At 39.1% G+C, this 60,948-nt stretch overlaps 3 protein-coding genes across 3 annotated transcripts; all 3 read left to right on the top strand.

Annotated features, from left to right (window-relative positions):
• The first annotated feature begins 1,194 nt into the window (after window positions 1–1,194).
• LOC131958710 (transmembrane protein 26-like) lies at window positions 1,195–15,196 on the top strand. Its single transcript, XM_059323878.1, has 6 exons — window positions 1,195–1,493; window positions 6,240–6,336; window positions 6,813–6,902; window positions 10,492–10,700; window positions 11,405–11,484; window positions 12,880–15,196. The coding sequence occupies exons 1-6, from the start codon at window positions 1,288–1,290 to the stop codon at window positions 13,176–13,178; spliced, it is 981 nt and encodes a 326-aa protein (XP_059179861.1). The 5' UTR covers window positions 1,195–1,287; the 3' UTR covers window positions 13,179–15,196.
• A 3,369-nt stretch (window positions 15,197–18,565) lies between these two features.
• On the top strand, window positions 18,566–31,684 carry perp (p53 apoptosis effector related to pmp22). Its single transcript, XM_059359546.1, has 3 exons — window positions 18,566–18,967; window positions 26,049–26,189; window positions 29,101–31,684. Exons 1-3 carry the CDS (start codon window positions 18,763–18,765, stop codon window positions 29,310–29,312), a joined length of 558 nt encoding a protein of 185 aa, XP_059215529.1. The 5' UTR covers window positions 18,566–18,762; the 3' UTR covers window positions 29,313–31,684.
• Window positions 31,685–40,401: 8,717 nt separating this feature from the next.
• On the top strand, window positions 40,402–55,112 carry tnfaip3 (tumor necrosis factor, alpha-induced protein 3). Its single transcript, XM_059359542.1, has 9 exons — window positions 40,402–40,663; window positions 42,657–43,068; window positions 48,523–48,713; window positions 49,031–49,172; window positions 49,551–49,721; window positions 50,031–50,211; window positions 50,485–51,482; window positions 51,652–51,857; window positions 52,061–55,112. The coding sequence occupies exons 2-9, from the start codon at window positions 42,762–42,764 to the stop codon at window positions 52,346–52,348; spliced, it is 2,484 nt and encodes an 827-aa protein (XP_059215525.1). The 5' UTR covers window positions 40,402–40,663; window positions 42,657–42,761; the 3' UTR covers window positions 52,349–55,112.
• Window positions 55,113–60,948: the final 5,836 nt, after the last annotated feature.

Raw genomic sequence — 60,948 nt, 5'->3', positions numbered from 1 at the left:
ACCACTTTGATGGATTTTCCTTTGAGTGCACAATAAAAAATACATGATTTACGAAAAGGAAACAACAAGGTATGATTGATATCCCCTGCTGCATTAAAAACAAAACAAAAAAACAGGATTCAGGCATGAAAATCAAAACAGAGATATCCGTTTTTGCACATTATCTCTTTTGAATTAATGTTCAGCTGACAAATCTATCACATTGGAATCCATCCCATAATAATCTGGACTGTAATTGCAATTAGGGATCCCAACAATACCAAGTTATGGTTGTCTTCAATACTCTGAATACACTGAGCTAAATATATATTGACTCAGCTGAAGGAATTTTAAAAAAAAGTGGTACTTTTAAGTAAACATTCAGGGCTGGAGCCCCAGAAGCCACCTCCAAGCTTCACCCCTGTATAACAAAACATTTATATTATATATAGATGCAATGTTATACAATAGAAACTGTGCATTCAAATCAGTAATAATAATCCAATAATGTTTTCATTAATATTACAATTTATATAGGCCTAATTGGTGTATTTGTGTGTCTTGTTTTTTTTTTTTTTTAATTGTTTTGTTTTTGTTTTTAATGGGGTTTGGATCCGTTTAATTTCATTTTCTTTCATCATTATTAGTTCTTACCCCCTCTGTTTTGATATAGTTTTTTCCATGTATGTATTTGGCTTCATATGTATTCCTGTTGTCTTCACTTGGTTTGTAATCACTGGAGTGCGCAATAAAAATAAATAAAATAAAATTCCAATAATTCAACACGTAACTCATGGCTTTTACCTGCAAAAAAACAAACATTTAATCTAATTGCGTGATGTTATTTAAGTAATTCAGCACTCCATTAAAAATGTAAACACGGAGCCCACTTCATGGCACAGTTTAAGGTCGTAAATTACAGATTCAGCAGCAGGGGGAGCCGCTTCATGCTGTTTTCCCGGTGAATGAGCAGATGATGTGATGCTGCCCTCTCCTGTACATTCATAGAGCTTTTGACGGACCCATGATGTCATCCATAAATCATTGAATAATTGTGAATGAGCTCAGAGAAGCAGCTCGCTCTGTCATGTATAACAGCAGAGTCCTGCACGCCCCACTGTCTGATCCCCGGTCAGGTGAAACTGGACGTGGCTCTAGTTCAAGGCGGGGCTTAAACTTATGGGGACTTTATTCGAAAAGTCAAGCAGTTTTTTCCCCACTGAGGCTGCAACCAGCCAGCTCTCTAACTTCGAGGAATAACAGAGGAAAGCAGCGGTGCACAAACCGGACCTGCAACCAGCCGGCATCATGTTGGTGTTCAAGTTTATATGTGCGATTGTTACTAGAGCGTTATTTATCCTCGTGTCTCTGACCGGCGTCTGGAGGGTGACACGGGTGAAGCTGGATCCCAATCTCAGTCACAACTATTACTGGTGCCTCACTTTCCTCCTTCTGCCGCTTGTCGTTGAAATGATAATAACGCTGAGGAGACGAAAAGGAAAAGATTACAAGTGGTAGGCCTAATATGAGATGCATGCATTATTATGCTTTCAATGATGTGCAACTTAACTGTGAAAGTTTTATTTTTGTATACTTTGTGCACATTTTGTTCTGGAATACATATAAAGTGTAATGCATGAATAAATTAAGCTTTTGTCATCTCCCTTCCCCCACCGCCGTATAGACTCCTCTGCATCCTGCTTGTCCCTCCGCTGCTATTGTTTGACCGGTCCTGGGACAGTGAGAGTGGGGTGGTACCCCTTCACTGACCCAACTGTCCCAAACTATCTTCCTCCCTGTCTAAACTTAAAACAATAGTCTGGCCTTCTTTTGTTGTTGTTTAACCCTCAATGCCAGCCGTTCTTTTTATAATCATACACTAAAAACCAAAGTAGGCTAATGAAGTTTATCAGATTGCACGTTTCTTATGAAGAGAAGCATCCTCGCATTCATTAATTTCTTCATGCTCAGAGATGTGAAAATATTATCTTTCGTAAAAGAAGCATTGGTGTGTAAGGGAGCATCTTGACATAGTAAACTAAAAGCAAAGTGATGATAAAATACTTAAATGTAGGGCTGCAAAGAAACGATTATTTTCACTATCAATTAATCACCATCTGACTTTTTTTCTCAATGTATTGTTCGGTCTTTGAAGTATCAGTATCCGAAAAGAAAATAAAAAATGCCCAAGATGACATCCGTAAAATATAATAATATCAAATGTCGAAGAAGATAATGTATTTAACTTCCTATAAGAAAAACAAATTTAGTAAATCTTCAGATTTTTATGAAAGCTGGAGACACATTTTTGGCATTTTGCTTGAAAAATGGTTAAAGCAATTATTTCAGAGATTTATTATCAGTTAAGTAACTGATCAACTGACTAATTATTTCAGATCCAAACAATTTGAATGTTTATTAACCAGCACGACAGAATGACTCTTTGTATTAGGGCAAGTAATAACAAGTTATTACAATTTTATTGAAATCACAATATGAACTAGTACATTTTGTAAGAAGTGCAATATTTGTTTTATATAAGTCAAGTCAAGTCAAGTCAAATTTATTTATATAGCGCATTTACAGACAGCTGAGCCGCACCAAAGTGCTTCACATAAAAGTGCAAAAAGTGCAATAAAATACAGAATTGACAAAGGTAAAAAAAGAGACTAAACTAAACAAAACAAAACAAAACAAACAAACAAACAAAAAAAAACTTTAATTGTAGGCAAGAGAAAAGAGGTGGGTTTTTAAGTGAGATTTAAAGACATTTAGGGACTGCGCTGCACGGATGTGGAGGGGGAGGCAGTTCCAGAGTCTGGGGGCTGCTACTGAGAAGGCCCTGTCGCCCCTTGTCTTTAGTCTGGACCTCGGCACCTCCAACAGCAGCTGGTCAGCTGACCGTAGAGCTCTGGGGGGGGTGTGGTGGTGCAAAAGGTCAGACAGGTATGTAGGGGCCAGACCATGGAGGGATTTGTAGACAGTTAGAAGTAGTTTATAGTTGATGCGGTGACGGATGGGGAGCCAGTGGAGTGATGCAAGGACCGGGGTGATGTGATCATGTTTTTTAGTGCAGGTGAGGAGTCTGGCGGCTGAGTTTTGGACCAATTGCAGGCGGCGAAGCTGTAATTGATCCATGCCGGTGTAGAGGGCGTTACAGTAGTCCAGTTGTGATGTGATGAAGGCATGAATAGTTTTCTCCAGGTCACTCTGAGGCAGGTAAGCTTTAGTCTTGGCTAGAGTTCTCAGGTGGAAAAAGCTTCTCCTCACCACTGCACTAACCTGCTGCTCAAACTTAAAAGCACAGTCAAAAATCACGCCAAGATTTTTGACAGAAGGCCGGATGTTGGAGGCTAGAGGGCCTAGGGCATCAGTGGAGAAGGCCGGAGAGGTTTTTCCAAAAATAATGATCTCTGTCTTGCTCTCATTAAGGTTGAGGAAGTTTTCACCCATCCATGATTTGATGTCAACCAAACAATCAAGCAATGGCTGGAGTGCAGCCTGCCCATCAACCTTAAGAGGCAGATACAGCTTGACGTCGTCGGCAAAGCAGTGGAAGGAGATGTTATGTTTCACCAGGATGTCCCCTAGGGGTAAAATATATAATAGGAAGAGGATGGGACCTAGTATAGAGCCCTGAGGGACCCCACAGGTGAGGGGGGCAACAGAGGAGAAGAAATCCCCAAGCAGGACAGAGAAGCTCCTGTCAGCCAGGTAGGACTGAAAGAACTTCAGGGCTGTGCCTTTGATGCCAACTTGGTGCTCAAGCCGAGACAGCAGGATCCTGTGATCCACCGTGTCAAAGGCTGCTGTGAGATCGAGAAGCACTAGGATCACAGGACTCCCTGAGTCAACGACTAGGAGCAGGTCGTTTAGCACTCTCAGGAGTGCAGTCTCTGTGCTGTGGGCTGTTCTGAAGCCAGACTGGAATTTTTCGTAGATGTTGTTATTGGTGAGAAAGGCTTTCAGTTGGATGTAGACTTCTCGCTCGAGGAGTTTAGACAGGAAGGGTAGTTTGGAAATGGGTCTGTAGTTAGAGAGAATGGAGGGGTCGAGGTTGGGTTTCTTTAGTAGTGGCTGCACCACGGCGAACTTGAAGGCAGCCGGGACACAACCAGTGGAGAGGATGGAATTAATCAACAGTAGAAGGAAGGGGGCAACTGTGTTGAAAACTGTAGCATCCTTAAGTAGACGGGGGGGGGGGTAGACAGTCAGAGGGGCAGTTAGAAGGCTGCAGGTGTCTGACTGCATCGGAGAGGGAGGATAGGGTAATGGGCTCAAACTGCTCGAAGACAGTCGGCCGTGGAAGGGGGGGAGGCGGGGGGAGGGGGCTGGCAGAGATATCAGAGGGCCTGAGTGCTGCGATCTTGTCAATGAAGAATTTTTGAAAGCTTTCACAGAGGGCAGGTGAGGGCACAACAGGGGATTCATTACGGGGATTTATGAGAGAATTTAGAGTATTGAAGAGAAGCTGAGGTTTGTGACTGTTTCTGGAGACCAGGGTGGAAATGTACTGTGATTTGGCAGTTTTAACGGCTCGTTGGTAGTCCACTAGGCGACTTCGGAGGATTTGGAGGGACACGTGGAGACGGTCCTTCTGCCACTTGCGCTCAGCCTGCCTACAGGAGCGTCTGAGGACACGCGTTGCATCATTGAGCCATGGTGTTAACTGGGCTTTAGCTTGTTTGGGTTTGAGAGGGGCAACAGAGTCCAGAATGTCAGTGCAAGCTGATGAGAATGCAGAATGAAGCTGATCAGCACTACACTCAGAGATGTCCAGTTGCGGCCCATACAGGGGTGAATCATTGAAAGCAGCTGAAAACTGCCCAGCAGTGGATGAGTTAATTGTGCGTGAGGTCCGTTTGGAGACACTAGGGGTACTACTTGGGTGTGGGACTGATACAGTGAACAGAATTGGGGAATGGTCAGAGAAAGACCTGGCACAGATTTCAGTCACCGAGGCAGAAACACCATAAGACAGCACAAGATCAAGTGTGTGACCCTTTTCGTGTGTTGGGCCGGTGACAGCTTGCTTAAGACCAAATTAATCTAGAAGGTTCAGAAAGTCACAAATTATTAAGTGGTCATACTTCACCAATAGCCCAGACAAAAAATCAGCAAAGTCATTGATGAAATCTTTGTTGAATTTAGGAGGGCGATACACCACTGCACACAATATGGGGGAAGACAAAATTAATTCAAAGAGCTGTAGTTCAAAGCAAAACCAGCGTGTGGAATCTGCCGACAGTGAAAAAACGACCGTAAACAGAAGCAATGCCTCCGCCCAGTCGCACGGGGAGAATTCAGGAAGTTACAGTCCGGTGGGAGAAGTTCAGAGAACGGCGTGTTATCACCGGTAGAGAGCCAGGTCTCACACAGAAATAGAAAGTCCAACTCCCGAGAGATAAAGAAGTCGTTCAGCATGAACGTTTTGCTCGCTAGTGACCGCACGTTAATCAACGCCAACCGGAGGGTTAGCTCGTCGCTAGCCGCTGGTCCGGTGCGCCTCAACAGGCGTAGGCTAGAGTGGTCAACACCACGACTGCACCTACGGAGGGATCGCCAGCGAGCCGAGCCAGGAGTGGAGATTTGAGTACGTCGCGGTCCGGTGGGCGCTGTCGGGACGGCTGGAGGGGCTGGAGACAGCGATGGCCGAGGCAGTGGAGCAGCATCGCGGTCGAGGACGGCTTCAGCAGGAGTAGCAGGCGAGACACAGGCAACAGGACGCAGGCATCGCGCCAGACGCCGGGCGGCAGCTCGGTGTGAGGGCAGCTGGATCTTGATCTTCACCAGCAGACCTCCCCTCCTTCCTCGTCTCCTGGAACGCTTTTTGCGAGAAGGGACCACAGACTGGCGGCGCAGGTAAGCTGGGATACCTGACAGCTCAGGAGGGGGAGAACTGGTCCAGTCTCCTTGATCGGGTCTGGCTGCCCGAGCCACAGGGAATTTTAGGTCGCGGATGTTAAGCAGGGCTTGGCGATCGTAGCACAGAATGGCAGAAACATCCAGATAGACACTGAGAAACAGGGCTATAACAAACAATAGGCAGAGCGCCCGTGGAAGACGAATCGCCGAACAGACTGGCGCCATCTCCTCTGCAGCACACAAGAGGCTCCCGTACAAGACCTATACTGACATTTCTGTTTTTCTTTTACGCAGGGGCTCCACAGAGAGGATGGAAAAAGTGTCCTGATTACTACTACTTTTTCCTCCCAGACTTCTGTATGAAGTTGTGCTTATGACTGTTGTTTGTCTTGCAGGTTTTCTCCTCCCATCTTTCTGTTTCTCATCAGCATCATTCCTTCCATCTGGATCCTGGAGCTCCACCACCAGCAGAACAAAGCCAGCGACCCTCAGGTATTCCCATCCCAGAACAAAAGTACTCTAAAAGTAATCTAATGACATATTTTGCAGCCATCCAATACCAAAAATAAAGTCTCAAAAGATTTTTTCCCCCTGATTCTTTGCCAACATACTACTCAATGGGGAACCTTGCCTGGGAAACTATGAAAACAGCTCTAACGATCTGCGTGCCATAAATCATTTCGTCTGCTCTCATGGGGAATCGGACCCTGGGACAGGCATTAAGAATAACTATATAGAAATAGTCAAACCCCTCGCTGATTGTCTTGTTTGCTTATGTTGGTCATATACAGGCATCAGTATTACATTGAGACTGTTACCTAACCAGTTAAAACATCTTGTAGCTGCTTAAATCTACAGATTTGTTCAAATTCTGCATTTTCTTTTAAGCTTATCAGTTTTAACTAGAGGGAAAAGTACATGCACGCTGTGAAACCTGTCTGTTAAAAGCCCCTTTTAACCGTTTTCAGTGCAAAAAGCTCAACTCTTGGGATAATCTGCGTAAGGTGATCACTGTGAACGAGACCCTGGGAAACCAAACATACCAGAACTACCTGAAGGTAAGCGTGACAGACTGAAATATTAATTTAAATTCAACTGCCTCTTGCACTCAAACTATTGTCTACAGAGAAGAGAAAACATGAGTAAGTTTTCTGAAGACCACAAGTGGAAGTGGAAGTTGGAAACTCGCCAAGAGTCCTGGAATTATCCAACACAGTCCATTTCTCAAGAAGCTCTCAAGGAAAATTCTCCCTTGCATTTCCAAAAACAGTTTCATTTGTTTTATTTGTTCGATGTTCAGTTTAATTGTGAAGCTCCCAGAAAATCAGACTCCAGTTTTAAATCTTCAGTTTTTACACAGATAAAACAACCAATCAGCGAGCTTTAGAGGTCATAATGTTAGGTTGATTTTTTTTACCGACAGAGCCAGGTTAGTTGGTTCCCCTTGCTTCCAGTCTTTATGCCAAGCTAATAACTTGCTGGTTGTAGCTTTATACTGAAGTGGTATGAGAGTGGTATTGATCTGTATGGTCTGACGCCCCCCAAAAAGAAAAAGCGCATAAACAACTCCCAAAATGTCAAACTATTAAAAAAAGACACCTTTCTGGTCATGTTTTAACACCATAACTCTGAACTGGTGAAACTAACCTTGGATTTGGTGACACTTACCTTGGATGGACACCCTTGGGTCTACATTATCTGTGGTGCCAGGTTGAAAATGTGTGTGTGTCATTTGTAGCTTCTGTGTAGCAACAGTCAGATGACCAGACTGGTTGGCAGAAGCAGACAACCACAAGAAGGTAATTTTAGATAATGTGACGAAAGCATGTATTTGTTCCCCTTTTGAGTATGGCATCTTCAGTGTAAGGAAGTACTGAGAGATGAAGAAACACATTCTTGGAAGTGGACATTTCAAAATTGAGTCTACAGAATTGCTTCTGGTGACATCTCTAATCTAAAGCTACTCCAACTCCTCTGAGCCGTTTTCAAGGCCAAACTGTTGCTCTTCAGAGTACAAGGCTGTGGTTGCGTGAGTTGGTTTCGATTTTAAATCTGATTAGAATCCAACACCGGGTTAATATGGATGCCCTGAGGAGAGTTAATCAGTAATTGAGGAATGGAGTATCAGACTGATGCGCTGATTGCCGGTTGGGAGTGAATACACAAGAGACAACATGGACATCAAAAGATTGGAGAGCCGGATGCAGCCGCAGGGATTAAAGAGTTCATAAGAATCCACCAATGGGACAAATAGAGTGTCTTCCCACGATTACAGAAGTGGATTCTGGGAAAAGCTGCCCTCTCTCCATTATCTCTGATAAATATTTTGAGCCATGGTTGGCAGAACTTAAAGCTCAGCCAAGTGTGCTAATGGGAGCAGGACTGGTGAGGGGTGTAAACAATATTAGATGCAACCAGCAAGAAAAATTAAATAAAACATCATTTGTTGTTAGTTGTTGATTTGTTTAAACACCCTAACATGAAAGACATTTTAGTTTTATCAGATGGCCAACTTGTAGCCATTGAGAGGTTGTGTTCATTCTTGTGTTCATTTTTGTACTCATTTTTTCTATGTTTGTGATGATGCCTGTTGTCTTTGTTGTTGTATGTCTGTAAATTGTTGAGTGTTTTGTTTTGTAATATACTTTAGGACCGCCTCGAAAACGAGAGGATTCCTCTCAAGGGTTTTATCCTACCCAATACAATTTCTGATATATTTTCCACTCAGTCCCTGTTCGTTATTTGCCCATTATAATAATATTCTCTGTACAAAGGAATCCAGGCATCCTAATTTAGAGCAGACATTTATGATGCATCACTTGTGCCATCAGTTGGGTTATTACATGCTTGAATGCTCCTGTGGCATTGCTTTGACTTTCACACATATCTGTAAGAGTGTACCTTTTTTATGACCACAAGTAAATGCCTGTCTTGCTGCAGAATCTTCTCAGATGTCTGGTTAGGGCCAAAGACAAGATCTTCAGTTGTGGTGTGAATTAACTTTAGAAAGTTAATAAGCTGAGTCATTCAGGCACTGAATTTGCCGAGGCAATTTCTTAAGCAGCAAGCCTTGAGATTTTACCAGATTTCAATAATAAAATAAAACTGAATATCACCAAGAATGATGAAAGATGGATAATGTGCCCTAAAAGCAGCATGTTGAATGAGAAAAAAATATGTCCAATAGTTGACCCTTGGGGAACTCCACAGGTTATAGAGACCCAATAAAACAAGCAGAAATAGATGCAAGAATTTGCAAAGTCATTAGTAGGAAGAAAAACATTCACTTTACCAGATATCCATATAAACATTCACAGACAAACTAGTGGAATATTTTGATTAACAGTATCACACATCATTTAGATAAGAGTACACAAATGTACTGTTTGCTTCAGATGAAGAGAGAGACAGACAGACCAGAGAATAAACCTTTAAATGCGAGATGCAGAGCAGCATAGTAAGCAATAATAAAACAATTTACTAAGCCATTAAAATGTGAGTGCAGAAACTTTCTGCCATTAATAACAAACGTGGGAGCCTGAAAAACCCGTGTGGCCAATAACAGTAAGAGGGGAGCATTTAAAATGGCTTTTATAAACAACAGCTCGACCTCCACCACCACACCCTGTTGGCCCCGGAGAATTAGAAAGCTAATATTTGTTGGGGCACACCTCTTGAAGCTGGCCTCAGCTTTTTTCTGTGTTTCAGTTAGGAAAAGAAAGTCCACATTGTGCAACATATGAAGTCATTACGGGATAACTGTGGTGATATTATGCTATAGTGTTCTTTTTATCAACAAATCACCTTAAAACAAAAAATGAACAATGAATTTATGCTACTGATAAGTAATGTCTGTATTGCCAAATGCTTTCTCTGTCACACACAGATCATAATTTTTGTTAAAAAAAACAAAGACACATCAATAAGCCATGACCATGAACATGAACACTGTAGTTTATTTAGAATTTGTACCATTTACAACATGCTGACGTCCTAAATACTCATAAGAAAGCCAAATCAGCTCCTGTTTCATTAACTACAGACTTCACTTCAAATTTGTCACAAATGTCTTAAGGATCAACCGAAAAAAAATTGTTTGTTAAAGGTCACTGTGAACTCACAAAACAGGTTTTTAGCCATAAATAAAATAATTAATGCAGTGATATAGAAAAGAAAAACAACAAAAATCTCTAATAAAAATGAAGTGATGATATTTTAAGACAACAAATTTTTCAACAAAAAACACTTTTCTGACCTTTTTTAACACCATAACTCAGGAACAGAACGGGGGACATTTGGTCAGATACTGAATTGGTAGCACTAATCTTGGGTGGGCACCCTTGGGTCTACGTTATCTGTGCTACCAGCTAAAAGATGTGTGTGACGCATCCTGCCATTTGTAGCTTTTGTGCAGCAACATCCATATTTTGTCAGTGTCTACTGTCATGGCAATTAGGAGGTAAAATGCTGACTGACTTGACTGAAAATTCATAGGGTCTTTAAATACATACTGTAGCAGGGTTTTATTGCAGGAATATTTAGCAGAAACTGATAGCATTTTATGAGCTGAGAGCTGGCTACATATCAAGGAACAAATGATTATGTTGTCAACGAAGAAATAACTTTCAACTTCTCTTCCTTCTCCAGAATTTTAACACGGTGTTATCTAACGTCTGCTCTGACGACTGGATCCTGGCTCTTCATCAGATCCTGCTCATCCTCCTTATCATAGGGAAGTGGCTCCTCCCACTGGGAGGTGGAGTCACGCGTGACGAGCTCTCGCAGCTCCTCCTAATTTTTGTTGGCACTGCGGCGGACATCCTCGAATTCACTAGTGAGACACTCTCAGATGTCAAGTGGGTGGCTCATCATCTCTTTTATTGATTCTGAATATATTATGTATATATATATATATATTAGGGTTGTCACGATACTAAGATTTTCAACTCAATACCGATACTTAAAATATTCGATACTCGATACCATTTTCGGTACCACAAGGATAAAAACAAAGACCCCAAAGTTTAACAGAAATATTTAAATAATATTATATGCAACTGCAACTATGATAACAAGCTTCAGGTCTGAGGTAGTGCAAAAATAAATAAATACAATAAACAATAACAATTAGAACAATATTATCGGCTGTGTGTGTTGCTGTTTGGTTGCAGGTCGACTTTTCTCTGCTTAATTCTGGGACTTCAAGAGAGAAAATAACACTTTTCAGTCACCAACATTTATGTAAACTTATTAACTCTATGCTTATGTATACTGACACTGTGTCAATTAACATCGATACTTTTGAAAATGAGTATCGTATCCGGATATAACGTTTTAGTATTGATTCTTTTTTGAGTATTAATACTTTTGACAACCCTAATATATACACAGTTTTATGTGCATGCATATATGTTCACACTTGGGTCACTTTTAGGTGAGGTTACCTTATCTGTGTCTCTAAAACGTGACATTATAGCAATGTATTAACTGAAATAAGCAGCACTGATTTAAATTGAAACTCACAGGACTACTTAGACTATATTTTCTGTGTCTTTTCCAGAGAGAACAGTCCTCAGCTGGTCTACATCATCTTAGCTGTGTGGACTTGGAGCATGCTGCAGTTCCCTCTACATCTGGCCGGTCAGTATGTGTTTGTGTCTTAAAGCAATAACTTTGGAGCTTATTAAGCAGTTACAACCATGTATTGTTGAACATAACCTCTTCCGAGTGTGGGCAGATCCAAACAGTGTATTTAGTCAGCAGGCCTCTGCTTTAAGTAAACAGTTTGGCTGAAATCGCTTGGTCCCCTATCTCCAGTTTGTCAAATTATTAACCCAAAAGAAAAAAAAGCTGATTTCACTTACCCAAGCCATTGTAATGTTACAACTTTCAGACATATAGTTCTAAAAACAGACTAGACAACAAAAAGAAATCACTAACAGGAAGGGTGTGGGCTGCTTATAGGGGTATGTATAAATCCTGCCAGCCTTTAAGAGGAAGTCCAATCACACATATTTATAACATAAATAGATCTGGACTGACTAAGTCACCACCTCTGAACTTGGCTGATAAAAGGAAGCCTTTATCAGGCAACTAGCAGATGTCATTCTGAAACTTATTATACAAAGCACTGAAAAGAATGTCAACCCGCCTGCTCAAGTCTGAGGGAACAAAGGATAGTATTTCACAAAAGGAAGAAAGAAAGAACATTACAGTGTGATTAGAAACAGCACAAGTTTGTTCTCAGAAAGAGCTGCCCCCATTAATGATCTTTATTATTCATAAACCAACATTTAATAATTTATGAATGGAAGCAGAGATTCGAAGTAATACTTTCATGTGAAGCTTTACCGTCATAACACATTTAAAAGCACTAAGAGCTAAAATGCACCTCACTGCGGTATTGTTGGAGTCCGCTCATGTGGGTGTGTCTTTTTGTTAGTGTAAGAGTGGTCCAGTGTGTTTGTACGCCGATTCAAAACAGAAAGTGTTGACATACAGCTGCAACATGCTCATCAGGGAAGGAGAGAGTAGGGGAGAATATTGTACTCAAGTACTGTTCCTTAAAAGATTTTTTTCTCAAAATGATAAAGTACCTTTGTAAAAATGTACTTAGGATGGAAAGAGTACTATGTTGTACTCAAGTAAAAGTTAAAGCACCTTTTGATACTGATGCTTTTGTACTTGTACTTAATGTAGTTTTGAACACAGTACTTCTACTTGTAGTGGAGTAATTATGCAGTGTGGTATAAGTAGTTTTACTTAAGTAATGAATACTTCTTTCACCACTGGCTGTTTTCATTCTATAACACTTTCTTAAGCCAATATGGACGACAAATTACTACTTATTTTCAGTGATAACACTGATTAACACTGTCACATAGGGAGTGTATATTCATATGTGTATAGGGCATCTAGCCAAAGCTAATTTGCAACTATAATATGCTTTTAAATTCAGGTTGAAACAACTAAACAAACAGATTATTTCTTTGTCTCTGACCTGATGTTTTATTTCCATCTGTTTTTTTTTAAAAGTGGTGAACTCTAAACCGGACAGTGAGGGTGAGCCGGGCGTTCAGAAGGTGTCCCTCTTGACTAAACACAGCACGGACATGTGGAGCATCGTGGAGGCCTTATTAATCCAGGACGGGCCTTTCCTGGCAGTCAGGCTCACCGTCATGACCTACTTTGATGTCTTTCACCAGATGCTGGTGTTCTTCGCCATCAAGAACTTCCTGGTGGTCATTCTGAACTTTTACAGGCTGGTTGTTATATGTCAGGACTTCAGACCTTCCCGTCTTCCCGACATCAGCAGCGATATCCCATCAGTTTGAAGAGTCAGCGCAGGGGGGGAAATTAGTCAGACATGACACGCAAACTACAACTGGAACAGGAAATTAAGAAAATGCTTGTTTTCTGTGTTCTTCTCACAATGTGGGATCAAGTGGGTGTGAATAATTAACACTGTTGGGAGCAGAATACTTTGAACAAACATTTTCTTACACTTGAAAGTGGATGAAGGTGCCAAGTTCACTTCCTACACTTGACTGCTTAGCATCTGACTCATTTCAAATCTCAAACTCACATCTCAGTCCCTCTGGAGCTAACCCCAGTTAACTCCACATCTTATTCAGTACTTAAATGCGATTATGTGTGCATGAACATGCAGGGCTAAAACCTGATTTTTGTTGCATCTGGAGGCCTTATTATGCCCCGAGCACAGGCGGTGTTATTGTAATGCAAGAAATTATATTATTCTCTCAAATCAACCGCCTTTTTGAGGCGCTATATGTGCTTGCAAACTCCAGAAACTTGGCAATCATATCAGAACTAGTGAAAAATTGGAGATTTTATGGGTTTTGTGCTTGGGTGTTGCAAATTGTCTCAATAGCGTCAAAGCCCCCTACTTTAATTTCAACATAAATTAATGAAATTGGATAGTCAGATGTATCATATTGAGACTTTCAAAAAAGTCTCTTGGAGCCATAGCCTACACACAACATGAAGTCAGCAATTTTGAATTTATTGTGCAATTTTATCACATTTGTTACCATTTTCAGGCTTTATTCTTTAATTAACTTCTCCCAGAGATCCAACCCAATTCACTTGATATTATGTTAGTGCAGTCTTAAGAACTTCACTATAAACATTTGTTAAAATTTTGAGTTTTCATGCTTATTCACCCTGCCAGTTCCACCTACACATGGAAAGGTGTAAAGGCTACTTGCAGCTTTAAATGTTTAGATTGTAACTATTTTTGACGTTAAAAGTAATAGACATCAGGCCAACGGCAAGCAGGGGGGCACAGAGGAAAAGAAGGAAGCGGAGCAGAACAGGAAAAAGGTGTGGGGGACCAAGTCAAGAATATCAGATAATAGTGTCAGCTCAGGGGGAAAAGAGGGAGTTTTTCCTTATCCGAAGCGAGGACAGAGGGTGTCGTGTGCTGTACAAACTGTAAAGCACCCTATGATTTGTGATATTGGGCCACAAATAAAAATAGACTTGACATTAATAGGTGTCAGCACAATAAAATGAACAGAAGTCATCTCAAAGCACCACCTGTGCCAGCACCTACAGTAACTAGAGCCAGGCTTCTGCTTAGTAAGGACTGGACAGATTTCTAACAGGCGACAGACAACAGAAAAGACACAAAAGATATATTAAATTACACAACATGTGGACTGAAGCCGAGATAGAAGGAGAGCAATTTCCTGTCTTAACCCGAACAGGAAGTCTGAACTGATTGTGAAAACATCTTATCTTATGAATGTTGGCTGTCTGATAAAACAACACTGCGTGAGGAAGATAATTAATTCTGATCATTTTGACATTTGAATAGGAAAAAAAATAGCAAGGCGATAGGAAATCCAAATTTTTTCCAAACTTTATTTTATAAAATGTTGCACCAAAAAAAGCAGTAACCTGCTATACACAGCCAATACATCATTGTATTGGTTATCTCAGTGTTATTTCATCCTTTCAGTTCCTGCAGTCCAGCTTTGATTGATGGTTGCAACTCTAGAAGCTAGAAACTGCCGTACCTTTAGAAATAAAAGACACATAAACTTGCACTCAGGTAATCAACTCAATTTGAGTTGTGTTTGTTTTTTACCCTTTAAAACAATTAAGTATTTCAGAATTTATAACGCCAAAGAATCAGTATTACAAGTCCCTGGTTTATGTGAAGATATTTAGAAGACAACCTCAGCACAAACTGTGCATTTTTACTTGTACTTTTGTTTTTTTCACATTACATTTTGTATTGTTTGTTCCCAAAACAGTATTATATATTGTATGCATTATTTTATTTTTTACCAATATATAATCATTGTTATATGTAAATGTATCTTGGCCTGACACAGACCAAATAAAACAATCAATAGCATTGTCAGTTTCTTCATGTATTTCTCTTTATTTAATTATTTTCACTTCATTTATCCTTTATTTATTTCTCGAGGAATCATTGAGGGCAACCCCTCATTTACAATGATGTCGAGAGTACAGAGAAAACACAAAACAGCACAGACAAAACACATTAAATAATAATAAATAATTTGTCTTTAGAATATTACTCTTACACATACAGTGGTTTAAAGATTAGGTGGAATATATCAAATAAAACCAAATCACGTTTATTTATAATTTACATTTCAAAACAGTCAGAGTTGACCAAAGTGTCCCCTTTTAAAAAGAATAAATCTACTTGCACTATACTCTCAATATTACAATTAAATCCACCTTAAAACAAATTCATGCCACTTGAATCATTTTGGACTGACTAGACCAGGGGTAGGCAACCTGCGGCTCCGGAGCCAGATGTGGCTCTTTAGGCCGCATGCAAGGGCTCCCTGTGGCAGTGACAAAAAAATTATATATACTATTTTTTACATTTAAATTTTCATTTATCAATGGTGTAGGCCAAAAACAATTTAAATTCTTCAACTGCAAAATTGTAAAGCTTTTTTACAGCATATTAAAAAAGTTTTGACATTTAAGTCACTTAAAATGTGCTTCATAGCTTATGAAAGTCTCCGGCCCGGCGCCTTAACTTTTAAGTTTTGCCAGCTTTAAGTCTAGTTTTGAGTTTCCCTAGATAGACTAGCTTTCAAAATCATATTAATAAATGCTCAATATGACTATTAATAAAGTTGGTAGGCTAATTTAGACTTATTAGGCTGTTTAATTTTCATTTTAGGCTCAAAATAAGGTTTGCGGCTCCATTCCGCGATTTCTTCTCTTTTTTGGCACACATTGGCTCTTTTGTTATTAAAGGTTGCCGACCCCTGGACTAGACAGACCACTGTCTCCCCACTGTGGACATCGGAGCATTAACACCTGAATCGATGATGTCATGACGTGACAGCTCTTTATCTTGAATCAGTGGCAGACTCTGAGGGTTCTTGCAGTTTTATTTGAGATGTTGCATCAGTTTTTATTTAAATATAGAAAGGCTTAAAGCTGTGAATAAAAAAAGTGCCACCGTTATCCCAGTAAAATCACTGTCAAACTGCCAAACAGTTGTTCTTTTATTCACTGTTATGCAGCATCAGATTGTCTCCAGATTCTTAATTATTTTTGACAAATGTTTTCCCTGATTTGGTGTTGAAAGTGCAAACACAAAAATCATCAAGTGTAAAAGAAAAGACTGAAAATAATCACTCCAAATAAAAACATCAACAAATAAGACAAATATATAAACAAATTACATACAAATTGACTGGATGAGTTTAAATTTCCCACAAGACATTATTTAACCTTCTTTCTAAAGCTGTATTGGTTAGTTATGTTCTTAATATGCATATGGTGATTTATTTGAATTTTTTGCACAACAAAAACTAAAGGAACAAAGTCATCTTGATAAGATTAAAGAACTGTATTAGTCCTGAAGGAATTATTGTGACAGAGAATGTTCAAAAACAACAACAGTATAGAATACACAAACCTACCTAGTAATAAAAAAATGATAATCGAGTAATAAATGTAGTGTATAACAATTTAGAAAAACATACAGTATAGAATATACATTCCTACATAACAACAAAAGATAAGGATAGAGTACCACATGTAGTGTGTAAGATGTACTATTAACATTACAACCTAATAGAATAACAATAGAGTAAGATGCATTAAGTTAAATAAACAAAAATAGAAAATAATATTGCACAAGATATTGAAGAGTATATTGTGGATCATATTGTACATGATGTTGTGACTGAACCTGCGCAAATAGATATCACAGATGTATGTGGTGAAAAAAGATATATATAGGCCAAAAATATATAAAATAATTGGGACAGAATCTTTTTTTTTCGACGACTTTCAAGGTTTTCTTAGTTTTGATTTAGAAGTGGTAGTTGACATGTTATGGGTGGGGAACATCTAAAAGCAATATTATTAATTAATTTATCATATATTAGAAAGCTTTTAGATTTCAAAGACTTTGAAAACATTTTTAATTGTTTGAAGTTAAGAATTCTTCTGGCATAGAAGTTTAAAAAAAATAAACAGACCAAATATCCCTGTTGAAATAATCATAATTTTTACAAGTTTTGCAGGAAACACAAAAAACTTCACCAAAAGTGTAACATATGACATTTATTGATCATTTCACTCAAAAAAAGATGTAACAAAGGATGGCTTTTGGCATAGTAATAACACTGTGTGTAATTTATGTAACTTATGAGAAATAAATGACTTAGGCAATTTTTTGAACATGCCTTTGTGACGTAAGCAAGATATGGTAACACTTTGTTTTGAAGGTGTCTACATAAGAGTCACACAATCCTGTCAGAAACATGACATGACAAGTATCATGAGCATCAATGTTACTTCAAAGTGTCATTAATGTTCATGACACATCCCATGTCATGTTTATGACACGCTCATGTCACTCTTATGTAGACACCTTCAAAATAAAGTATTACCAATATGAGTGTCAAAAATAAAACACTGATAAACTAAACTGATATCTAAACAGTCTCCCTCTAGCTCTTCTTTGCTGGGTTCTTATCTACGGAAGCGTATTGCTGCCACCCTTATAAAAAATATATCCTCCATTTATCTCGTTATAACGAGATACTATCACGCTATTTCGAGATAATGACAGTTTCTCGTTATAACGAGATAAATGGAGGATATTTTTTTATAAGGGTGGCAGCAATACGCTTCCGTACTTATATGATGCCTATCAATGTGGCAAATTGTCAAAGAAGTGATGATCTTAAAGGGGTAAAATCACATAATCTGATCAATTGAGGATGGAGGCGATTTTACCATAGGTGGCCGGCGTCATGAGGAGATGATTTAGGCAAAAAAAAACCAAACAGTTTTGATAAAAAATGACTTAGGCGATTATTTTAACAGTGTGACGATATATAATCCTCTCAAAATAAATGTAAATGCTTGTCAAAGTGAGCTAGGCTGCCATCTTGTGGCTGAAATATTAACTGAACCATCTCACTATCTTTCATGTTTCTCTTCTTTCTCTACTTTTCCTTTCACTCCCCGCCCACTCTCTGTCCAGTCCATAGCTACCTGTTGTTATCCCCCTGCCTAAACATAAAATGACCAAGTTTTCTATGAATACAAATCATTGTTGGCAGTCATGACTTACAGGCGCCTAAGCAGTTGCAGTTTTTTCGGGGTGTAATATGACACAGTGAATGGGGCTGGGCCTGATTCAGCTCGTAAAGCCAGACAAGCCCAGCCCCTCAGGTCCCGAAACAGGTTGCATGACACACTCGGGTGGAGTTTTTTATGTACAACACGCACCACACCTACTGACACTCACTTTGCGCAAAGACGCACAGGACTCTATATAACCGCACGGACTACACCGCGCTCACCCACAGCTCGAGCTTCTCCTCTCCTGCCTCTACACCTCTCTGTACCCAGCTCCACACACTCCGATTGTCGGTCATGTTTCGCTGTGGGATCGCCTACCCCCGATGCAGGTGGATCGTGCCCCTGCTGCTGCTCTTCGCCATTATTTTTGATATTGTCGCCATCGCTGCCACCTCCGGATGGGTCGAGGATGAGGACGCGAAGTCCCACTACGCCAGTATGTGGGAGCAGTGCCGAGGCAGGAACGACAAATGGGACTGCAAGTCGCTCATGACATTCTGTAAGTATCAGCTTACACTACACATGAAACATTAAAAGGTCCTCTTGAACAATAACAGCGGAAATGCCATGGGGAATAGGGAACGGGATGAGTGCATACAGCCTCTGCCTGTTTGTGTGTCGCTGTGGTGTAACATTCAACATTCACATACTGTAACTTGAAGGACTCGACCTCTGACTACAACCACAAACCCCAGGCTGAGTGGAGGAGGGCTGAGGCCTACAACAGTCAGGCAGGAGGACTGAACTTTGCTCTTCAATATGATTCACTCACTTTTAAGCATTAAGCTGAGTAAATACAAGAGAGAGGAGGGAGGTACTGGATAAAGAGCTCCAACTGCCTCTTCTCCAAGTAAATGTGAGTAAATGTCTCTCATTTTAAAGGGACAGTTCACCCCCTCCCACCCTCAAAGAAAATAATTCAAAATTCACCTTTTTTCTCTCACCTGTAGTGCTATTAATATGTCAATCTAAACTGCTTTGGTGTGAGTTGAAAAGTTTTGAAGATGGCAGCATTAGAGATGTTACCTTCTCTCAAATATAGTGAGGCTTTATGGCAATGTCTCCTGAATATCATAATACACAGATCTCGTTTTGATCAATTTTATGTAGGAAATATACTAGAAACAATAAATTTACTCAAGAAACGTCATTTAAATGGTTGAAGGTTTCAGTTGTAATAAACTCTTTGTTCAACCCCCAAAAAACCCCACATCATTCTGTTTTTCATCTACTTACTTAAGACTTGTTGCATTTGTATTTTATATTGTTGTTGTATATTTAGTGTAGCGCACTTTAAAAAAAAAAAACAACTTTATTTTATTTACATAATTATTTCTATTTCTATTATTTGCAAATTACAAATGCAATTTCTCCATGGGGATCAGTTAACTATTTCTGATTCTGATTGTAACTGTAATAATATTGATAATAACTGCATAATACTGTGACACCAACAGTTGTTTTTCCATGAAAATCTAAATCTTCTCCTTGCAAGAAAGCAGAAAAAGTGTGACTAAAATACTTCAACTACTGATGCTTTACCTTGCGGACACCAATACCACAGTAAGAGTACAATTATAGGCCTATATGAGTAAAATTCAACAATAAGGATTGTCTGGGGCAAGTAAAATGCCAAATTGGGCTAGTACATCAAGGAACTTTCTTGCCGTAATGTAGCAAGTGATAAAAAAATAATTAAACAGAAGGTTTATTTTCTTGACTTGATGATGGAAGTAACAAATGAAGGAGTAAGCTATCTCGCTTCTTTCTTTGCACATGTGTAGAACCGACCGGGCACGTATGAGAAAATGGCGGCGGATAAAGACGAAGTTGATGAGCTTAAATGCAAACAAGCATTATAATTATCTTGGAAAAAATGAGTGTTGTTGGGTGGTGTTAGATGAGTTGGGTGACTCTCCAACTATGTACTGCACGCATGATTATAACCTCTAGACTTTGTTACTATGTGATAAACAATAATAAATAAAAACAACTTGTATAGGGGCAAAACATTTTTTACTTCAGGCAGGTAGATTTCTGACCCACCTGTCCCACTGACAGGTTAAAAAAAAATATATATATATATATATATATATAAAAGTTGAATTCTCTACTGTTGTACTTTTACAACAACAACAACAATAATGAAACATCAGAGCTGTGTGGATTCTTGTGAGAGAGTCTTCGAACTAATTCTAGTAAAACAGTTCAAAGAGAGTTTGTTTTAGTTTGTTGGGGGCAAACTAAAATTTTAAAACCACAAACTCACACAACACTTCAGGCACATTTACAATATTTGACATATTTGAGTCTGTGGCTGACTGAAAAAGCAGATGAGAAGCAGATTTATTGATGTCTGTCCGTCAGGCATGTTCACACATATATGGCTATTTATCAAACAGTAATGAGATTTTCTTCAGCCTCAGAGGTCCAAACTAAGAGACATGAACTCAATGTGATTTCTGTTGAACAAAAACTGTGAACAGAGCAGACTTCTGTTCTCTCACTCTCTCCTCCTCAGGTTGTATCTGTGTTATTCCACACCCACACTCAACCAACAAGGACTGTATTGTTGCTCTTATCGCAACAGAGTGAAGCTGATGGCGCACAGCTCCATATTGTGATCTGTAAAACATATACATGCTCCCTGAAAGATGCTTCTATCAGACCTCTAATGGCCTTATATTCCTGAACATTTTAGGGTTTCTATTTACGGCTGCTGGAAACTCTGCATTGTTTTGAGTCATTAGTGCATGACTTGAGTGCTAACCTGTTTAACCCCAACCTCAAGGCAGACTGTGAGTGAAAGGAGCCTTTGTTAACCTCTTAAAAGCTCAGGTGCACACACCAAGATAATTTTATATTGGCTGCAACAATTAGTTAAATAATCGATTGCAATTAAAAGAGAATTTTGATAACTGATTAAGTCAAAACAGAAAAGATTTGATGGTTCAGGGTTCTAAAATATAACGATTTCTTGCTCTTAAATGATAGTATATAACGTTTTCAGATAAAACAGTACATTTAAAGAAGCTTCCTTCAGCTATAGAATAGAGTAAGGGATGTTTTTTGCTGTTTTAAAAATAATTGCATCGTGGTGCAATATCCTCTATATCTATAACACAAGATTAAAGTAGTAATTGTTGTTGTTTACTTAAAATTAGAGCTCCAATAATAAGTCGACTGATCCAATTAGTCAATTAACAGCAAAGAACTCAGCAACTTTTTTCATAATCAGTCTGTTCTTTAAGTAATTTTTATGCAAAAACGGTGGAATATGCAGTTTTCAGTCTCTTGGATCTCTGTTTTATACAAATTTAAACTGAATATTTTTGAGTTTTGGGCTGACAAAACAAGATGTTTTAAAATGCCACCTTGACTTGAGTAATTGAGATGCAAATGTTTCACTATTTTTTGACCACAAAATTAATCAAGAATATAATCAGCAGTTTAATGATAATGAAAATAAAATGTAGTTGGTTACTTAAAAGTCCTGATGGAAGCAGTAGAGACAATTATGAGTTGAAACTAAAGAGGCTAAATCTAAAATGTTTTTATTAAATTCACACAGTATAACAAGTATTTTTCAGGCCTTTTCTGGCCTCATTTGAAGTTACAGATCGGGTAGTTTTGTTTCTCTCCACTGCTACTGTTCTGGCCGGATCTCAGCAGGACAGAAATGGTTCAACAAAAGACGGTCACAGCTGCCAAAAACCTTCTGGCTGCATCTCGAGTACATTTTTGCCCTGAGGTTCCTCTGAGCATTCTTGAGTCACAGCTCTGGCCTGAATAGTTGTGAGGATAATGTTAGTGAGCTGAAAACAGAGGAAACAAACACGACCAGTACAGAACAGTGTGCGGATGAAGGACGCAGTGAATTTTGGCATTGGACCAAAGAGTCTCTCTGTCACGGCAACATTCAAAGGAAGTGCAGCGTTCCTGCGAACTACACGAACAAACATATTTTCATGTTGTGGCATGAACACGTCATTAGCAAAAATACATCATTAAATATGAATTATTGCTCAAGGGAAGGGCGATATTACAATATGTACCAGTCAAGACGCTGAGACGCTGATAAAATGCCAAGCAGTTTGATAGCAACATTTATTTTCTATTTTACCTATTTTTTTTGGCATTAAGTAGACAGCACCAGTAATATGATAAACAATGCATTTCTGTTTGCTAAAGGAAAAAGATTTAAAAAAACAAAAAAAAAACTTCGACAATATTATCCAAGGGATAATAAACTAGATAACACAACCTGAAGATAAAGTTAGAAAGTCACGTTTTGAACAGATTTGACAGAAGATAAACACATTTACAACTGCTTAACCAAGTATGTGATAAAAGGCTAAAAACAACATTTGATCATAACACAATTTTAGCACAAATTCAATAAAACACATGGATTCATCTAAAAACAGGCATTCCAGTCTGTGGATTTTATTCATTAACAGCTTTTCAAATTAATTTCTGGAAAAGTTACTACATCCCACAATATATAGATATATAAAATTACAAGGGCTGCAACTAGGCCTACTTGTTTTGTTTTTTTCAATATTTTCTCAATAAATAATTTTGTCTAGGAAATGCTGAAGTGCTCTCAGATCCTTATTTTATCAGAAAGATAATCAGTTTACTATCATATTTCACAAAAGGTTGCAAATCCTCATGTTTCAGAGGCTGAACAGGAGAACATTTGGCATATTTTGCTTGAAAAAGTACTTAAAATGATAAATTAGTTATCAATACTTTTGCAAACTTTTTGTCATTTGACATATTAATTATCAATTAACCGTGAACCTAAAAACTACTGCATACCCTGGTAATAGATTTGGAAAATACCCCAAAAGTAAGCACTTTGCACTTTGCTTTAGGCAGAAAAAGCACTTTGTGAATTAAAACACTAGCTTTGTGTTTCCCAGCACCGAGAGCTTGCGGCCTGGCTGGCCTCCCATTAAAACGACTAAAATCTCTTCAAGGAAATCGCAAGGTGTCCATTTGATTCCTGCTGCCTGTGAGAAAGTCTTTTACTTCGAGGTTTGATGAATATTGTGGTTGACTGTAAGGACCAGACCCTTTTGCAGATTTTGAAAAATGGAAAAAACAAAAACTCCCCACTTGTAGAACAAACACATTCGTCGTGGCTGAGGCTTTATGCAATGTACGTGGGAGAGTCGGTGTGTTTTTTTGCGCTTGTCGAATTCATTAGAGCCTTTTAGTAAAGCTGCAGTTAAGAACATGTTCCTGTGTAGGAGCGCAGCCTAATCTCTCTGCAGTTTTGATCAGAAGAGGAAAGCAGATGTTGAACAGCTGGATGGCATTAAGGATGAGTGATCGGGATGGGCACACACCCAGACATTTTTACCATGTATATTACGTACAGAACATCCCTGAGCTTAAAACAGAAACAAACAGCACATTTTACATATACTATAAGTACAACAAGAGCTCCTTTCTGTCTTTTTTGACCACAAGTATGCACATTTTAACTTTAAAAAACAGCCCTGAGCTCATCTGTAAAGTGTATAAGAGTAATCCAACCCTTCACATGCAGGTTTTTTAAATTCACTGCCTCCAATTTATGAGCTCAAACCTCATTTCCCATACCACCTTTACTAAATTAAAATATTTTTGAATGCACCACAGCGTAGATGATGAATTATCACTGTGTCGCAAAACCACACAGCGCTGGAATGCTAAGATAATTATGTTCAGATTTTATTTTTTATTTTGGGAGGACAACAACCTTATGCCATGAACAGAAGTAATTGTTACTGAAGCTTGATGTTATGATTTCCATTAAGTTCTGATCAGCTATAACTCTTATGTGGCGTTCATGTTTTGTGGGATAAGCTCATTTCATTTACATGTTGTTCTTTTTAGAGGGATAATTATAATAGAATGCATTGGAGGCTGCAGTTTATAAAGTTACAGAGGTTTTTTTAGTGTTGTTGGTGCATTGCTTTGTGTCTTGTTGTAGTTCCTCATACACAGCATTAGAGAATAACTAAGTGATTTCTAGACAGCTTCAGTTGGTTTTACTTCCTGTGAAATTTGAACCAGTCGAACTCGTCAGGTGTGTGTCTGTGTGCCTGATGAGAGAAATACCTCAGGCTGAGGCAGGTAGTGAACACTTAGACAAACTTGCAGGAATGAATAATTTAGGGCGTTGGCTGATCCAGTTAAGGTGTGTTGGGTGTAACTGCATGTTGAAAAGGCACACAGCACAGTGTGTTTGGCTGTAGTCTCACCATATAAAACATTTAAAAAGACAAGGATATGTACTCTAATGTTTGTTTATTTGAACCTGGTCCTGCATGTTTACATGGATCTTGATGTGTAATCAGGTTTTTAGTTAAATCCCAAACGTTTGTGAAACCTGTTTAGATGCTTAAAAATGTGTTTTTAGACACATTTTTGTTAAATGTAAACATAAATGTTTTAGTTTTTATTTCACACTGTAAATCTTTTCTTTATGCAGTAAAACTTCACCACTGAAGTTTTTGTCTCATGATGGCTTGTAAAAGATTGCAGTTCTCTTTAAATCTGTCAAGAATTTTACACAGTTTTCAGCCCAAAGATGTACAACCACGGGTGATGGGAGTTGCCTGTTTCGGACTGTATCGCTACTATAAATTCCTTGTAATTATAGACCCCATGTGTGCAGATCGTCACAGAGTGAAAGTGTTGTTCAGGGTGTGGCGGTGGCCATGGCGGTGTGTGTGAGTGTGTGGAGCAAATGGACAGCTTGTCTCTCCCTCTCTCTCCATATCAGCTTGAACTTCACTAACCTTGTGGAATGTGCCGTCATGATGAGTTCATGCTGCTGGTGGTGAGAGAGAGATCAGCAGCGCTGCAGCAGCACAGACTGAAGACCATGTAGACACATTGCACAACAGATGACTCACTTATTTCCAGAAACAAAGCACAAACAGAATTATACGGAAAATGTAATGCAATAAACAGTTACTGCTTTAATTTGTATGCCTCTAAAGAAGTGCATAGATTTGGTTTTGTCATGTTAATGGTGTAATAACAAAAAAGACAAAGACAAAGAAATGCTAAGTATTAATAGGGGTTGTACCGTATATACTTTTTTTTTTTTAAGTTTTGCGGTTGCAATGCTAACTTTTTGATTTCATTAAAATAGGGAATTTAAACAAAACTGCACTTAAAAAAACATTGTTCCTTTTTTATTGGTGCCTTTTGTGTGTCTTAATTTTAATCATTTCATCAAGCAATATGATGTATTTTAGCAGTATACTGATAGCAGAATGAAGGCCGTCAATAATAATAACAAAAATATCGCAATTTTAAACAAAGTTATTGCAAAATTTCCCCATGCGCTTAGTATAAATGCACTGACCCTAAATCACCTTTAGTTTCCTTTATAGATACTTTCTAAAAAAAAGTGTTGTAATTGCATCTTTAACACAAAAAAACTGCTCTTTACTTTAGTGTCAGATGTTCATTTCTGGTGTCTGTGATCTGTTCCTAAATTTATAAAAATGTATTTTAAGGTTTTTCCTCCAACATGTGACTTATCTGTTTTTTTGTTTGTGTTGAAACTGCAGCTTGGGCTCAGGCAGTGGCTGCTCTCATGATCATCGGCCTCCTCATCCTCATCGTCGCCTTCATCATCTCCTGCGTGGCTCTGTGCTGCACGCTCAACATCACTCTGCTGCCCGTTATAGGAGTCATGCTGATCGTTGTTGGTAAGAAACTGGCAGACACACACTCACAAACACATGCATGCAAATATATATATTTTATCTGCATGTATGACGCCTAATTCATTTAAACTAGAGATGTTTGCAATACAGTCAGGTGAAGTTGGCAGTAGACGAAAATAACCTCTGCTTCAGTTGAAATGAGCTTTCACTACACAAACAGCAACACTTTCAGAAGAATAACTGCAACTGACAATAGAGAACATAGAACATGTTTATGCTTGCATGTGTCAGCGATTTAACTCAAACTTCAGGGAGCAGCCTCAGGGCAACGGTTGTATTCAAGGATCAATTTACCTAAAATTACAAAATGCAAACATATTTTGCCACTTAACACTATTAATTAAGCTTAGGTGTGCAGATATGATCTCCTTTCACAGTGAGATCTGCGGATTATGCTGAGAGGTCAGGATGTTTCTAGACACATACATTGTTGCTGAGTTACTTAAATCAAATTTTCTAATGGTTTGGGTCACACAAACGGCATTTTTCAGTAAGTAAAACAGAGAACTTTCTTCATAACTTGTTTGTTTCAAACTTAAGTTTGAATACTCGTACAACGGTTTGTATGATATCTTATGGAAAGTTCAGCACCATGTTTCGTGCGTTATTCTATGAATGTCCAGCAACACAGTCGATTTGCTGTTTCCCTGCAAGCTCCTGCAGTGCAGAACACTATACAGACATTGTCACTCTTTATACCACGACACCTGACCTCCTCCTTTGAGGCAGTCCCACAATTAAGTGGGTTTTATATGTACTATTGTGCTTTTGTTTTCTTGGGTACTGTTTAAGTGTGTTCAACTATATAATATATAATATAATATATTACAAATCCCAAAATAGTACCTTACTTTGAAGAACATAATCAAGTTTTTCTGATGAAGAAGCCTTTTTTCATTGAACAGAAGAAGCCAAAGTTCTCAAATGTGAAATGTTGTCTAGACAAAGCAACCATTCAGGAATTTAACCAAAATAAAATGGTCTTAAATCAACATAATTACAATTTGAATCAGTTGATAACTGATTCAAGAAAAAGTAAACAACTGTAAATCAGAAACTTAAATTGAAATTAAAGTTTCAATACTTCATACTGTACATACTCATTATGATGCTACCAAAACTTTTTTTTATTAAATTGATTTTGTAAGAGCATGTGGAGGCTAGTTTTGTGTTGATTCTCGTGAAAACAAATACAGATTGTGATTAAATTGGACAAATGAGACATCAAGATGAGGCAGAGAGAATGTGTCAGACAGGAGCAGTGAAAGAAAGGACGCGTCTTAAGTGGAAGCCATTAGGGAAGGGAAACCTAACCTTAATTCTCAAGAAATAAGAAGAACACGATGATCAGTGTTTGCCGTAACAAGGAGAAGACGTCAGAGAAAAAGGGAGAAGGAGGCCGAAAGTTAGACATTCGCTGTGGGAGGAGGGAAGGGCGAGGTTTAGCTGTGACCATGGGAACAGCTGGTTTAGTCTGTTTGGGACTGACTCACCCCACAGAGAGTCTGAGAACATGGGACGGAGCCAGACACACACACATTGATACACACAGTTTTCACTGACAGGTGAAACAGCCAGTCATAATTTATAGGTACCACACAGTGATGTCTGTTTATATGCGCTGGAGGGAGTTCAGTGTAGTTTGTATTGGCTTCACAGTGCTCTGGCTACAGAGGAATTTGGTGGCACGAAATGACTCCAGTATCAGTTAGAGTCTTGGAAGAAAAGAATAAGAGGGATTATAAAAGAATAATTGGATTAAAAGTACACTTAAAGTATCCCACTGCTGTGCCAGCAGTCTTTTCAGTTTTCAAGCAGAACTTAATCCCACTTTTTAACAGTATCACATTAAGTATATTCCCTTAGGAAATGTTTCAGCTTTTAAATGAAGCTATATGATGTGAAAAAACTTATTGGAACACTGAAAATTATAAAAAGATTTGCAGGTTTTCCTGAAATTCAGTTAAAATTTGGGACACATTCAGATGCAAACCTGGCTACTGAATGAAACGTTCAGTCTCAAGACTCAGTGTCGTTATGGCTGCACCACTCCTTAAAAAATAAATAATTAAGACACATTTCCAAACTTACCCCAGATATAAAGGTAGCTTTGATACATTTTGTACGTACGTTTTGTGGTTGCACAGAACAAGTTTTTGATGACTGACCTACATCAGTACATCAGTGGGGTTAAAAAGTCTGAAAGTCTGACATAAAACATTCTGATTTTATTTTGTTTCTCGGTTAAAAACATGTGAAGTGATGGCTAACAGTAAAAATACTCAAGATGTTGTTTTCCAAGAAGTAAATCTGTGATTTTGACACTAATCCCTCAATCTTCAACTGTCAAAAGTGGTTGATACCTGTCACAGGCATCTTTTGTTTCTTTTCAAACCATATTAACATAACATAGCAATAGAGACAATGCACTCAGGATAGGGAAGTAATGTGAAGTATTTGTTGTAGTTAAAATAAAGTATGGTGCTTTAACTCCTGTCCTGATCTAACAGGGCAAAGAATCTGATGACGTTTTTCAGGGTGATTCTGATTAAATCAAACCTTTGTGATCAATAGAACAGTTTCTGTTTGTTGATGAACACCTGACTCACTGCCTGCCCTGCCTTTGCCTGAGGGCGTACAGGGCTACAGTTAAAGAAGAGTGATCACAGAACAAAGCAGTGTCAGCTTTCTTGAGAATATAAGTCAGGAAATTGTTGCGTTGCAGTGACTGATCTGATCGCTGTCCGTTATTACTGACTCATCTCAATTACAGATGGCGATATGTTGATGTAACTCTTACACTCTCATGTTAAGTAATTTTCGCACCCTGCTGTGAGTATCAGTCTGTTTGTCTGAACTATAAGGTCACGTCTCTGTCTTTGTCTCCCTGCAGTGGTTCTCCAGATCATTGCTCTCATCATCTACCCTGTTAGATTCAATGATGAGATATTCGAGGGCAACTATTACTACACCTGGGCCTACGGCTTCGGCTGGGGCGCCACCATCCTCTGCATCGGCTGCGCTGTCCTCTTCTGCTGCCTGCCACGCTACGAGGACGAGCTGACCGGCCTGGCGAAGACCAAATACATCTATTCCAGCGCTTAAAGACAAAACCTACACCCAATTACAGACATTTCCACTCTCCACTCTGAGACGGATCTGCGCTGGATAGTGAACATTTGTACCATTTCACCAAAGATCCACAATGGCTCAGTTCAGCTAGATTTGGTTCAGCAGTGGAAAAAAACCCCTCTCTTCTACCATTCAAGAGCAAATTCAGATGCAAAGGGGTGATTCTTCCTGGAAGTGGACTGTGATTGGATGTCGCACCTGCTTTAATGTACAGACCTCTATTTTCGACATCATAAAAAATAGTTTTTACCATGGTGTTTTTTCACATCCTGCAATTGAGTGAGACATATTCCTCATTTTATCTGTACTTTGTACCAGTAATTCTCAATGCAAGACCACCCAAGTGCACTTAACCTAAGGGATGTCATTATGTGTAAAGCATAGCTTTTGCCTGATTTATTTTAGATCTTTTAAAACCTTGGTTGAAGAGTAATTCACACTACAATTTGCACGGGATGCAAAAAGGAATCATTAATCATAATTTGTCTCCTGTGTTAAAATATGCTGTTTCCTCAGTTCATGGTGTGTCTTTTATTGTGTATGCGGTTGTGTTTAAGGTGAGAAGGAAGCAAAGGCTCGGAGTCAGAAGCTGAATGTAATCTATGGAAATTTAGTTGTGTTTGCACCTTTTTTATGCATTTTTTGATAATTCCTATTTTTCTGTTTGTCTCTAGTTTTGTATTCTTATTAACATATTACCAAAAGGGATAAAACTGTGGGAGTTTGCTGTGATGTCTTCGTATCTGTTCTAAACTCTACTAATAATACACTTGATGAGTAAACACAGTGTGTGATGGGTGATTGACTTGGCGGCAGTTGTTCCTTCTCTGTCACTCTTAACTGGAAGCGTATTTTCATTCATTTTTATCAAGCTTTATGATTAATCTGTTTCATGCTAATTTTGAAATCGGGTTAAAGTTTTGGCTTAAAGGGACAGTTTACCCTAAAATAAAAAAAACACATTTTACTTCTTACCTTGAGTGCTATTTATCAGTCTAGATTTTTCTGGTGTGAGTTGCAGAGTTTTGGAGATATTGTCCGTAGAGATGTTTGCCTTCTCTAAAATGTAATGGAACTAGATGGCACTTTGCTTGTGTACTTAAAGAGCCAAAAAAATGCATTGGAAGAGTCTCCTTTCAGAAATTATGACCTGGTTACTCAAGATAATCCACACACTTTGTTGTGCGCAGTTTCATGTCGGAACTATGTTTTTCCTATTGCATTTCCTACATGAAACTGCTCACAACAAAGTCTATGGCTTATCTTGAGTAGCCAGGTCATGATTTCTGGAAAGAGGCTTTTCAAATGCATTTTCTTTGGCCCTTTGAGCACCAAAAGCCGAGCCGAGTGCCACCTAGTTCCATTATATTCGAGAGATTGTAGCAGACATCTCTATGGCCGATATCTCCAATACTCAGCTCATACAAAAAAAAAGATTGATAAAAAGCATTTCAGGTAAGATGTTCAACGTGTTTATGAATTTTGGGCACGCTGTCGCTTTTAAAGGGAACAATATAAGTTCAGAATCTCAAGTTTTTATTTTCTTGTTGCCTCAAAGTAAAATACTCTAGAGAGAGAAGAAAGATTAAGAGTTTTTAGTCACAGAAAGATGACCAAATGTGTTTTCTAAAACCCTTCATAAGTCTTTATAATGCTCTTTTGACTAACCATCTGCTGGTTCGATGATACACTGAGACCAAGGTGTACAATGTTCAGACATACTGTGTGTAAAACGTGTGCCTTAGCTCGTTTACATGTTGTTTTGTTAAATGTCCCATCAAACTGGTCAGTCTGGTTTTACTGACTCATGCTTGATCCCAGTCATCAATTCTGTTCATGCCAAGACCAACTTCATGCCCAAACAAGCCAACCAAGGTATATTGTTTGCAGTTTTGCATGAAAGAGAACTGTGTCGATAATAAATTATAACAATTTGACAGTTGGACTGATCTTAGATTTGTTAGAAAAGTTCCTGATAATGCTTTTATCATCTGCCTTGGAGTCTTTCAAGTTGTTATACAACAAATGGCTGCATGAATAACTTTTAGTAGAAGTTTTAACTGAGGGTTGGAACAGATTCAGGCAGGTTAACACTTGAAGAAACTGCCAGCATGTCTCGAAGGTGAGGGGAAATAACAGCTTTTACTTACGGGCATGAATTTCTCTTTGCGCTAGCTTTTTCCGACATTATCCGTCACTGTTTGTTTTTATAATATACTATAGAGAATGTCTTGTTAGCTTTCATCCTCCTCTGGAAATCACCCAGCTGTTCTTCTGCTGTAGTCAGAATTTATTATTTTTGGTAGTCTATGTATTTTTATGCAATAAAAGTTTCTTTTTTTGAAGGGTTACACTTCTTGACTTTTTCTTTTACAATGCATTTACCATGTTTATGTTTGGAGGGATAAAGACGGAGAGGAACAGGAAGATGGAGAAAGTGCATTGACATTGAAAATGAACACATTTCTAGAGGGCTACTGTAAATAAATATATAAACGCCTGAAACTGATCCAAATCTTTATGCAAGTTTGAGTTATTTATTTACAATGTCAGTGAGGTCGGGAAGATAATGCCAATCGCAACCTGCATGCAAATGATGTTCCTGTCTCAGTGTTTGCACTCAGACTCATAAGGGGTTGTCAACACACACACACACACACACACACAGGCACATACTTGATAAGCACCACAGAGCTCCACAGTTGTGAGTCATGAATTATGACATGCACACACACCCAGAGAGCCACACCCTGGGACAGGCCTGTGTGAGAATTAGACTTTGCTCAGCATGTCTTGACAGCTCTTGTTTCTCTGTGAAAGAGGGTGGAGAGAAAAGAGTGCTCAAGAGAGAGGGCAGGGACGGGAGAGTGAGAGAGAGATAGAAAATGGCACAAGGGCGAGAAATATAGTGTGAGGAAGAAGAAGACAGACAGTAAGGAAAAGTTAAACTAAGGACATAAACAAGCAAGAACACAATAGACACTAAAGTTGCAATTCTTTCCCCATTGCACATGTTCTTGTTGTGTCCTGTCCCATTTTACTTAGAGAAAGAAAACTGACACTCTCATTGTTCATGTTCAAGCATGTAGCTCCTCTAGCAACTACAGGGATACGGTATATAATATATCCCTCTACTAGAGACTCACACACGAAAAGGCCAACTCATATGAGGATATACGGGCCCGAAAACGTTATCTAAATGAAACCATCTGAGAAATTTAGAGGGGAAATCACCCTTCAGTGTTTTTAATGTCAAATTTGAATAGCAACTTATAACTATAGCTGTCAGATAAATGTAGCACAGTAGGAGTAAAGTGTGATGTAAAACAAAAAAGTACAAGTAGGCTTCATCAGGACTGTACTTAAAATAATGAGTAGGATTAGAGTACAACAATCAAAGTTGGCCTCTCCTCCGGGGCTCAATTATATTAAATTAGCCAGTGAGTTTAGTAATGCCTTCAGTTGAGCTACCAAACAGGTATACACAGAGTCAATCAGGCCATGCCAGAAATAAAAAGCATAGAGAAAACACAGGGCAGCGTCTCTGTAGATACAGACACCACACACTTCTAGAGAGTCAAAGCTGATGATTGAGAGGAAGTTTTTTGAGTCTATATAAGCAAGATGTACTTAATTTCCACCACTGCTTTAGGTATCAATCTATACCAAGATGAGGCAAGCTGCAGCTCTGGAGGCACATGTGGCTCTTTAGGCCATCTGCAGTGGCTCCCTGTGGCTGTGAGGAGAAAAAAATTAGATTAATTGTTTATTTCTTTTCATTGTAATTTTCCTTTATCATTGGTGTCAGCCCAAAGCAATTTGCATTCTTCAATTCTAACAATATGTTGCTTATAAACAGCATTTGGTTTAACATTTTAGTCAATTCAAATGTGCATCATAGCTTATGAAAGCTTATGAAAGCTCTAAATTTTACCAACTTCAAGATCAGTTAGCTTCCCCAGCTAGACTAGTTTTCAATTTCAAATCTTGTGAGATATTTCTTCAGTGTCCAGCCTATCATTTGCACTTTGGTCCTCACTGTTCTTTGTTATATTAATAAATGCTCATTATGACCTACAATGTAATGTTGGTAGGCTAATGTAGACTTAGAGGGCTGTTCTATCTTCATTGCAAGGCTCAAAAAAAGGTTTGCAACTCCATTCCAATTTTTTCTAATTTTTTGGCATCATTGACTCGTCTGTTGATAGCATCAACAATGGAGTGACTAATTGCTGCAGGAAATATGGTCAAGTTGACTCTGGCCAAATGCATTTTTAAAAACACATGCTGCATTTCAGAGGGATAGAGACATATAAATTGCAAAATCAATGGTGGCAAAAAAAAGCAGAGCAACTTAATAGATCCACATATAGTAAAATGTAGCTTTCCAGTATCAGATTAGCTTGCTACATTTTTGGACAAAAAGTGGTATGATGATTTCCACTGCAAAATATTTTCCTATAACTTAATTTAAGAGGCATTTGTTATATAATTGTTTCATACATTTCATTCAATTTCATTGTAAAGATATGAGAAATGTCCATGAGTGCAACTTGAAAGCTGTGTTTACTTTCTATTTTGTCTGTGTTTCTATATAAGAGCCACTAGAGGTCAGGCTTGATCAGGAAATAAGCTTCTTCAGCTCCTGCATCATCCTCCACCTGTCCAGCCCACATGACTTTCTGTCTCCAGGTTACCTTGAACTTTTAGAGGTGTCTGTTGCGAAGTATCCCCCCAATAAAAAGAGATATAAAACAACTATGTGAAGTTAATGTCAGCCTTCACCCCTACACAAAGCTGTGACAAGTGACTTTCAATGGGGGTTGGTTTCGATCCGCCTCCGAGGTGCTTTCCACTGAGAAGAAGAGCCAGAAGAACATTGAGATGTTCTCCTCAGGGTTCTCCCCGCTGTTCTGCCACCTCATACCAGGACGGGGCCCCGAGGCTTTTGGGGCTCTGAGGGAACGATCTGGGTTCAGAAGTCACTCTGAGGGACTCGCCACACTGTCAGAATACAAGAGACATATGACTGGAGGACATATAGGTATGTATAATGAAGCTTATAGATTAATGTAAGGTACCTGGATTATTAGTAGACAGACATACAGAGGACCAGCATGTTTGTGATTATCATAAATACGGTGCTATGCCAACAAAAGACACTTTCTTATTAAATGAACTATGTGTAAGGTAGAATACAGCAATCAAGAATTTAGACATATCTTTGGTTATTTAAACTTGATTTTACGCACAGTGGAGTGAGAACCAGGAAAGGCTGGGAGAGACAGATGAACACATGTTGCCATGCTGGATTCAAGCACATGTACACATGTGGCTTTTACAGCCGTGGAATGAGTTCTCAGATATTTTTACTTTAGTAGAAGTAGCAATATAACACTGTATTTGCATGGCATTTGTATTTAAAAAAAACAACAACATAGTATTAGCATCAAAATATACTTAAAGTAACAAAAGTAAAAGTTCTCATTATGCAGAATTGCCTGTTTCAGTGTAATATATATAATATAACTGGATTATTTATGCATAAACAGTTAAGAGTCAATAATATTAAGGTACTAAAGGTGGAGTTAAGTTACTTTAGTGCACATTAGTTTCAGGGTCCTTGAAAAGTTTTAGATTAATTTAATAATCATAATATAAATTTGTTTGTGTATTTATTTATCTATAAAAGGCTTATAATATATATTTTCATATTTTAAATCTATAATAGTTCATAGATTGCATTCTAATCTAACAAATCAAACAAACTTACAATGTGGAAATGTTATTAATACATGCCAAATATCTTTCTGATACATTTCTCTTTAAAAAAAAAAAAAAAAGATAAAGGCCATGTCAAATTATTCTAAGGGACATAATGAGGGGGCTCACAATATATATTATGTTGTGTAAGGGGTCCTTATTGGCTGGAAAAAGAGAAATTTTGGCTTAATACATGATATAAATTGGTTTATAACTTGTATCCATAATCTGATTCTAATTTCTAAGTAATTGTAACGATATAAAAAGTACAATATTGGCTTCAAAACTGTAGTGGAGTACAAGTAAAAATAGCATAAATGGAAATACTCAAGTAAAATACAAGTTCTTCAAAATTATACATAAGTACAGGACTTGATTAAATGAGTTTATTATACCACTGGACATTTACACTGACAGCAGTCGAGTCACAAGATCACAGCAACACTGCACATGTGCTGTACGTGTTGTACAAAGAGAAGCAGCAACATGCCTGCAACTCAGGAAGAAAAGCTCATGTCACATGTCTTTTTTTTTGTTGATGTGAAGGTTATGTTAAGTCAAAACCTCAGTGACTCAGACTCCTCTTTTAGAGTGTTTCCTGCTGCTTCCTTTAGCTGAAAATGAAAAAGTCAAATGGCATCCAACCAAAAAGTGTCTCCCTCTGAGCTCTCTAATATGAGGCAGGCGAAGCATATTGAGATGATATGATTTGATTATTATTTGTGATGTTCTTAATGCACGACAGGACAGTATAAACAAAAGCACACAGCCTTCTTATTATGGGGATATATCTAATATACTTGTGTGCAGCATTTAAAAAACATTGTTGCACTGTTAAACATGTCAAGAGAAATATGAAAGTTGTGATATGGAAGTAGCACTGTGATCCTTTACTTTGGTAAAAGTAGAAATACCAGTAAGTAAGAATCAGTGGTGGAATGTAACTAAGTACATTTACTCAAGTACTGTAGTTAAGTACCATTTTGAGGTACTCGAACTTTACTTGAGTATTTCTACAAATGTAACTTTGTACTTCTACTCCACTACATTAAGCTGCTTTAGTTACTTTTCAGGTCAACATTTGACAAGAAAAAATGTTTATAAATTAAACCAAATAAAAGTATATTGAAGAGTTAAAGGTAAGTAAAACGCTGCTACCTTTAATGCATAAAACATAATAGAAAATAATGTAATAATATATTTGGAATATATAACAATCTGAGTGGGGCCAGATTGATACTTTTGTACTTTTACTTCAGTAAGTTTTGAATGCAGGTCTTTTACTTGTAGTGGAGTTATTCTGCAGTATGGTATTACTTTTACTTAAGTAAGGGATCTGAATACTTTTTCCACCACTGGTAAGAATTATGTGCAATATAAACAACAAATATTGGCCTATCACAGTCTGATATCTATCAGTATCTGCATAAATGTTTTCCAAAATGTATTGATTACATTTTTTCACATAAAATGCAGAAAAAGATCTAAACTGACTTATGATTTTGACTACTGTCAAAAGTAAAGGCTTTTCTTCACACAAATAATTTTAAGCAAGTCATCCACACATTCATCACATCACGCCTAGACTACTGTAAGTCTTTGTTTGTTGGTCTTGACCAGTCAGCTAGTCCAAAATGCAGCCGCCGGCCTGCTGGCTGGAAAAAAACGGCATGAGCACATTACCCCCATCCTTGCATCTTTGCACTACCTGTACGTTTTAGGATCCAGTTTAAGGTTTTATTAATTGTTTTTTAAGTGCTTAAATGGTCTGGCACCATCTTATTTATCAGAACTTTTAAAACCCCACAGTACTTCCAGAGCACTTAGGTCGTCTAAGCAGCTGCTCCTGGTCGTACCGCGGTCCAGACTCTGTACTCCTGGGGAGAGAGCCGCACAGTCTGTTGAGCACTTTAAAACATTATTAAAGACCTATTTATTCTCCTTGGCGTTCAGTCCCAGCTAGGCAAGAATCCTTGGCTTTTTTTTTCTTTTTTATTATTTTCTTTTCTTTTTTAACTCTAACACTGTTTTTATTACTGTTTTATTGTTTTACTGTTTTTAGTAATTTATTGTTTTCATTGATTTTATTTTATTACAATAACTGTACAGACTTTGGTCAACTGAGGTTGTCTTAAAATGTGCTCTATAAATACATTTTGCCTTGACTTGATTTCTTAAGGACAATTTAAAAGTCTGATTGTAGTGTAGTCTGCAGGTCTGATAGAGGGCTTTTATGAGTTAATGATTTTCTCTAAAGAAATTTTAGGGAAAACTGTGATTGCTTAAGAGATTTCTTCACACTCCAGATACTTTTTTCTAAGCACTTGTTTGTATCTGACCACCCATGTGCAGAAATGTCGTAAGAGATTTGGACAGCAAGGAACTCATAGGATTGTTCATGTTGAACCACCTGGTGATCTGGAACAACAAAGTGGGCCAGTTATCTGTTCGGGGGCTTTCCACGTGCTGATGACTGTGGTATTTGCTTCCACCACTTGTATAACCAGCTAATATTGATCATGCCAACCTGTGACTCAGCCAGCATGTGACCCAGTCAGCAACCTGTAAAAAGTTTGGAGAGTTAAATCATCCCCATTATTTCTAAATAGCTGAAGAGTAGAGTCATATTATTTCTACAGATATTTGTCCAGACATCTTATTAATTTCTGAGTCATGGGGCATTTGTGAAATCAGTAAACGTGACATTGTGTTTGTTCAGTTCGACACATGTGCTAAACGTTTTTAGCTCAGTGAGCTCATTCATCACGACTACATGGCATCAGGTGATTGTTAGAGTTTCTGTTCTCTGCCCGAGCAGGTAAAAAAAGGAACTGTGGTTTCCAAAACAGAACAAAGAGTCTTTCCACATGGAAGAGAAAGGAAAGTAGAAAGCGAGGTGGGAACCACAAAGGTCTTTGGTCGGTTTTAGTTGGACAGCAAACAGGGAGATAAGACTTGTTTGTCTTTTACAGCAGTAGATCTGCAAATTTATCAGTTAAATGACACATAAACTGTTATCTCTGATTTACTTTACAGTTGTTTTAGCCTTCCCCTTTTGTATGACATAGTCAAACATCTGGAAGTCAAATTATTGGTTTAGTTTAGTTTAGTTTGCATATTTGAATAGGTCAACTTAAAATCTGATTATTTTTTTATTTATTTTTATTATTTTTTTTAAATTTGAAATATTTTTTTTTATTTGAACACTACAAATGAAAAAATAGCTAAAAATATTAAAAATAAATAAATAAAATGCTGCCATGTTCATGGAGAGAGTGTTTCTGTTGTAATGTTAATATGAAATGTGATACGACTAAAAGTTTAGATCTTTGGTGTTTTGTTTGTCCTCGGAAAAGGAGATTTTTTTTAGCAGTGAAAAAATATTATATAATTCATTGATTAATCTATTTGTGAATCTAACTTCGTGAAGAAATTAATGACAAAAATTACGCACTGGTTGCAGATTTTGAAAGTGGAAGATCTGCTTCTTTTCCCCATTTAATATCATTTTATTTTGAATAACTTTGATGTTTTCAGCTGTTTTAGACACATTTGAGGACCACTGGACACTTGAATTTCACAGCTAAACAATCAATTAATTAACTGACATACAGTCAGCATAGTAATAGATGCTAAAAATCATAATTTGTCGCATCTTTAAACAGAATTGTAAAATGTGTTGCAATGGGCTGAGACATGAACGACATAAAACCTGTTATGACAAGGTATTTATTTGTCACACATAACTATAAATCTGGTTGGTCTTTGTCCTTTCATAACATCAAAGTGATTCATGCCTCTCTGTCTCACCTGTCATGCTAACACATGCAGCAGCAACAAGCCGAATGTGACAGTTGGAACAAACGTTCAGAGTTGTGAGTGCTGTTCTGTTGTGTCGGTAGACCACAGTCAAACAGTTTGTGAACTTTGCCATTCACTGACAGCTCCCTGATAATACAACATGCTAACCACCATGACCCAGATGTGCACAAAAGTAGTTGTGATTTGACACAAGTAGAGCCAGCAGCCACAGACAGGATGGTTGTTGAGTGATGGAAGCTGTATGTTTCTGCAACGCTGCGTGTGAAGCAGAATTTAACTAAGACTTAAAGATTTCTTTGTGTTACATTCAAGTGTGTTGCTATTGGCTAAAGACACACAAAGTTTTGTTTTTTGTTGTGTGATTTAAAAGAGGTAGAAGAAAAACTACTTTTAATGTGTTGTTGCTGGTATGATGATTTAAGAGCTACACTTTATTTTAGTAAAATGTCCCTCATTATTGACTCGTTCTCCTGGTTGTAAAAAAAAGAAGAGATTTAACTTTTTTGAGGTAGATTTTATTTGTAAAGCTTGGCACATGAGACAAAGTTTTCATCTTAGCAATGAAATTTTAAAAAGTGAATTGTATGTTTTGCTGTCTTATAAGTGCATGCTGCACGCATGCTGGGTTGAATGAACATGACAAAATAAATAAGATAATTAAAGGCATACTATGCAGGAACTGTCGCTTCTTGTTTGTAAACACAACACCTTCTTCCAGTGTTAAACCCCAGATTCACTTTCCCTTTCCTCACTATATTTGCATTTTATTCGGCTCTGTGTCCACTGTTTCTGTAGCTATGTGCCCAAAGTGTGACACACAGTAACAACAAAGTGAAAAGAGAAAATAAAAGTGGAGGGTATTGGGTCTCTGCAGATACACACAATGCAAACATTTCTAGTGGGTCATAAGTGATTATTTACTTTTGTTTGAGTTTTAGGAAGGAAAATCCTGCATAGCATGCCTTCAACGTACTAACTAAAGAAAGAGACAGGCAGCAACAGATTAATTGTATGAATCTTGCACCCATGCATCCAGACACTTCACATCTGATACTGAAGTGTCATTGAGCAACACACCAAATCCCTCAGAGCTCTGGAAAGTCTGTTAAACATAATTTCCAAACAGTGAAAACAGTACTACATCATCATTGCATAAAAAGTCTAATAGATGCACGCATGCATACATTCAGTCAGCTATAATAGTCAAAGTCCACTGATGAGCTTTTCTTTCGCTTTCCCTGACTTATTTGCTCAGGCTGGTCTCATTGCAGGCTAATGATTTATTTCTAAGGCTGTCTCATGAAATAGAAAATGACGCGACCTGTCTGTCTCCCCCAGTGACGCTCCTTTGTGCACAGTAGGTGGGATATGCTTTTCAGTATTGACTCAGACAGATAGAGAGATAGCCCCCTGGCGGCGGTGAGCTGCAACTGTCAGGTTGTGAAGAGAGAGAGAGAGAGAGAGAGAGAGAGAGAGAGAGGAAAATGGGTGGACGGAAAGTCCCCGGTTGGAAATCCCCTTGGCTTTTTCCTTTTTAAAAAAACTATCATTAGCGTACGTGTGTACTCTTCTGAAAGGCTTCACAAGCTGTAAGGGCTCCAAAATAGATCTGATACTGAAGGAAAGAGAAGGTTGAATGGCGCCGAGGACCGCTGCGGTGAGGCTGAGTGAAGTGGCTCAGAGAGGGCTAGCCTGAGCATCCGGGAGGGCTTTGTTATTACCCCCGACATATTACACAGGTAAGACACCCGTCCTCCCTGCCTGTGCCACCCCATGTGGACAGCATTTCTCCACCAAGAAGGGGGGTGCGACTTGGTGGGCACATCACGTTTGGGCCTTGATTAAATGTATGGTCGTGTTTCTGGGGACATGGAGGAAGCTTGAAGCCTGCTCACGACAGTGGCTTTGACAGCCATTGTTTACAAAGACGTCACCCTCAAGCGGATAACAAGAGCGTTTAAACAGCCAAATGTAGCGTCGGCGCCGCTGCACTGTGTCGATACCCGCCGTGCGAGACGCGATTGAGGGCTACATTGTTTCAAAGGTAGTTGTCATTGGAATTACGTAAGCCTTTAACGTCAGCAAAGTCTCCTGTTATTGTGTTTTTGTGTAGCCAGCCATACTAAACCGCAGCGTCCACCACTGTGGCACTGTCCGTCCGCCTAAAGTCCTCCAGCGGTGGCAGCACACTAAAACTGGGATTAATGACTCGTGTCAACACGCTCATTGACATCCAGGTGTCTGTTGTCTCGTAGTCCCCCCTCATGTGACTGACTGACGAGCCCTTTTGCATGGCCTAGTCTGTTGTTGCACCTGCTGCTGCTGTTGCTGCTGTTTGGGTAGTAAAGGCACAGAGGCCACTCTAAGCCAAGTATTGAGGTGTTGTGGATGTAAATAGTACCCGCCGACTGACTGGCAGCGTCTCAGCTAAACGCTTCATATATGAGGAAGTTAAAAAGTCAGCAAAACTTCAGGCCTACTTGCTGACCATCACTTTCTACTTCCTGTGAGGTGATAATGTGCTGACAGGCTCTTCATTTTGGGTGAAATCAGCCTTTTAATACCCTCAAATCTAAAATATTTCTACTGTCAGGTTGAACATTAATACTTTTAAGTACCAGGCAAAACCTAGCGCCAAGTAGGCTACTGAAAGTTAACATCAAATGTTTGGTCATATTCAGTCTTGTTGATTCAGCCTTTGGACTAGGGCTGGGTGACATTGCAATAGAAATAATATACAAAAAAAAATACAAAATAAAATGTACTTTTTATGTATTTAAATTACGTTTTGACACTATATATATCATCATATTGCACAGCATTATTTAAAACTAACCTAAATTAGAAACGTTTTCTAACTTTTAACCAAATTAATTGTACTGCTGCTTTTCACTTTAAATCACTTAAACAGTGATATATTGAGATATTTACACACTTTGTTAGATGGAAAAAAAGATGTTTATCTACCTCAAACTATGGTCATGGGCATTGTAGCACAATGCCACATGTTTAAAACAATATAATATCCATCTATGCGAACATCAAAAGTACACATTTACTGTTAAACAAACAAATTTACTATCAGTTTTCAACCCAAGGCTTTAAAAAAAAATTGTGTGCTGGGTTTTGTTTTAGCTTTGGGTATCAAGAGATATCAAGTATCTTGTTTTTTTTGTATTGAAGTTTAAATTCTGGTATGGTGACAACAGTTCCTAGCTTGACTTTGTTTTAGACAAAGCTTGATGCAGCCTGGCAGTTCCTGTATCAAGGTGTTGGCGGAGGAGGTGGAGGAGGCCTTGTGGCAGCAGTGTGACCTCCCCAGCAGCCTGGGAAACCCTGTGTGGCCTTCAGTTCAAGTCTGGAAAACACCAGTTTATTGTTGGAAGGCTTAGAACTTAGTGGGACACTGGGGCTCTCTGTTTGGGGAAAGTGTGAAAACTGTGAAGTCACAAAGGAAAACTGAGAAAACAAAATAAGAATACAAAGAGTTCTTTGTGTACTTTTATTATATTTGGGCCAGCAGAATCTCCAGTGAGAAAGCACCAAACACTTCAGAGTGGGATGATCCTGTGTGTGTGTTGGGTGGTTTCCAGAACAAACTGTAAATTAAGTTGCACCTTAAGTTGCAATTAATAAGGAAGGAGAATCTCCTCTGAGAATTTCCCACCAGTACCACCAGTCTATTATTTTCTGCTGTGAAATAACACATCCTCTCCCCTTCTCTCCATCCAGTTTCCACGTTGTTTGGTCAGCGGTGGTTGGTGCCTCCTCCTCCTCCTTTCCTCCTCCTCGTTCCTCTTCCTCCCCTCCTTCCATCCACCTGGCCACTCATCCGCCATGTCGCAGGGTCAGAACTTCCTCCCCAAATTCCTGTTTGTCTCCAACCTGCTAAAGGCGGTGAAGATCCGTCAGCGAGTGCCCAATGACGTGGTGAAGCCGGCCGCCAGCAGCGGACTCATGCACCACCTGCGGGGTATGCACCGTTACACGCTGGAGATGATCGCCATGAACCACTTCCCACAGGCCTTCAGGGAGGTGGTGCAGGCCGCCATCCTGGACCGAGCCATGCAGGCGTCACTGGAGCAGGAGAAGAAGCTTAACTGGTGTCGAGAGGTGAAGAAGATGGTGCCCTTACGTACTAATGGTAAGAGAGATTTGTTGGAACCTGGAGTCTCAAGTAAAGATGTGATTTTCTTACCGAAGCTCCAGAAGTTTGGTGCATTTTGGTGACGTTTTGGGATGTTTTATCGCAAGTAGGGAGTTTAAATTTTGTCGCTTAGTAGTTGATCAGTTCAGATACTAAAATCATCCATTACCAAGTAGTATGGAAATTTCTACATTCAGACTGCCTTATGACTGTCATAATAATTACAATACAGACTTATCGAGCTTATTGTTTTGATGGTGATTCATTTTTATTTTATTTAATTTTGGATATTTTAATATTTTGAATATTTTAATATTTTGCCATTTTTCGGGCTATATATCGTCTAAAAAGTTGTTATTGTGGCAGGCCTAAACTACAGACAATCACCACAAATGTAAATCACAACTTTCATCATGATATGATATTATATAAATTCTTTGGCCAGTGATATGACATTTGCTGATATCACAAAGTCTACCATGATATTATTTCGTTTTGATTCAATGCAAGGGCCGGCAATGGATATGAGACATTTAACACAGTCAGTTGCATATATATATATATATATATATATATATATATATATATATATATATATATATATATATATATATATATATATTCAAAAAACTAAAATATGATTTTTCAATTTCATTACTGAGCTGTTGCAGACAAATGACAAATTCTTTATAATAAAAATAATAAACAAAGTGGGAATTTCAAAATAAAGGTGTTTCTTAAAGATGACGTTATGTAGAGATATTTTCACTTTGCACTGACAATATTGGATTGTTGAATCGATACATTGCTCCAGATCAATGTATCATCACACTCATAGCTACATCACAGTCTGTGGTGTAAGTAGAAATAAAAGAGATATCAATTTAAGTCCTCTGTTGGTATCAGTATTACTTTAAGGCTACTGGTGTCATATTTTCTTTAAATGACACCCAGCCCTTGTGGCCTTTAATATAAAGTTCAACAACAGGAACATTAAATCGGTCACAGAGCTGAAGTCAAACTTTTGTTCCTTGATTTCAGGAACTGCACGTACATCTCCCTGGGCGGAGGATGTGTTTTGCTTTTGTTTCATTTTCTATGATTGAGGTGGAGGTGCGTGTTTGTGAGTCAGGGCTATTTCATATGTAAATTCTCAGATGTCATTACTCACAAGCAGGGTTACTGTAAGTGACAACAATGGAGGGACCCGGGTTCCACTTTCACAAACACTCATTTGGTGAGCCCCCTTTTGGTTTGACTGTGAATTCAGTTAACTCATTGCTAAGTCATGTTTTCTATTACGTGGATGTTGTAACACGGGAACATCCCAGGGCAGGCAAACATTCAGACCCGGACCGGATTACTTCTGATCTTAGCTCTGTACTGGGAAATTCTCTGGTGTCACTCGCAGGACTGTTATTTACTGTCGATGATGTTTCAGACCCGACTATTTCCACCGTTTTTCACTTACAACCTTAGAGGGGTATGTCCCCTTTTTTCTGTGTGGGAGTGTTAAAACACTTAAAACACCTCAGATATTATACTTTAAGTTCCCCACCTGGCTGACTGACGCAGGTTTGTGTCGCTGTCTTTGTGACTGTCACTTGTGTCACAGCTCACCGAGCCTTATTAAATCATATGGGACCAAATCCAGCTGTATCTCACTGTCTCTGTATCTATATTTCAGTACATCTGGTGTTTACAGTAGACTGGTCTATTTTTAGATGAGGGGAAAAAACAATTTTATTGAAGGGAAGCATCAGCCATAGCATTCACAACAGAAGAAGGAAGCGGAAATCAAGCTGAGTTTGTCTTAAACTTGTGAGTTTCCAGGGGAAATAGTTTCTTTCTTTCTCATAGGAAGCAATTAACACTTGGCAGTGAGAAATTCCTTTCTCAGAATTTACTTTGAACACTTACTGGACGGATGAGGAACTTACTGGATATTTTGTGTGCTGTCCTCATGCTTGTTAGTTTTTTCTGAGGGTCCCTGCTGATTTCGGAAGTTTGAAATGACTAAAAGAGTTCCTGTAACTCTCATCAATGCCTGGTTCCTCTTCAGAAAGACCCCTGGTTTCTGACTCTTCTGACTTCTGCTGCCAGTAACCTGCATGGAAATTCCTGGCTTTCAAAAATGATGTCATAAAGATGAGACAGAATTTAGCGCCGGAGCGTCTAACTCTGAAGGACCCAGACGTGACTTTGAGCAGAGGACGGACAACACACACACACACACACACACACACACAGAGGACTGACTGACTGCTGCTGAGTCACTGGAGCCCAGCAGACAGGCACACATACAGAGAGAGGACGTGAGAGAGCAGAAGTCTGTCAGTGAGTGTCCAGTCAGGGCAGGTCATATTAATCAAGCTTCTCAGAGTCTTAGCGCTGCAATAAGATCCGCCTCCACATTGTCTGAGACTTGAATTTACCCGTTAGTTTATAATCTCTTAGAGATTAATATTAATTTCCAAAAAATCCTAAATTCACTCCCAGGCTAGCAGAAATGCAACTGACCATTATAAAAGTAGAACAGCTTCATAAAACGGCAATTAGAAATATCGGTCATATCCGTTTTCCTGTTTCATGCTTTTCCACCCTGTGAAGAAATGTGTTATTGAAATTCAGTGCGTCTTCTGTCTTGACTGTCTAGGACGCATCCGAGGGTTTTTCCCAAACAGCATCCCACTTGTCTGTCATGTGTCCCCAACAGGCAGGATTTGTTCAGCTACAATACACTGACTCTAGATACTGTAGCAGCAGAGAGGACACACATACTGCCACAGTGTTCAGCCTTATAAGTAAAGATTTCTCGTCTTAATGTGATTCCCACAGACGTCAAGTCAATTTAGTTTTTATTAGGGCTGTCTTCGACTAAAGAAATTCTCAGTTGACAAACACTCAAATTGATTCAATTGCCAGATCTCTAAGACTTGAGTTTCTTCACAAGGAATCATGCAAAAGCATCAATTTAATCTTTTGTTTAACAAAAATGTGTTCATGAGCTTATAGATAATCGTCTTCAGAAATCTTAGTCGACTGCCAATCGACTGCCAATCAGTCGACTGAGAAGAGGGTTAAGCCCTAATTTATCCAGTCAAATATCTCAAATCACAAATTTTTCTAAGCCGGCTTTACAATCTGTACAGCATACGGTACCCTCTGACCTTTTTTAGCCTGGCTTTGGATAAGGAAAACTTCCCCAAAAAACTCTGGGGAAAAATTGAATAAAACTCAAAGAGAGCAGGACCTTTGTGTGTACAGATTAGAAATTACAATATAGACAAACCATAAAACAAAATTATGTGAAATCATATGAAAAATGGATCCAGGAGGATACCAAGCAAATTCCAGATATTGCCCAACAGCTACAGCCTGAACAATTCAGCCTCCTCTCTTCCATGTAACCTGGAAAGATGACACAAACACACAATAAGCAAGAGTGATACTGCAGTGTAATAATATATCAGCAAAACTAGTATTTTCCAGGACTTGTTTTGTCGGATTAGACAGCTGTGTGTGAGGTGTGCAACAAACCTCGGACTGAAAACCCTACATTGTAAACTTATGGTCAGTGTCACCTGGATGGTAAACAGATGAGGATTAAGTCGGGTCCTGCACTGGTGTGTTTTCAGGAAGTGTCCCAGCGTGCCACAGAGGAAGTGTCTATATTTAGACTGATGGGACCAGCAGACAGTCTTTCATCTTTGCTCATCAGGCAGCTCGACTCAGGGTCAAAAGTCTGTGGTTTGTTGTGCACAAGAGGAACTGGTTGGACATGTGGGTGTTTGAGCCTTTGTGTGAGTGTTACATATCTCTTTTGAGCATGGCGGAGTTCAGGATGCCTTTTCTCACTAGAGAGCTGTGCATTTTATGTTTTTGTTGAGTGATGCAAGAGCACCAAAATGCAACAACAGCTAGCTAGTCTGAAATAGAGGTGGATGCTTTTTTTCTCTTCTTCTCAAAGTACAGTGGGATGTTCCTACGGTGGAATGAAAACAACTGTATCTCGCATTACAGCCATCTTGCAGCACAGATAATGTTATTTTGAGAAATGTGATCACAGTTTGGCCCATGGCATGACACTTCCCACAGGCTAAACTCATTTCAGATTTGTTTTTTCTTCCTTTTCTTAACAGGGATTTTTAGTAACTTTCCTGTTCAGAAGGTTTTAAAGGAACTGTACACGACAGTCAGAACATTAAAATAGCAACAAATGACTATATACTTTATAAAGTAATGGTGTCCTGACAAGAGAATTAAGTCCTGCGCTCGTGCGTGTTTAAACTGAGTTTCTCTGCTGGCATCAAACAACAACAATTTATAGTAAGGCAATTATTAGGGCTGCAACTAATGTTACTTTTCAATTTTCATAGATATTCTGTTGTTTTTCTTGATAAAATGTCAGAAAATTGTGAAAAATGTTGCTAAAGTGATCAGAAAAGATCACAGAATTCTTACAATGTTTTTTATAATTAAAAAATAATTACTATCAAAACAGTTTCCGATTAATTTAATGGTTGACAACTAATAGATGATTAAACTGATTAAACATTGCAGCTCTACTGTAATTACTATACATAGAAAGAATATAAACACCTTACGGTACATTTGTATGCATTTGTGCATGTGAGTGCACAAGCTATCTCGTTGCTCATTAATCACAGCTTTCATCGGGTGTTGATAGCAGTAGTTTAAAAGATAACATTCCATCCTGTCCAAGCCACACCCCTGTGGAAAGTCCAGGACCAGCTGAGTAGCATTGATGAGTTGGGATCATAGGAGGGGAACACACACACACGCACGCACATAAGGCAGAAGTTAGCACGGGGAAATTCCTGTGTTTAGTGTGGCAACAGGGTTTTTCAGAGCTATACACACATTGACAAACATGGCCTCTCCTGTTTCACAATGAGAAAAAGACCCAGCGCTGCCGTAGGAGACTAAGTAAAATTCCAGGGTTTTTTACTTTGTCACAAACTCAAATTCTGTTGAGAAACTCTTTATCTCTCTGGATATTTAGTAGAATATAGAGGAAGCCTTTTTGTTGGGCATGAAACAAGACAACAAATTGTTCAAGATTTTCAGGGCAGATTAATGTAGTAAAAGTGCTGAATTAAATTTTTCTAAAATATATTTCAGATAAATGAAAGTTAGTTCAAGCCAGCAGAAAAAGCCGAGTGTGTGTTCTTTCAGACATGTGAGCTTCATATAATAGTCTAGACACCAGATAGTGCGACAACTGACCCGCCGGGCTGGAAATCCCCAGACTTTTGTTACGCTTGTGTGTGTGTGCGCACTATAATTGTCTGTTGTGTGTGCTGTGTACACTCCACATTTGCGTGTGCATGTGTCCCTGCTCAAATTTGTGTCCCGTGTATTAAATCAACTACCTGCAGTTCTAATATTGTGTGTGTTTGCCTCTGCTTCCTTTGTGTGCGTTAACAGGAGATGGGAACTGTTTGCTCCATGCGACCTCTCAGTACATGCTGGGCGTTCAGGACACAGACCTGGTTCTTCGGAAAGCCCTCCATGGTGTTTTGAAAGAGACAGACACTGGCGTCTTTAGAGCTCGCTTCCAGGCAGAGCTGCTCCAGTCCCAGGAGTTTACCCAGACCGGACTCCGATATACCACCATGGTATGAAGATTAGATTAGGTCTAAAAAGCCTTTTCAACAATTTGCATTAAGGTTATGCTAAAAGGGCAACAAATCTACAGCCTATGCGCTTGCCAGACAGTAAAATGTCAATCCTCACTTATGTCTTTTGCATTCCTGTATGTAACTAAATGTATGTACATAAATACAGTATATTTATATGTATTTTATGCAGTAGTGCAAGCCAAAATATGAGCATACATCCTCCTCTTTATTGTCCATCACACAAGATATTTTATGCAACAATTTTCTATGTGCACTAGTTTAAATTCTAACTCTTTGTGTTGGTGTTGTACCAGAACTGGGAGGAAGAGTGGGAAAAGATTGTGAAGATGGCGTCTCCGGTCTCCAGTAGCAATGGCCTCCAGTTTGACTCTCTGGAGGACATTCACATCTTCGTCCTCTCCAACATTCTCCGCAGACCCATCATCGTCATCGCAGGTACTCGCTTTTTATCATCTCAAAGCTCCTTGTTTAGTCATCAAAGATTTGTTGCTCTTGTTTGAACATGTCTTCTAGTGATAAGAAAGTGAAGGTATCTTCTTTCACATGCCTCAACATTTTGCTGTTAGTTGTTTTGAAGTCTTTATAAATCACCTCACATCTATTTGGTTTGTGGATATTATGCAAAAAGTGTTTTAAAAAACAACATTCCAATGATGTTTCCCAATACACTCAATAGAAAAGCAAATTATATTAATTTTAAATGGGTGACTGAACATTTTAACAGTTTTTTTGTTTTACATGCTACACACTAGAACCAAGCCAATAACTTTTTTTAAAATCAGTAGTTAACCTTAAATTGTGTTCTTTCAACAGACCAGGTGGTCAGGAGTATGAAATCTGGCTCCTCCATCTCTCCTCTGAATGTGGGGGGGATTTATCTGCCTCTCCACTGGCCGCCCACAGAGTGCTACAAATACCCAATCGTGCTCGGCTACGACTCCCAGCACTTTGCACCCCTCATCACCATCAAAGACAGCGGTCCAGGTAAACACTGAAGCCAGCCTTAGACTGGAGGAGTTTTAAAAATCCTGACTGATTTTTTAAATTAGTTTGCATCAAGCATTTAAGGAGAAACTTCACAAATGTTCTCTCTAATCTCAAACTTGCACACACATACAAGCTTTTTAAATACAGATGCATCACATATTACACAGATTTTTGTGCCAGAGGTAGCAGTGCAGCACCTAACTTAATCTATGAGACAGGTGTTTTATAGCTCACCTGACAAAGAGTTCTGATATGAAGCTGCTCATGTTTTTATTTCCATCAAACATATTGGTCTGAATTTCCCAGAAATCCGAGCAGTACCGCTGATCAACCCAGGACGAGGAGGCTTCGAGGAGCTGAAGGTTCACTTCCTGATGGAGAAAGAACAGCAACAGAAAGAGAGACTTCTGAAAGACTACCTGATACTGATAGAGATCCCTGTCATAGGCTTAGGCTATGACGCCACACGAATCATCAATGCTGCACGGTACTTACAGATTATAAACTCTAAATGGACAAAATTAAAGAGGAAAAACTAAAAGATTGATGTCCTAGTTGTAGGTCCCACCCACAATATTAAATGCAGTTAAGCATGTTAGGAATAAAGGTTTGAGGTTTTATTTTTATCTTGATGATGACAGATAATGTAATGCTGTACAACTGGTTTAACCTCCTGAGGTGTAATCAGCACACTGATGACAACAATGACTTTCACTTTAAAAAGGATAAAATTACAAAAGGTTTATGTCTTTGTTCCAAGGCTGGATGAGGGCAACCTCCCTGAAGACATGAACCTGATGGAGGACTACCTGCAGCTTGTCAACCACGAGTACCAGCGCTGGCAGGAGGACAAGGAGCAGGCCTGGGCTGCCCAGCCACAGCGCCCACCGCCTTTCTCAGTGTCCCAGCTGTCTCTCATCGAGATCCGTTGTGCCACACCACGATGCACCTTCTATGTCTCTGTGGACACACAACCACATTGCCATGAATGCTTTGAAAAGCGGCAGGCCACCACCGGCGGAGGAACAAGGATAGAAGGGGTGGTCCAGACCAAGGGAGGAGGGGTGCAAGGTGGGGTAGGAGTGATAGGGGGATCAGAGACTGAGGTGAGCTCAAGAGGAGCCCGAAGCAGCAGCCCCCCATCCTCCTCGTCTGGGAGAGGGGTGGTGATATCCAGCCCCCGCTCAGCCCCACCCACCGCTCCCAGCCTCAGCCTGTACAGTGAAACTCATGCCATGAAGTGCAAGACACCCGGCTGCCTCTTCACTCTTAGCGTGGAGCATGATGGACTTTGCGAGCGCTGCTTCAACTCCAGGCAGAACCATGGACCTCCTGGAGCTGGAACAGCTGCTCCAGGACTCCCAGGCCCCAATGGGGGTCCTACAGTCCCCCACCCGGCCCAAGGCTCCGGCTGGACCCAGTGGGGGGGCTGCGAGACAGAGACAGAACGCTGCAGCATGTGCAGACAGGAGGCGTTCAGGATATTCAATGGCCTGTGTCCACCCTGCATGCAGAGACAGCAGCCTCCAGAGAGAGGAGAGCCACAGCAGAACAACCCCAGGACTGAGGCCTCGTCTTCAGCTTGGACCCAGGCTAGGGACGGTGAGCAGCCGGGCCTCACCCTAACCCCAGGGCACACCTCAGCCTGGCAAGCCCCTCTGGCCCGGCCTTGTAAAAGATCCGGCTGCCAGTTCTTTGGGACACCACAGAAGTTGGGTTTCTGCACTATTTGCTACGTAGACTATCAGACCAACCACCGTAAGTCCTGACTCTAAACTGTAACTTCTGTCATGTCACAGGGACTTCACTGTCAATTTGCTTTGCATTGTAGGAACTGTTGTGTAATGTTACATTGAGTTTTTATTTTTCTTCACTCAAATGTCAAAGCATGTGGGACATTGCTTATGTTGGCCACTGTCTGTTCCAGACCTGACCCCTCCTCCCGCTCCGGTCCAGAACCGGCATGGTGTGGAGGCGGGCTTCCAGAACGCCTCACGGTGTCGTGGGCCCGGGTGTGGTGCTGTTGGCAAGGCGATGCTGGAGGGCTACTGTGACAAGTGCTACGTCAAAGAGCAAAGCACACGGCTCAACCAAGTGGCACATCGCACACCACACTCCCCTCCTCTGGTCATGGTAGGCATCTGCCATGTCTCCTTAACTTAGTGTACTTTTCTGTTCATCACTTTTGTCTTCCTCTGTTTGTATCCTATCCTTCCTTTGTCTTTCCTTCTATGAGATTCTTACTCTTCTCTACTCTTGTAATATCCTGCTGCTCCACAGATTCATTTTAGTTGCCAACTGACTTTTCTCCTCTTTCTCGTTCTCTGTACAAAAAGCGTGACCGAGCAGCCAAACCCAGATCTTCACAGCAATCCCAGACCCAGACCCAGACTCAGACTCAGTGCCGGCGGAGTGGCTGCAGTAATGTGTCCCCTGGTTGCACTGACCTCTGCCCAGAGTGCCACACACGTGGCCAGGGCAGAGAGGCGGGCAGGCGGGCGCAGGCGCCTAAAGAAAAGTCCAAGCAGCGGTGCCGGACGCAGGGCTGCGACCACTACGCCAACCAAGAGAAACAGGGCTACTGCAACGAGTGTGACCACTTCAAACAGATTTACCGCGGCTGACCACATACGCACGACGATGATGACACATCGCTAGACCGTGAAAGAGCCGCTGCCCTGCTGTGGGCGCCCCATGCCAGTCAATGCACCTCTGATACTAACTAACCAACTAACTAACTAGCTAGTGACTAACTAGTAACCTTATGGCCTGAAAATCAAACCCCCCATGTAGAATGTGAAGAGAGAGTGTGTGTACGTGGGGGGGGGTTGAGTGTGTGTGTGTTCGCAGTAGACATGGCCTCCAGAATACCTCTTTGTGCAATTATTATCATCTGATGTGCCCTGTGCACTTACACGGTGAGAGGTTTGGCTACATGTCAGAGCAACTGACTTAACTCTTGTGTACAATATGTATTTAGAGGTACGTAGTGAATCGTGCCGGACAAAATGATTGTATGTTGACATAACGAGAAGCATCTGACATTGCTTTCTAGACCACAGCCAAGGATTTATACCCCCCGTCTGTCTGTCTGTCTTAACCCATCTGTGTATCTGTCTGCCTGTCTGTCTAGCATTTGCTCTGTAGGATGAGGGATGCAGTTGTTGGGCAAGCCCAGCGACAAATCTGTGGAAGTAGTAAGCAGAAGTGAGCCAAACTGGGCAAAAGCAAAGCAAGTGAAGTGCTTGAAACTAAATTAAATGGTATGCACCATTGTTTAGCTTAGTTCTCTAAAAATGTTCATGTATGTCCTGCCAAAAATACAAAGATTTGCCAAGAAAGGCTTTTGCAATCAATATTGTGAAATGATCAAGACTTAATTTTCTTCCATTAGTCACACAATAGCAGTGTAATTATATATTTTGAGGCAAATTTACATTAGTATTGTTACTTATCTGTTATATAAAGTAAATATTGTGAATTTCTTGAAATGGAACGTAAGAACAGACCGTGTGTCTAAACAGTGCAAGACAGACAGGGCAGGCCCCTGCTAGTTTTGGTGCTACATGTACAGAAATACAAGCCTCTCCATTGTAGCCAACATGCTGGCGGTGTCAGCGGACAGAAGGCAGAGAACACAGTAGAGACAGGACTCATTCTCTTTCTATTCCTCCTGTCCTTCCTCTTATTTCCCCTCTTCTACTCCAAAACAGATCTGTTGCCTTGGACATTGTTTTCCTGTTTACTGACCACTTAAGCACCTAGAAATGCATAGACACATACCTACACATGCGCACACAAATGTAGTAGCTCCAGTCCTGTCGGAAGGGGATTGCCAACTATAAAGAGAACTGAGAACATAATGACTGGTGAAGTCAAGATGATTATCCACTTTGCCACCACATACACACATTTGCACACACATGCACATGCACACAAAGCTCTGTGAGATTGTACGCACCACACCCCAGCCTGAGGTGGTATGTAGGTAAATAAATCCATAGAGAAATGCATTCCTCTTTTCTCCACCCCACTGGATGTGCCAAGGCGACAATTTCAAAACTTCAGAGAGCAATCCCATTGCCTGCTTTGGCTAATCTTGTTTATCTGAATGTGTTTTGTGCTGCTGCTACAACAGCACACTATTGGGGCTGATCCTCGATAAGTTTTGCCTTTAAGTAGTGATTGAAATTTTATGGACCAGAGGAGCCTGATCAGTGATCCTGGATCAGTGCTCCCACCTATAAAATGCTTTTGTGAATATGGATCTTGGTCCATATTGTAGGACCTTCCAACCCGATGCCTCATCTCCAAAACACACACAGTCACACACACACATACACACACATACACACACACACACACACACACACACACACAAAACGCACACACACACACACACACACACACACACAAAACGCACACATCTGCGCCTGGAATACGCAAAACTGACATTCCTGATTTTTTTTTTTTTTAATTTGTGTTGGGATTTTTTAATGTATTTTGATATATTTGGTTTTTCTTTCTGCCAAAAAGAAAATACATGTGCCATCAATCGCCAAACAGTTGTTGTTACCTCCTTAAAAATGGCCAGCCTGTACCACTCTAAACTAACTAGATTGCCACAGATAGACATCTCCAATTTTGCGTAACCTCAAACCAGAGCTTATCAAGCGATCTCATGTTGAAAAATCCCCAAATCTTTTAATAAGTATCTATTTTGGCAAAAGATGAAATGTTTATCCACAGAGATAACCTCATGCGTAAAACATTTATCAAACAAGTGTGATATCAACTGGAACAGTAATTCCCCTAATACCTCTACTGAAGTACTCGACTGCTGTAGGCAGATGTCCATCTGTGGCTCTAGTTAGAAAAGCATAGACAAACAGGCTCTCGGTCTGCCTTTTCATTCAACTGTATCTAAAGCTGTCGGGCCAGCCCACGTGTTGACGGCCTGTACGTAGATCTCTGTGTGCTTTAATCACCTCTAGACAAACCTTAATCAATTTAAAGGCCAATTAGTGGTCAGCTCATCAGGACCCCTTAACAAAGTTTCGGGGCTCTGGCTGAGTTTGACTGGGAGGAGATCACATAAGTTGCACATGACTTGTCTAAGCTGCTGAGGCATTTAGGAATGGTACTCCGACTCGCTTAGGGACATTCCAGCAGTAGGAAGAGCATCCACGTAAGAGCAGAAGGTGTAACAAAACATGCAAACTGTGTGGAAGTTTCTTTGTGTGATTTTTTTCGACAATAGGGTATTGTATGAAAAAAAGCCTGGTTTTATTTGTTAAGTATTTATTCATATCAAGATATCTGTATTGTGTGATTCAATAATTATTTATATGTCGTCCTGAAATGAATTATTTTTATTAAGAAATCTGAAATCTGTGTAATGTGGTTCTTGTCTCTCAAGTTATTATGTTAAAGAGCATGTGCTTGTGTGTGTGTGTGTGTGTGTGTGTGTGTGTGTGTGTGTGTGTGTGTGTGTGTGTGTGTGTGTCTGGTTAGAACGGAGAGGAAAATGTGTGTGCACTATCATAGAATATGTGTATGCGACACAAGCATGTGTGCAACCCTACAAGCCCTTGCAGTATGCTTGTGTGTGCTCTTTGAGATTTCAACATTGCACTCTTATTACAGCATCTCTCTCTTCTATGCTGTGTGTTGCCTAACACTGTTTCTGCTGAAAAGCAGTTGCTCGCTAAAGGCACTGACTCCATCTCCATTGTAGGAAATACGGAGGGTGCTGCAAAAGTCATCAGATTACTGATCACTGAGGCCTGGTTTAGATGTGGCAGAGTTGCACCATTTTCCAATGCTTAACTGGGTTACCTCTTTTTCTTCTCTCCGCCTCCGTTTGTTTTTATTTCTTTTCTCATTGTTACACATTTCCATACGAAAAAAGTTCAACTGATGAGGTTTTTCTTAGGTTCTTTTTTTTGTCACTTCTCAGTTCTTTCCAGGCTTATGTCAGGGCGTCGTGCTTTAAACAAAAATAAACGGGAACCCCCACCCTCTCATAGAAAAACACAGTTCACTCAGGAGGAGTGGATGAGGCAGTGGGAGGGGGGAGTTTGGAGCAAGGGGAGATATGGCAGTGACAGGTGGGGAATTGGTAATAATTATATACAGCAGGGCAGAGGTGACATTTAACAAGTGTGGGACTGCACGGGTATGCGTGGGCTTTCTCATCATCCTACAGCCTCCACCACAGTCAGATTGGTAGGCAGATGTGGTTTCCTGGAAATACCCCAGCATGCAAAAGCTCCCTTTTGTAACTGCTCCTTTGCAGACGAGCGTTGTTTCACTTGACGTGTGAGTACTGCAGTGATGTGGTGCAGTAAACCTCCTCATGCAAAGTCTATAAAAATAATTTTGTGAAGTTACAAGACAAGAATTCAAATGTTCATTACCTTACATTTGTGGTTAAATGATGCTGACAGTTTATTAGTTCACAGCAACATGCAGTCACAAGAAATGCTGTTTGTTTAAATTAGAAGGAGAGAACTGTGACACATGGCCTATGGATCCATTTCTCTAATATTGAAAAGCACCACAATATGGCAAATTTATGCAAGATCATATATGAAAAAATCAAATCATTATTCAAGACAATGAACTGTGTTTCAAAGCAACAAAATGCGATTTGCTTGGAATCAGTTATTTGAGCAGAAGACCTACAACTTTATTGTAAAGTCAGTTTTATCTAGAAAACAGAAGTTTAACTTTTTAAGCTAAAGCCCCTTTACAAGATAGAGAATATACTGGTGACCCCCTTATTTATGTCCCTTGGAATAATTTGACATATATCTATAATTTTTTAAAACTTTTAATTTATATTTCAGGACATGCACACCCATAAAAACACAGATTGTAGATTGAAGAATAATAATAGGCCTAGCCTGGGAATTGAGTATAATAGACCTATATAATAGTTTGTGTAACGACAGATACAAGTCTGGTTATGTTGCATAACAAAAGAATAAATGAGTGAACATGAGGTTTTGTAAAAATATATTTTATTGAATTTTTTTATTTGTTTATCAGAACATATACACATTCACACATTCACATAGACTAAACAAATGAATAAAATATTGAATAAATAAAATAAACCATGCCAACAACAATACTAATTACAACAAAAACTCTAATAACTAAATGATTAATTAAATAAATATACTCAGTTAATAAATAGAATAGAATAGTAAAGAAAATTCAAAGTGATGAAGTCAATTAAAAAAATAAAATAGAGTAAAAGGCAGGATCAGTGCTTTCATGTTTCCAGATAACATTAACTTTTCAGTCAATGATGATTCGTTGGTCAAGAAGGACATAAATGAGTCCCAGATACAACAATTCTATTTACGTTTAAGGGGCTACATATAAAGCAATTACAAACATGCAGTAATAGAAAAATATTAACAGTAGTGTAAACAAATGATAATGGAAACATATAAAATGACAAACAGGAAACAGGATATTTGGGACATTAATTATTTAATAAGCTGTCACTGATAAACTGAATGAACATGTCAAATCTGGATTGTTTTTCCCCCATATTTTTCTGAATGAACCCACCAAAGTCTGACTCACTGCCTTTTTTGTTGAAAACTAAAATGTCGCAAAAATCAAAAGTACATTCAAGGCTCATTTGACAGGAAGCTGTCTGTTATTGTGCAATAGGAAGAGGTTGTATCCATGGTTACTTTTGTCTGACCCTTTTGCAAGCAGCAACAAATACAGATGATGAGATAGACACTTCCACTGAACAGTTTTACACACACACACGCACGCAGACACACGCACGCACGCAGACACACACACACACACGCACGCAGACACACGCACGCACGCAGACACACACACATACACACACACACGCACGCACGCACGCACGCACGCACGCACGCACACACACACACACACACACACACACACACATTATTATTGCAAAACTCCCCTGTGTGTCATTTTTGCCTGGAACTGGAGGCAACTTCCACATTGAGGTTAAAGTGGTGAAAACACCATAACATAACTGTGTACTAAATTAGTATTTTAAAGTACTTGTATACAAATTTATCCCATTTTCTTTCTATTAATGGGAATCAGAATTATTTTTATTGCTAAGTATGTTTTCACATAAAATGACTTTGCTGTGGTCTGTTGGTGCAAAAGAATAAAGTACCAAATATAAATATAGATTAAGGAAACAAGTACTTTGAGTCAAAAAACTGCAGCATAAATAGAAAATATGAAGAAACAAACTACCATCTGGAAATTATTTATAGACATTTTTTAGTGCTTGTAAATGTATTTGTCAATTATTATAACTTCTCCTTTCCATAATTGATGTTTTTAAACAGTACATAAACTATATACTACTGACTACATGACTACATAGTATTGTATAACTTTAATCACATTTAATGATATTTGATTAGACACATTTGATTCAAACAGTTTATAAATGTGTTTCCAAAGACACACTGAGCTCATGTTTTAGCTGGGAAACTTCTGGGGCTTTCAGCTGCATCTCATGGCCTTCATCAGCAGATAGAGTTTGCTCAGTTCTTATGGTGAGTAAGAGAATAACTACTGTAATGTTTATAAATAATTATTACATGGCTTTGTTGAATACACAGTTCTTATTAGTCAATTACGGCATTCTACAGTCTGCTATTTATCAATAGATAAATTGATATAATAAACAAAAACTTTAACAAAAACTGTTATATTATTTTGTAATGATCCATTAGCTGTTTAAATAGTTGTGGATCCCTCACAAGAGGATCCTTTTGACAAATACATTCATAGAAAATGTCCTTTTATCTGCTTACAATGAAATCACAGTATGTTATAAGCCGTTTATTATCTATATACTGGCTATAGATTCTGAATGGGAGGCGTTGGCTTAAAATCATGATACCATTTCTTCATGTGAAATGTCCACAATTTCACAACCAAATGGCCTATTTATGATTCGAAAGTAATTCCGGGTAATCCCACAAGCAGTCACCTCGTTGTTCACCTTGTTGAATCAGCAGTGCAATCTTTTGTTTGCATGTGGGAGTGTTCAATGGTGACTCACTGAACTGCCAAGATAAGATGATGAGAGAAGTGAAAGTGACATTCGGCAGAAGCACCGCAAACGGTCCCAAACAAGGACACCAGGTGATCTTAAACCCTCACGCTTATGTGCTTCACCTGTGACTGGTTATCCCTTCCTTCCTGTGTGTATTGAACCAGTGCTCCACTGTGTGTCAGTGCCAGACCGTCTTGTTTCCTAGAGCAGCATTTCAGCATTTCATGTTTCCTGTGTCTGACCTTTTGTTCCTAGTTTTCGAGCCTTAGGCTTCTGATTTTGTACCGTTGCCTGTCTGGATTTTGACCCTTGGATTGAATTAAAAGACCCTGAAAACTGATTTTTGCCTACCTGCTTGCATTTGTGTCTCAGTTAAATTTCATTAATAGCTCTTCAGTTGTTTGTTTTCTTCCTTGCATCATATTTTATGCTGCAGCAACACATCAAAGTTTGATTGTGTCAAATCTTAATAGGAGGCTTCATGACTCAAAATGACCCAACTCTACGTATACCTGCAGGAGAGACTGTGTTAAGTAGGGTATTGCATATTTTTTAATGCCTACAATACATGAATGTCAATGCTAATGCAATGATAATAAATATCTTACTTTGAGGAATGTTTGTTCTCTATATTTCTCTAAATACAATAGGTCTATAAAGAAACATAAACCAGAGATACTCAAGTGAAATAAAAATAGCTCAAATATGTTCTTCTGTACAGCACTCAAGCACTAAAAAAGACTAAAAAAGAGGACAACCTTAAGAATTCTCAGGACATCATAATAAACACTCCCAGGCAACCATCAATACAACACTGCAAACAAGACCAGACACAAAAGGGAAAGTACACCTATAATAAAGTTCTTTTTACAGTTCCCATTTATACCCGCTCAGAGCTTAAAGAGGCCAAAGGGCTCTGAATCCAACGGATGGTACACTAAGTCCTAATCAAGACAGCAGCATAAAAGGATTTACATAAAAGAACATGCAACAGGCTTAAAACAACACAGCAAAAAGTAAAAAAACAAAAAAACAGTAAAAATAAATTTACATATAAGAAACAAACAACGAACTGAAACAGCATACTACATCAAATGCGTGAATTAAGTGTTTTAAGTATAGTGGGGCGGATTAGCTCAATATTTTACAACAATCGTTCACTTTGTGATAAAAGCATGAAATTTGGTAGATGTGTTGGTGAATATGTTTCGAACAAATCTGGATATTGGGCCACCTCAAAAGCGCCCCCTAGTGGCCGTAGCAGGCATTTGTTATACAAATAAATCAATGATGAATAAAAACTGCCCTTTTAATAATACCAACTGGTGATGAATTGTATATTGTTGGAAAGCCTGATTCGTCACCTTTACAACGAGGTACAGCTTGTAAGGATCGTGCATTCATGGAATGAGCAACGGGGCTAAACGTGTGGGTAGCACCCCCCAAAAATGTGCATCCCCTGCGGGGCGGATTAGCTCAATAAATCACAAGAATTGTTTATTTTGTGATAGAAGCACACAATTTGGTGGATGTGTTGGTGGATATGTTTCACACAAATCTGTATATTAGGCCATCGCAAATTCGCCCCCTAGTGGACATAGCAGTCATTTTCTTCGTTAAAATTACAAAAAATATTTAAATTATTTCTTAAAATCTTTAAAAAATGTAAACTAAATATACAAACGTAAATCAAAAAATGTAAATACACATATTAAATTAACAAAAATCCAGTTATGATAAAAGCATCAAATTTGGTACACTCATTGCTGAATACATGTTTAATGAATGTGGATATTGGGCCATCGCAAAAAAAATTCTGAGGGCTGTGGCGGCCATTTTTAAAAATGGCCGCCGGTGGTTACTAGCGAGGAATGCTTTGCCTACCCTACAGCTGCTGTTTCATGTTTTCAGCACCACAAATATAATTTAGAGACATGTTAAAGTGACAAAAGCTTTATTACAGTCTAATAGAAAAGAACATTAACTTTGTATAACATTTTATTAGGTCTTGATATTCCCATTCACAGGCTACGGCCTCCTCTTTGGCTTGTATTCTTCTGTTGCTCCTTAAAAAGAAAAAATAATTTTCAATATTGTATGACCTGCAACAATAAAAACAAAACACATTTAGAC

Source organism: Centropristis striata, chromosome 20 (genome assembly GCF_030273125.1).
Source record: "Centropristis striata isolate RG_2023a ecotype Rhode Island chromosome 20, C.striata_1.0, whole genome shotgun sequence".
Taxonomy (NCBI): domain Eukaryota; kingdom Metazoa; phylum Chordata; class Actinopteri; order Perciformes; family Serranidae; genus Centropristis; species Centropristis striata.
This window is presented reverse-complemented; position numbering and strand designations above follow the sequence as displayed.

Excerpts from the sequence above, each read along its gene's own strand:
- LOC131958710 (XM_059323878.1), top strand. The coding sequence starts at position 1,288 with ATGTTGGTGTTCAAGTTTATATGTGCGATTGTTACTAGAGCGTTATTT. Across the intron at positions 6,337-6,812 it reads ACAAAGCCAGCGACCCTCAG|TGCAAAAAGCTCAACTCTTG; the intron begins GTATTCCCATCC and ends AACCGTTTTCAG. Across the intron at positions 11,485-12,879 it reads GTTCCCTCTACATCTGGCCG|TGGTGAACTCTAAACCGGAC; the intron begins GTCAGTATGTGT and ends TTTTTTTAAAAG.
- perp (XM_059359546.1), top strand. The coding sequence starts at position 18,763 with ATGTTTCGCTGTGGGATCGCCTACCCCCGATGCAGGTGGATCGTGCCC. Across the intron at positions 18,968-26,048 it reads CAAGTCGCTCATGACATTCT|CTTGGGCTCAGGCAGTGGCT; the intron begins GTAAGTATCAGC and ends TTGAAACTGCAG. Across the intron at positions 26,190-29,100 it reads AGTCATGCTGATCGTTGTTG|TGGTTCTCCAGATCATTGCT; the intron begins GTAAGAAACTGG and ends GTCTCCCTGCAG.
- tnfaip3 (XM_059359542.1), top strand. The coding sequence starts at position 42,762 with ATGTCGCAGGGTCAGAACTTCCTCCCCAAATTCCTGTTTGTCTCCAAC. Across the intron at positions 49,173-49,550 it reads ACCCATCATCGTCATCGCAG|ACCAGGTGGTCAGGAGTATG; the intron begins GTACTCGCTTTT and ends TTCTTTCAACAG. Across the intron at positions 49,722-50,030 it reads CATCAAAGACAGCGGTCCAG|AAATCCGAGCAGTACCGCTG; the intron begins GTAAACACTGAA and ends TGAATTTCCCAG.